Raw genomic sequence first — 72,089 nt, forward strand, 5'->3', positions numbered from 1 at the left:
AGTCATCTTTAATTCCTTTCTTTCTTTCCCATGCTATAGCTAATCCACTAGCAAATGATTTCAGCTTTACTTTCAGAAAGTATCTAGAATTCAAGTACTTCTTACCTCTTCCACAGATACCACCGTAATTCAGACTCCACTGTTCTCTCTCCCTTGATCTCCCTGTTTGCATTTTTATTCTTCCAGAGCTATCATTTTAAAATACACGTTTAAATATGTCACTCCTCTGGTGAGAATCCTCCACTGGCTTCTCATTTCATTCAGAGTAGAAGCCAAAATATTTGCAGAGGTCTTATGTGATCTTGCCGCTTCTCCTGGTTGTTTTCTCCTTTCACTCTCTTAGCAAATATTCCCTTCCAGTAGACTATTGTTGACACAGCTATGCTCCTGCCTCAGGGCCTTTGCACCTATTGTTGCTGCTGCCTGGAACAATCTACCTTCTGGCTTCAGGCTTTCTCTGCTTTCTCACTTCCTTAAAGGAAGTCTCTTCTCAAATGTCACCCTAGCTGTGAGTCATCCCCAGAGTGTATATTTGCTACCACCCCTCCCGCATACTCTGTATTCCCCTATGCTGCCCTTGCCCTATCACTAGTCCTGCCTAACTATATGTTTACTTGGTTTTTCGGTTAAAAAAAATTTTTTGTGTGGTTATTATCTGTCTCTCTCCCTGGAAAGTAAGCTCCATGAAGAAGGGGCTTTGTTTTTATCGTGTTCTCTATCACTCACCTAGGAAACAACCTAGCACATAGAAGATGCTCAATAAATATCTGTTAAATGAATAAATTCATTAATAAATTAATGGCTCTTCTGTGGCTATTTAACATATTTTAATATTATTTAAGACCCTTTATGATTTTGCTTCAATTTATGTTATTTTTTTAAACCATATTTCTTACTTTTGTACAAATCATTCAACTTAATTAGGTCATTTACTTAGCCCAGAGGTAGTGTACTTGATGACTGTAGAATATGAATGTTTGAAATAGGAAGTAAGGAACTCAGTCTAGTTTCTGAACTGGCATGCTGTGACACTCTGCCTCACCAAGAACTAGGCTGCCCGATTGTGAGCAACATTTAAAACTTATTTTACTGCAGCTCAGTATTCTGCCAACAGGCAATGTCTGTCAAACAGAACTTGACCTGAGTTGTTTGTGGAGCGTGGTCCAGATTAGATATAATCTACCACAAGTCAAATGGTTTAACATAAGTCAAGTTCTCACCAAAGAAAAATGTACAGGCAAGAGATGACTTCACTTTCAGATTATGTCCTTGAGTGCTGCGAGGGCATTGACTGTTCTTTTCAAGCAGAATGAGTGCCTAAGGATGCAGGGTTATTGGCACATCACACCTGTGAGGTCTTTCTAGGCAATATGTGGCTTTGCTCTGTGCTAGTATAATTATGTTTCATTTATTGCTAATTTAGCGGTTTCTTGAGTCTTAATCTCGTCAACTGTTTTCTCAAAATTCTGGTATTTGAAATTATGCTAGGACCATAAAATGATGGAGAGCCATGTTTTTAGCACCTAGATTTTAGTTTTGCTAGCTCAGCTGAGGCTCTTACTCAATTCTTTTGTAGGCTTATTAATTAATGATTATTAATGTTGTACTTAAAATTCACTTTTTTCTATTTTTTTTAAATTGGGGTATAATTGCTTACAGAGAAGTGAATCAGCTATATGTATACATATATTCCTTCTTTTTTGGATTTCCTTCCCATTTAGGTCACCACAGAGCACTGAGTAGAGTTCCCTGTGCTATACAACAGGTTCTCATTAGTTATCTATTTTAGGCATAGTAGTGTATATATGTCAATCCCAATCTCCCACTTCATCCCACCCGCTCCTCTCCACCCTTGGTGTTTATACGTTTGTTCTCTACATCTGTGTCTCTATTAAAATGGTACAGATGAACCTATTAGCAAAGTAAAATTCACTTTTTAGTTTATGAGAATAATTATAGATTTCCCCTGGGTTCCCTGTACTCACTGTTCTTCTTTTTTCTTGTTGCCCTCTTAGAATTCACTGCTGTTTGGTGGGTCACATGTGATGTGGGTTAGTAGGAAGAACTGATGAAGATGGTGAAGTGGTTTAAAAAGCTGAGTGACACATGTTTTGAAATATTGTGAAAGGCAGGGTGGGATGACACATCACTGGTCCCACAGCAACTGGAAAATAACTTGTCTTATGACATCTGGTCTGTCAGGCTCTTGTCACCAGATTATACGTGGACATTTACTTAGGAACAAGTCCATCTCCTCACAGGCTCCTCCTCCCACACTGCACGCTTTGAAAATGTATGAAAAGGAAATAATAATACTTTTCACAGAGCACTTTTTAAAAGTGCTTGTGACGCATGATATGAGGAACGAGATAGAGCAGGGCCAGGGTCCTTTTCATGGAACTGACATCCTGGTGAGAAAAGATAGAATACACACAGTTAAACCAAGTGGCATAGAGTGATAAATGCAGCAAGAAAAAAAATGAAACCAAGTAGTATGAGAAAGAGTGAGTAGGGTTGAAGACACTTTATATGGGATGGCCAGGAATGCTTCTCAGGGGAGGTATTGTTTGAACCCAAACCTGAATCAGGAGCAGAAGTTAGGCAAGTAACGTCTGGCGGCGTAGTGTTCCAGGCAGAGGAGGGCAACTGCAAAACCCCTTTGTGGAGCGGACAGGGGGCAGAGTGACAGAAGCTGATGGACAGAGAAGCAATGAGGGACAGGATGCAGTCTGACATCTGAGTAGGAAGCAGAGCCTGTGGGACCTGGTACTTCTAGTTAGGGATTTGCGTTTGTCTGAAGGTCAAGGGAAACCATGGAGGGTCTCAAGTAGGAAATGCCAGAGCACTTTAAAAAATACCCTAGTTTCACTCTCGGTAATGGAAAACTTGATATTTGGAAATTCTTCTTACTAAAAACAACTGAAAATACTGGAATATATATATATATATATATATATATATATATTATATATATATATATATATATATATATTTAAATTTCCTTAAAGTGACAAAGAGCTAATAAAATACTAAGAAATTACTTGGCGTAGATCTGGGAATCCAGAGATACAAGTTCAGCTAATAGGGCTGGTTTTGCCCTGAAGTATTTATTTGTGGATCCAGAAGAAGTGGCTGAGAGGCTGAGCTGTACTTTTGGCAACAAAGAGAACAATTGACCTTTGTCTGATGGTAGACAGGCTGATTTCATCTTCCATTGTCTTAGAAAAAGAGTTCATAATGGTTGAAAATTTTGTTACAAGGATGTTCATCAAAATGCTATTTATATCGGCAGAAAATTGGAAGGCACATAACTTTCTAGAAATGGAGGGCTGATTAAATAATCATGATGTGTCCATACAATAAAACACTAACAGGCATTTAAAAAAGTAAAAAGACTAACAAGAGCTTGGAAGAAGCCTCATAATATGCTCTAAGGTGAAAAAAATCCTGACTATAAAATATTATGTAGGGGAGTTTAGGATTGACATATACATACTACTATTTTTAAAATAGGCAACCAACACAGACTTACTGTATAGCACAGGGAACTCTGCTCAATATTCTGTAATAACCTAAATAGGAAAGAGTTTGAAAAAGAATAGATATATGTATATGTATAACTGAATCACTTTGCTGTACACCTGAAACTAACACAACATTGTTAACTATAGTCTAATATAAGATAAAACATTTTAAAATTATGTACACATCCCATTTGTGTAACATTATGTGCATACATGTAGGAAAATGTACAAAAATGTTAACAGTGGTTATCTCTTGGGATTGGGGTGATGTTTAATTTCTTATTTACTTGCTTATATATCTGTAATAAGAAAAATGCAAAAACCTAATGCAAATTGCTCTGTATTTTTAATGATAAATAAATAGTATATTAGAAGATACTGCAGAAAAGTACAAATAAGAAAATAAATAGTCCTGGAAGCCTCACTTCCATAGAAAATCAATATTAGTATTTGGTTATGAGGCATTGAAATAATTCTCTATAAATTTATGTGCATATAGACCCCAAACATTTTATAATGTTTGGGATCATAAAACACAGTATTCTGTTGGCTTACTTGTTTTTTTTTTTAACTCAAACAAATATAGATTCACATTTTTTAAACCTCACAGTATTTAACTTTACTTCAACTCAATTTTTTATTTTATCAATTTTCTATTGATAAATGTTTAAGTTTTTGAAAGTTTCAGTTATGAACAATGGTTCAATGAACATTCATATACATTAAAGTAATAAAATCATTAAAAAACATTTACAATAGCATTTACCCTTTAGATAGGTCCCCACAGCATTTACTCAGCCTTCCTTAAAACACAGGCCAAGTAGTTGCCAGGCTGCAAATAAAGCTAACCTCACAAAGTGGTAGAGTGCTGTAGCACGTGATTAAGGAAACTTCTACCCTACAAAATATTTTGCCCCCAAGATGCAATTTAACTGTTTTAGCAAGGAGCACATCTTTTCCTTTATACAATTAAAGATCTAGAGCGAGGGAAATGTTGGTTCTAAAGTCATCCTTTTTGAAAAGTTAAAGTTATTTATGATGGGCAGTTTTGCTCTTTCTCATTTGCTGGGCTTTACACAAGGCCATGATGTTCATTTGGGCATAATTCCAAGGGCCTCCATTCTCTTTCTCATCTGAGTGGATGGCTCTAGGTTGTGTGAAAATTATGGGGCATGCCACCGAGACCCTAGTATTCAGTTTAGTTTGTTTTTTGCTTGGTTATTTTGTTGGTTTATTGAATTCTCCAACCAGACCATTACTAACAGAAATACATGAGAAAAAAATCCCAGGAATATGTTTCAGGGTTTCAGAACAGTAGCAGTGAAAATAGTGTTTACACAGAAGTTCAGAAAAGTTACATATAAGAGAATAAAGACTTTTTTCATAATTTAGACAGAGTTGGTTTGAAAAAGGTTTTCAGCAAATCACATAACCAAATATAGAAATGAAGGTTGCTAACTCAGGCTATTGCACTAACCACTAAACTCAGCTTCCTCTCTTAGCTGCACAGGGCAGAAGCACAGGAAGAAAAAAAATGCCACTCTTTCTGGAACAAGCAGACTTTTGGAAAATGGCTAGTTCTGGAGCTTGACCTATACGACGCATCCTCCTACAAGGTGTGTACCACACCCAGAAACCTTGGAGAAATCATGACACAGATGAGATAATCTCAAAACCTTTTGATTTCATGTTGAAGTGATTAATGATGAGTTCTGATGAGAACTTAAATTCTTTACTCTGGAAATAGGTGGTAATTCTAGGATCCCAGAAAGTTTAAATCTGTCGATTCTGTTTGTTTGGGCAGTTGATGGGAAAATGGTGTTGTTTCAAGTCCACGTATCACAGGCACAAATACACATATTAAAATAAGAAATAAGGCACCAGATTAGAAAGAGGCAACACAATGTTAATGAAGGCAGTTATGTCCAGGAGGTAATTTTATTAAAGTGTCATCAGAGTATTTGCCAAGTAGAGAATCACATCTTCTCTATCATGTCTCTTATTTCACTATACATAGATTTGTATACCTGCAGTCATTCTTTTTGGACCTAAGAGAAATATTTTCTTTGTACCAAGAACAAATTCACATACAAGTCAGTTCTTCTTCATTGTATTAGCTTTGCTTAATTAGCAGATGAGGTCTTTGAGTCCCATTCCAATGTTAGCATGTCTGAATGGACTAATTGTTTGACTGATTCATTCATTCAATTCAGCAAATGTACATTGAGCCCCTACAATGTGCCAGGCATTGTGCTAAGAGCTGGACATACAAAATTGAATAAAGGTGAAAAGTCCCTGACTTCATGAAGTTTAGAGTCTGGAGGGAGAGATAGATAATAAACAGAACACTAAGGTAATAATTATAGATTGACAAAATTGCTGTGAAAGACTAAACAGGGTGCTTGATGGAGAATAACAGCATGAACCAATAACGTGTCTCTGGGGAGGAGAAATTTAAGTCAAAACCCGAAGGAAGAAAAGGATCCAGGCAGGAAAGGAATGGAAAGAGTATTTCTAGCAGAAGGAATAGCGAGTGCAAGTGGCACGAGGTAAAGTCATAGCAAAATGTAGACACTCATATCCCAGTCCCTTGGGCCAGATATATCTCTGAATTCAGAATTTGATTTGCATTTTAGAAAGTTAATATAGTGTGTAAATGATATCCATATATTTACCCATGTATTATATGTCTCCCATAGACACCTGGGGACAGTACCCTGTAATAAAACACATTAATATATCTGCAGTGGAACATTTAAATATTAACACAAAATGGGATAAATAAAGACTATATATTTTTTTGACATGGCCTTCTGTCGGTTTGCTTCAGGCTTTGTTGTCAAATGAGTTCAGGTCCAATTAGGTTTTGCCACCAGCTAAATTATGAAAAAAATCATTTTTCAGAGCCTTTTGGATTTGTGGATTAGAGATTATAGATCTGTAATTTCCCCCACTTTCCCCAATTATTATGACTAACATTCAGTAATTCATTTATTCAACACTTTCTTTTTTGAAGGATTTTCTATACATCAGGTAGTGTTTTGAAATGTCTAGAAATGTATTCAACATGACAATATTTATGTATTTTAAAATAGAAAGCCTACTTTCTTAAATATAGCTAAATAAGTTTAAATGTTAATTTTATACCAATATAGTAAAATATTACTAACAACAACTTTAGAGAAACAACAAGAAACCCCATAAGCCAGCACAAAGTATCTTGGTGTGTAGGCTAACTCAGAGAATCTAGAATAAGATCTTGTAAGAGGGTAGTGAGGGGCTAGAATCTACAACTGGCGCCCCTAAAAATCCTTTAATGTGATACTCTTGGAATCCATTCAGAAGTTCCCGATACTCACATTTGCTTTTGATAATTAAGGGAGCAATTGTATCTTTTGGATAATTCCTGCTCCAAATAATGAGTTTCAATTCTGTTCTTGCATAGTACCAGATACTAAAGTAAGAAATTTGTAGGCATAATTTCACTTAGTCCTAAAAAATAAGATAGATATGAATATTATTTCCTTTTTACAAATCAAGAAAGAGTTTTAAAAGCAATCTAAAGGGGACACTGGATCTGCATCAGTAGAGCCAGGCATGCCTGGGGTTTACCCTCTGCTGTCCAGGGTAGTAAAGGACCAATGACTGACAGGTGTGGAATGAGAATGCTCAGGCCCCTCGCATCAGGTTAGGACAACTCTGAAATGTAATGGACACTCCAGAGGTGTACAGTGAGCCAGGTGGAGCCAGCCTTCTGCAGAACTGACGAGACCACACCTTGCCTTGGTTTCCTCCTCTTCCTGCTTCCCCTTCTTCCTTGCCTTCCAGATCTCTCCCGACTTCCTTTAGCAAGTTGCTTGCTCAAAAAGTCTTGCCTCAGGGTCTGCTTCTGCTTCTGGAGAACTCGGAACAGCCCTGCTGAGCCCTGGGGAATTCCCAACCCATGGAAACCATGAGAGATAATGATTGTTGTTAGTGATTGTTGCTTGAACCATGATTTGGGGCACTTTGATAGGCAGTGATAGGTAGTCAGACCTCTCTGCAATGTTTCAGTACGTGTATGCAGCAAGGAGTTCCTAGCTCTTCCTCAGCAGGATCTGTGGCTCAGTCCATCCCGATCTGACACACACACACATTCCAGATATAGGGTTTCTGTTCTTGCTGTAGTGTATCAGCTAACACCACTATCTCAGGGCCTACCGAGTATCTGATCTGCTGAAACAGCATTGCCTTGGATTAAGGGACCCACTTGATAGTAAATAAGGTGTGACAAAGTGTACATGGCATGGGATCCACTCGTCCTACCATGAAGCACCTCACTTGGAAGACGCTAGCCTGACAGAGCATGGAACAGTCCTTTGAAGGCAAAGCAAAGATGAGGTGTGGTCCTTCAGGGTGTGTTGTGTACCACAGAGTAACAGCCATTACATACCACTGGGTACCCAATAGGAGGAGTATAGAGGTCCCAGAAACAGAGGCAGGAATAAGAGTGGCCCTGATCATCATCACTTCCAGTCACCTACTTCTTCTTTTTCCTTTGGATCTGCTTCTATAGTTCCTTCTTTCTCCCCCAGCTTTGGTGTACTTCCAGCAGCCACAGCTGTGGCTCTTCACGGGCAGACTGTCCTCTTCGGACTACTGGAGACATTTTTTTTTTTTTGTAGTACGCGGGCCTCTCCCTGCTGTGGCCTCTCCCGTTGTGGAGCAACAGGCTCCGGACGTGCAGACTCAGTAGCCATGGCTCACAGGGGCAGCTGCTCCGTGGCATGTGGGATCTTCCCGGACCGGGGCACGAACCCGTGTCCCCTGCATCGGCAGGCGGACTCTCAACCACTGCGCCACCAGGGAAGCCCTACTGGAGACATTTTACTTTCAAGTGAGGAGGGCTGGAGATGCCCTCCTTTCCCCACAGGGATGCCGGTGCAGTTGTGGGGAACAAAAGCCCTTGCTCTGAAGCTGAACTTGCCCTCTGACTACCCCCACGGAACCAGGATGAGCTGAGGTCTCATCCTCTCCTTTCTTCTGCTTCGAGGAATCTGACCTAACTCACTCTCCAGGGTCACAAACAAAATAAATGGTGGGATCAGGACCTAGGGTTGCCATACTGAGCAGATAAAAATACAAGATACCCAGTTAGATTTGAATTTCGAATAAACAGCAATTTTTTTAGTATGAGTATGTCCCATGCAATATTTGGGACATACTTGTCTTTAATTTTAAACATTGTTTATCTGAATTTCAAATTTAACTGGGTGTCCTATATTTTATTTGGCACTGTATCAGAACACTAGCCAAAGTCTAATTCTGGTACCTATGAGTTTTTTAATTAATAAATCATTTAAAATCTGTAAATAAATTCAATGCACATATTACAAAATTCAAAAGGTAATATTGTAACCAAGCAAGGGCTTTTGGGCAGAGAGCCAAACTTTGACAGTGGGTTTGTAGCAAAGTAAGTGTCCATTGCAGGGCACCAAGCAAGGGAGTGGGAGACAAGCCTCAGATCCACTCCAAGTTGATCATTGAGTTGGGAGTGTTTTAAAGGGGAAGAACAAAGAAGCTGGGGTTAATCATCATTTTGTGACATTTCTTAATTGGAGGTTTGGAAGTCAGGACGTCTCTGGTTTACGATTCTCTGGCCAGGTGGTCCATGGCTAGGGGTCTGTTAGCTCATCTTGCTCTGGAGAAACAACCTGGTTTGTATGTTAATAATGATTTCTATAATAGCAATTTTAGTACAGTAACATGTTATCAACAACAGCAATTTTAGTCATCTGACTCTGGTTGATTAGCGTTCAATTAGCACAGGATTGAGGTCAGAAGGGACAAGAAAGGGAATAAAGGTTTGGATAGAGAGAGTAATCATAAACTCAGCAGGGGAACTTGGTTTTAGGGGGACTCTGTTTCAACAGAGTAAACGATGTCTCCCTACACCCCTGTGTCCAGCCACTCAGGTCTCCCATTTAGAGGCTATCATGGTAGCCTGTTTCTTATTTATCTTTCTAGCAATATTCTCTGTAAATGCAGGTACAATTATATATGCATCTCTGTACTTTTCTTTATTAGTTTAACAGCCAATCTTGGAGAAAGGTCTTATCAGCCCCTCTGGAACTGCCTTGTTCTTTTTAATAATTACACAGTTCTTTAAAAAGGCTTATTAGTCACGTGGATTGTTTTCAGTCTTTTGCTTTTATAGATAACCAAAGTCCGGGCTATCTTGCTTTATTTGATTTAAAAAGACTCCAGAGTCTAAGTACCAAAATGCAGATCAACAGATTGAAATGATAAATGCTCCTAATAGAATTGAGGAGAGATGTAGTTTACTTGATAATAAGGTAGAGGAAGTTCAATGGATGCTATCTATGTTCTCTGACATTTAAAATTATTCTGCCCTCCAATAAGTATGCTGGAATTTTTTGAGTGGATATGAATACATTTTGCATGTAATCCTTTATAATAACTCCCCAAGAAAACTAATAACCATTTACCGATACAAATATGGTTATCATTTGCCGTAGGAGTGAGAATTCATGGCATTGTACTTAATGTCACCTGGGAGTCAGTGCATTTTCTAAAAGGAATTACTTGACAGTGGAGTGAATGCACAAAGGCAAGAATGTATTTTAAAAAGACTGTTTCTGGGATAAGCAGAAAGGCCTATAAGTCAGTAGCATTCTTTCTAGAAAGGCAGCCTTAGAGAAGGAAGAACAGATGAGAGGTAGGCTCCTGGAAGTTTGTTATGTTAATATGTAACAGAAGGGAAGATTCATTACAGGGAAGGAAGACATAGAGCCCAATTTGCTCAGAGTTGAGATATATGCTGGGTTTGGGGGTTACAGAAGATTGACAAGGGCACGTAGATCATCGAATAGGGAAGTTCTTGCTGGCTGCTAAAATGATGGAGAAAATGGAATGACGAGGTGGCATGCATGAAATTCTTGTTATAGACTGATATTTTTTGAGGCAACTGTGGGGTTAGAAATGTCCCCTGCCCCTCAGTAGATTTATAGAATAATAGACTGACATGGAAACAAAGATGCTCTCTAAACAAACACAGAATCATTTTGAACAGAATTCATATAGTACAGTATAAAACATAAGTAATATACATGGTGTAGATTTCTTTAAACTCTGTTATTCTCTGCTAGTCAAGCGTATTGAACTAGACCCTGAAATAAGCCTCAGCAAAAGCAGGCTAATGTAATAAGAATTTAGTTTAAAAGGGAAAATACAGGTTCTTTAATTCCTCTGTATCCTGGGTTTTTCCCTTTCCACAATTAATCTTTTCGCTGCCTTTCAAAACTCTTCTGGTAGGTTTAAAAAATCTAGTTCTATGATAAATTTATTACTTGGAAAAGGAATACTAGCCGAGTAGGCCCTATAGCTTTGGCTTTTTTTCTTTTGCGGTACGCGGGCCTCTCACTGTTGTGGCCTCTCCTGTTGTGGAGCACAGGCTCCGGACACGCAGGCTCAGCGGCCATGGCTCACGGGCCCAGCCGCTCGGCGGCATGTGGGATCCTCCCAAACCGGGGCACGAACCCATGTCCCCTGCATCGGCAGGCGGATTCTCAACCACTGCGCCACCAGGAAAGCCCCTGGCTTTTTATCTGACAACAAATGTCCACTGGGACAGGGTGCAAGTATTCTCTGAGTTGTGTGCCTGGTATGTGTGCTCTCACACTTTAGTTTATATTAAATAAATATCACAGGAACTGAAACAATCTAACACTCTCCTCAGCCACAGGATTTTCTTCAGCACTTCCTTAGAAGTGCTACTATAAATATACAAGCCGCATCACCCGCTTACAAATAGTACTTGACACCACGTGAATGAGTTTCTTGAACAAACTCATTCCTTTGGGGAGGGGCTAGAGTGCAAAAAATACAGTTTCTTCTAAAAACAAACAAATAAGCCACTGATATTTTTCCAGGCGTTGCCTGGTAGTACTGTGTGCCTACAATCCTGCTTCTTATTTCTTACTCTTTCTAGGCTACCTACACTTCATCATTTCCTCACCAGGTAAAAGACGGTAAAAACAGTGAAAATGATCTTTATTCCTAAATCTTCTCACTTTCCTGTCTTCCTCAGTCCACTGATGGACTTTCCTGTTCTCGTGGGTTGGTATTGTAGGGGAGGAAAAAGTTTTTCTCGTCCTTCTTAGGGTCCTTGGCTGGGTCTGAAAATTAAATTGACAAAGACAGATGAACAGGAGAAAAGCATACAAATTGTATTGAATTTTTACATGTACATGGAGCTTGCACAGGAGAATGAAGGCTGGAAGAAGTGATTGGAGCAGGAAGCATTTGTATCTTTTAGACAAAGAAACAATAAATTTGCAAAGAATTGACAAGAAAAAGGGGTTTGGGGTATTTCCCTGCTGGCACAGTGGTTAAGAATCCGTCTACCAATGCGGGGGACAGAGGTTCGATCCCTGGTCCGGGAAGATCCCACATAAAGTGGAGCAACTAAGCCCGTGTGCCACAACTACTGAGCCTGCAAGCCACAACTACTGAAGCCCATGTGTCCCAGAGCCCGCACCGCAACTAGTGAGCACAGGCACCGCAACTACTGAAGCCTGCACGGCTAGAGCCTGTGCTCTGCAACAACAGAAACCACTGCAATGAGAAAGCCACGCACCACAATGAAGAGTAGACCCTGCTCGCTGCAACTAGAGAAAGCCGGCACAGCAACGAAGACCCAATGCAGCCAAAATAAATAAATAAAAATTTAAAAAATAAATAAAAAATAAAGTGTACAATTCACTGGTTAAAAAAAACAAACAAAAACAAAAAGGGGTTTGGGCCAAGGGTGGTAAACGGTGAAGAAGTAACTTGGAAGATAAGAGTTAGTTTAACAAACTTGTTTTGCAGATTCTTCTGGTGCCTTCTTTGGGCTAAGAGTCTGTCTCCAGTGAAAGGAGAATTTATTTCCTGTGTTTAGGCAGAAAAGAAGGTAACTTTATCTGCATTTACTGCTTCTTAATTGCCTTCAGCTCAAAATAATTTTTATGTCAAAGAGGCGTACTTTGGGATGACATTCTGGTTTCCTTCAGCAAATAGGAGTCATGAAATTAAATAACTCTAAGCCCGGAGGTATTTGGAAAGGCCATTTGGTAGAAAAATCCAGGAGAAACCAACATAGACTCTCAGATTTTCAGGGCTGGAAGGAAACTTAGGAGAATACAACCCCATATCACATATTTGAATCTCTCTGGAAATATGTAGAATTGTTAAAAGCAATTTCTAGCTTTTTGAACCGTTAAATTTTTTAAGCCTACTCCCTTCCTACCTTCAAAACACTAATTACCAATTCCTAACTTTCAAACCAATAGTATTTTAAAATGTCGTAATTATTGAACTTAACACAAAAAAATAACATTATATGTCACTGCCTAAATTATGTTCATGATTTATTTATTTTGCTTTAAAACAGTAATTCTTTCTTTCCCAAGATAATCTTCCAGTATATTTTTCTATTTTCTCATTTCTCATAACAGTGAAAAAACAGATATTAGCTCTGTTTTCCTCTTCTTGGTTCCAATCTCAAAGGGTATTGAACTGGAAACTTGAGGGGCCTAATCAGCAGAGAAAATAAGATAAGAAAAAGTAAATACAATAAACTATTTAAAAAATCAATTCTGAAGTGGAAGGGACCTTAGTTAGATATCATCTAGCAAAATATCTCCATATTGTAAGATGAAGAGAGGAAGGTACAGAATGTTTGTGTGACTTGTCCAAGGATACACAGAGGCTTAATGGTAGAGCCTCTGCAAGGTCCCATTCACTTGACTTCCAGACAGGGCTCTAAGAAAGATCTCAAGAGAAACTTCAATGCATAAAGAGTGTTTTGGTTTCCCTCAGTTTATGAAAACATGTTTACTAGGCATTTGGATTCTAAGAAGTTATTTTCTTCCTTCCTTCGTTCGTTCGTTCGTTCCTTCCTTCCTTCCTTCTTTCCTTCCCCTCTCTCTATTTCTTCCTTTCTTTCCTTCTCTATACTAAGCAGATAACTCCAATTTAAACTCTTTTGGCTTCAAAATTATAGGAAATATTTATCTACTGAACCAATTCAATTCTCAGACAATTCTCAGTGTCTGGAAAGAACTCCAGAGACTCCCAGTTCTTGGCTATTTATAATAATAGAAGGGAAGCAGTAGTATAGGTAATCCAAATTAACAAATAATTCTTGAGAAATTTCAAACTAAATTAAACATGGAAATTAATAACTAGATTGATATATTAATGGGATCATCCTTCTTAGGCAAGGCATATATACCAGAATGTTTAGGGCTTTGCTTTCAAAAGGGGGGGACTTACATGACATCATTCAACAGTATCCCTACAGCCTGTAAAATAAATTTTATAAGAGCAACTAATATTTTGGACTATACTTCAGATAGGAGAAGTCTAAGCAATTGGTTATGGTTTGTTTTAAAGTATGGAATATATTCAATATATGAAGGAAAGGGGATAGTAGAGCTGATAGGCCTTCTGTGATAAAGTTCCTAGGGCGGATCTCATTTGGAAATGCTAAAAAGTTGAGAGAGGAACCAAGAGGAGTGATCACTTGTAACAATTTCTAGAAATATTATTAATGACGCTTTCCCTGTAACCCCTTGTTCTCATTCCTGCCTGCCCCCCACCCCAGTGAATTATTTTTTCAAACTCATTCAAACTCTGTGCATCTCCTCTCTTCTGATTATCATTATCTTTCTGATTCTCACTTTTTTAAGAGAGAAGGTAAGCTACTGTTTTTATTGAATAGGAATTCCATATTTTACATCTCTTCTCTTTGAAGATTTTGCAAAGTAGACATCATGAATAATTTAGAGTTTTCTTTTATTGGAAACATTTTTTAAAGACTGCATCAACACATGGGAAATAAAAAGATGTTCTGATACAAAATGAAAAGATGCTGACCTGTCAGTTCACTGTCCTAAAAACCAGTGTGCATCCATGTATCGCAGAAGTTCTCGAATGATTGTTTTTCAAACTGCTAGATTGGAAGAATACAAGTGGATGAAATTCTTCTTCATTCTCTGAAGATGGCAGAGTTCCAGATTCTTTAGACTCTTTTTATTTTTAAGGATCATGTGACCCTTTGCATTTTCTGTTTTCTTTAAGTTGATTCTTCTTATATAAAGGATTCCAGAATCAGACACCTTTATGGACAAGTGTTTTGCTAAAATGCTGTTCTTCCTTTACCTATAGATTTTCCTCTTTCAGGCCATTCCCACTTCCTCTTCCTTAAATATCTCATTTCCCAGTTTTTGACCACTAGGTGTCATAAGTATTCACACAAATGCCTCAAAGATGTAAAAATAAACTTTCTCTTAAAATGAGCCCCTGAATATATGACTTTCCATATGCAATCTTATATGATTTGGGCTCACATATTAGTTCCAATTTACATGTGATTCAAATTCAGATTAGAAGGTTCAGGAAAAGTCACAAAATCAAGGAAAAATGAAATGGAAATCTTGTGGTGTATAAATGGTTTGTCAAAGGGGCAAACCTGTGTAGCTTTGAACTCTGCAGAACTTGTTCCTTCCAGACCCCCTTCCTTACTTGACCTCCAGAGTTTCCTTAGACTCACTGTATGAAATCAATAGGCACCTCCTTTTAGGAATGGGCTTCACAAGAGCACATCGAAATAGCCTTTGGAAATCTTTGCATTACTTTGCAATAGTGATACTCATGAGACACTGGAACCCACTATCATTCTACTTATTTGAGTTTCAGCTGAAGGGGCTGATACATTAGAAGATTATTTTCAAGTCATGGCTTTTTAAATCTAGGTTGATCAATTCTAACCTTTTCATTTTGTGTTGGGGAAATGATACCTGCAGTAGTTTGCTCATTGTCGAAAGATGTTAGCAGAACTACACATTGGACGCATGTCTTTTGACTCCCAGGCATCCTAGGTCTTCTGTGTAGTTCTACTGTTCTTAGGATAGATTCATGTATCTGCCTTGGAATTTTGAAAAAAACAATAAACCAAAGTATTCCTTAGACTGTGTTCAATATTATAACAAAAATCTCAGCTCAGTAAGCTTCCTCTGTGGAGATTTAATGTTAAAAACAGAAGTAGCCTGTTAGTTGTTGGCACAATGACAGGAAACAAATTTTAATGCTCTCATTTTACAGAATTTGCAGATTTCATTTTAATTCAGACAGATGGAATAACTGTTCCATTTAACTTTTCTTTGTATTGCAAGTCAACCAGACCTATACATATCTTTCAATGAATTTTTTAAGGAAGATGACCATATTTAATGAAAAAATAATCTTTTGGTATTCTAAGTAAAAAAGAATACTACTGTTGTTCTCACCAAGATAGGCTTAGTCATTTGACTATAAAAGCAGTGAAAATACTGCATTTTAAGTAGCTGTACCATAAAATAATGAATTTTATTTGTGTAAGGTACTTTATTACTTAAGATGAGAAGCGCTGTCCTTGTATGATCAAAAGACCTGAAGGGTCCATGTCCTTGGTGTTCACTCCGTTCCCATGGAGAGGACACTCCATATCCCTCTGGTAAATATGGCCCTTTTGTTTATTCTGACTGAGGTTTCCATGGTAAGTCCAGGCGCAGAATTTCTTTTGGGTAAGAATTTTCCCTAATTACAATACTAAACAATTACTTTACCTAAATTCTCTTATACAAATTTTAAAAGACTGAATTAAAAATTAATTCTTTGGCCACAATGACAGTGCATGGAACTAGTTAAACTAGTAATTCTGAGCATTGTTTAAGATGTTTTACCAAAAAATGTTGTAAGGTCAAATAAGTTAGAGAAATAGGTTGTATGCTTGAAATCCTTTCTTAGACATTAAAAATGCTGCTTAGCGTATTACAGGCTCTGAAAAATCCTTCAGTTAAGGAACTTGCTCAAATCTATTGAAACTAACATTTTCCAAGCATCATTGGTCAGAAACGTTAATTGTAAAATACCAAATAACATCTTGTGAAAAACAGGTTGAGAAATCGATTGCCCAAATGACATACAATCCTAAATCAACTACTCTGTTTCTTGCAATGTGCAATCCTTCTATTGGATTTTTATCTCATTTATTGTCAGTATCTAAACAGTATTTCCTTGCCTCCATGGCTACTTTCTGGCCAGTAAGGGTCATAGTTGCAACACGAAAGGCCAAAACCCTGCTAAGTTTATACACAGAAATTTCCAAGTATCAATATCCTGTCAACAGATGGACTATTTTAAAATATTACTTTCCTGCGTGTTATAAAACAGTTGTTTCAGTTGATTTCCTCTAACCCATTTATTTTCTTTCACTTAATGTAAAATTTTTCCATGTCAGAGTCCATGATTGATTACTAGAGGTCAAATAAGCCTGGACTAAAAATACAATTGTTGTATTTCCTGGGAGTTGACATTATGGCTGTTACCTTATTGTAGGAGTAAATTTCACATTCAACATAGAATACGAACTCGTTAGTGTGGCATAATAGGTTGAGTGCAGTCGTTTCTAAGGTGGCGTGGAAGTGGTACACCCAGATCACCACTGGTTATGTGGGATTAGCACAAGAAAGCAAGATAAAGCAAGGTAACCTGGCTACTGTCTCACTTTCTTGTTATCAGTTGGCCTTGGGTCCTGATACTTCCATAACTGGCTTATTCCATAAACCTCACAGAGAATTGTTAACAATATTTCTGGATACAGCCATTGCTTAAGTGATTTGCTTTCCCTGTGAGTATTTTTTATTTCTATATCCTGCAAGAGAGAATTCATTTAGATTATTTTGTCACCATCCCATACAAAGAACTCTTTCTAAGCAGTTTTATCCCAAGCTACTGCAAAGACCATTAACTACCTTCAAGTTCAAGTTCAATCCAGAAATTAGCCCAAACTCTAACTCCATTAGTTATGTGCAGAGTATCAATTTCTTCTCTTGATATACATGCCATGAATCCTACAAAAAAATTTCTATAAAGAATTACTTGCTCTTTCTGTCATCAAGGGTGATATAATGATTGTGGTTGTGGGAACCCAGAGTTTCATAGAATTTGTTTTGGTCCAAGACATATTATGATCTGGTTCCCCCCTGCTACTTCAACTGATATCCCATTACTCTTCTTCTTTCTTTATTAATAATAAATGGATTACTAGTCTCCAAATATTCCATGATTTTTCTTGCTGTCCTTTTTTGCATATGTTCTTCTCTTCCACTGGAATGCCATTCCCTTCCTTTATCACACAATTGAATTCTTCTCATATTTCCAGATTTGGTTCAAGTGATACCTCTTCTAGGATATCTTTCATGTTCATTCCTAAGCTCAAAGAAAATTTTAATTGCCATGAAAAACTTGAGATTAAGGACTTCAATAGTTAGTGAATTACTTGGGATAGGAGTAGTTGCTGTATCACACAATCCTCAAAATATATAATTTTTCAAATATGTATGATAGAAGTTTACTTGTCAATCACATCAACTCCCAAAGAGATTAGTGGGAAACTTTCCTCCAACTAGTGATTTAGGATTTCAGCCTCGTTCTGTCTTATAGGTTCACCATCTGACACTGTGCTTATCTGTATTCAGCTAGTGGAAGAAAAAAAAAGAGTGAAGAAGATATAACCACTTCTTAACAATCTTGATCTGGAATTAATACACGCTTGTTTCCATTACTAAGAACAAGTCACATGGCCCCACCTCGGTGTATTGAGGTTGGAAAGTTGTGTTGCCTGACTGGGTTGCAGTTCCTGGTAGGAACTCCAGGAAGGAAATGCATACATTTGGGGCATAAGAGTTAGCTATCTCTGCTACAGTTAATATTCTTATGTTTGCAATGACATAAACTCCAACTTAAGAAAGATTAAGCACCAAGGTTGTTTTAATGAAGTCATCCAGGGGGTTGTTCAGAGAAGCCAAGGAAGAGCTGCAGGGATCGGGCAAACTGGGGAGCTTCAGATATAGGACCTGGAGACACAATGCCATCATGGTTGTCTTTTGTCTCTGTTTTTCCTGCTTATTGATTTTATCCTCTTCTATTGCAGAGAGATGGATTCATATACATGGTGGGGGTGTGGGAAGGTAGCCAATTCCCGGCTTAGAGTCTCCAAATTTTGTGATTCTAGAGCAAAGTAAGAATACATTTTTTCCCCATTTTGCTATATAAAAATTCCACAGACAGACTGGACAACTTAGCTCACGTGTTCACCCACTGAACCAATCACCGTGGCTACTGCTAAAAAGTGAGATATATATAGGGCATTTGTGGACCCAGTCCCTACATGACTTGGGACATTATAATCTTATTTCAAAAAGTCCTAGAGTAAGTGGAAGAATTTTATTGTCAAGGTGGATACAAACTTGGGATATAAACTAGATTAGAAGAAGGGCTTCAACACATTGGAGAAGTGTATGCAGCAAATAAGGAGTATGGGAGCAGTTCAGCTTCTGCTGTTTTAGCTGAAGTCCAGGCTTTGTTGTTCCAGTTATAGAGCACAGGAAGAGCAGACTGAGCATAATTCTGAAGGGCCCTAGGATTTTTGGAATGGTAAGTGAGCATCGGCTTCACCACAAAATCACCAATTGCTTCGGCCCCTAACAAGAGAGTCAGCCTGTCCTTTGAAGATTTGAAGTCAGGCATTGACATCTCCTCTCTAGATATGATAGTCTAGGTGGCATCTTCTTCCAATATAGGGTGGTTTCATATACACTGAAAGTCTGTTGTTTCGTGTAACCACCTTCATTAATCATCTATAGCCAGATCTTCTGGATAACTTGCTGCAGCTTGTATATCAGCACTTGCTGCTTCACTTTGCACTTTTATGTTATGGAGATGGCTTCTTTCCTTAAACCTCATAACCAACCTCTGCTCGCTTCAAACCTTTCTTCTGCAGTGCCTTCATCTCTCTCAGACTTCATGGAATTGAAGAGAATTAGAGCCTTTGTCTGTATTGGGCTTTTGGCTTAAGGGGATATTGTGGTTGGTTTGATCTATCCAAATCACTAAAACTTTCTCCATATCAGCAATAAGGCTGTTACAGTTTTTTTTTATTATTCATGTGTTCACTGGAGTGGCAATTTTGATTTCTTTCAGGAACTTTCCTTTGCATTCCCAACTTGGCTAACTGTTGGGTGCAAGAGTCCTAGCTTTCAGTCTATCTTGAATTTCACCATGCCTTCCTCCCTCACATTAATCATTTATAATTTTTGATTTAAAGTGAGAGACGTGTGACTCTTCCTTTCACTTGAACACTTAGAGGCCATTGTATGATTATTAACTGGCCTAATTTCAATATTGTTGTGTCTCAGGGAATAGAGAGGCCAGAAGATATGGAGAGAGAGGGAAAGGCTGGTGGGTGGAGCAGTCAGAACAAAGGATTTGAATAAATATTTTTCCAAGGAAGACATACAAATAACCAATAGGTACATGAAAAGGTGCTCAACATCACTAATCAGGGGAATGAAAATAAAAAGCACAGTGAGATATAACCTAACACCTGTTAGAATGGCTATTTTGAAAAAGAGATAAAACATGCTGGCGGGGGTGTGGAGAAAAGGGAGCCCTCGGGCACTGTTGGTGGGAATGCAAATTGCTGTAGCCACTATGAAAAACAGTATGGAGGTTCTTCAAAAAAATCAATAATAGAACTACTGTATGACCCAGCAATCCCACTTCTGACATACAAAGGACACAAAACCATTATCTAGAGAGATATCTGTACTCCCATGATCGCTGCAGCATTATTCACAACAGCCAAGGTATGGAAACAACCTAAGTGTCTGTATGTATATCTTAGTGTCATGTAATTCATAGGCAAACCTAATCCTAGCTAATCCAGAGAACTTGCTCATACAGAGAATAATGAAATCCAGATTAAAAAGCTCTTGGGGGGAGGGATAAATTAACAATTTGGGATTAACAGATACACACTACCATATATAAACTAGCTAAACAACAAGGACCTACTGTATAGCACAGGGAACTATATTCAATATCTTGTAATAACCTATAAAGAAAAGAATCTGAAAAAGAATATGTATATATACATATATATATGTATAACTGAATCACTCTGCTGTACACCGGAAACATTGCAAATCAATTATATTTCAATAAAAGAAAAACTCTTGAGGGGCTAAGATGATAGTCAAAGCTGTTGTGAAATAAAATGGAATATAAATGTAAATAACAACAGTTTAAAAATATTTCCAAGAATAAATTTGAGGAGAACTGGCTAAAGAGTAGTTTGTATATAAAAACTTGAGTGTGGGTTGGGTGGGGAAGTTGGCAGACACAAGTTTCATATGGGTGAACGGGGGAAATGTACCTTCAACTATTTAAAGGGTTGTCATGTGGAAGAGTGTGATGCCTAATTTGCTTTTTTCCCAGAGGGAATACTTAAGACCAATGAATAAAATGTACTAGAGGCAAAATTCTGCTCTATATAAGAAACCATTTGTCAGTAACTCAGGCTGTCTCAAATGAGAATGCATTGCTTCCTGAAGTGTTAAGTTTGATCATCATAAAATCATCAGGGGCTCTGACCTTCATTTGGTGATTTCTATGGGGCAGGTGCTTTGCATCTGTTTTCTCATTCAGTCCTCACAAACCTGTGAGGCAGCCTGAGTTTTTATCTGTTTTACAGATTTGGAAGTCGAGGCTTAGAAAAGTCAAGTAACCTACCCAATACGGTCCTGTGGTGAAAGGCAGAGCCCCGCTGGGAAGCTGCTTTGCCTCCCCCTCTAGCTGTCCATCCACAGAAGCCGTTGGGCACAGGCTGGCCAGAAGGGCAGGGGCAGCTGGTGGTACTGCAAACCACGTTCCTGAGTTAAGCCACATCTAGAAAAGCCTCTACTTCTTTATCTTGAAAGCATTTTCTTAACTCTAGTAGTAGCATTGAGACTGTGTGTGATACGGCAGGAGAAACCCCACTGGGTTGATCTAGGAACCTGAAAGTAAAAAGGGAAAATCATGAGACAAGTAGGGGAATGGATCAAACAACCTAAATTTAAACGTTGAATTTCTCCCTTCTAGTTGTATAGTTTGGGACAGGACATGTAAACTGTTCGAACCTCAGTCTCCTAATGAGCAAAACCCAGGTAATTATAGCCAACTTGCACAGTTGTTGTGATAGCTAAAAAGTAGAACGATTAGCTCAGGCCTGTTGGCAGGGAAGATGCTCAGAACTGATCGTTAATTCTCACTGACACCTGGTATGTGCTGAGGTGTGTATTGGTTGCAGCTCGTGGTTAGAAAAATTCAAATACCAGAGTTCCTCCAGGATTTAAAGCAGAGAATTAAACTCATCTAGACTACATGATTTTTATGATGCCTTATTCACTACTTGTCTAGAAATTTAGAACTTCACTCTTTTGATGAAACATACATTGTAGGGACTGGAAAGCTAAAAACGACATTTCCCAGGCTCACCCAAGATTAGGGTTCTGGGTATGATTTAGGTTTTGCCTATCAAATGCACTCATGCAAGACTTGAATAAGTGAAAAAAAATAAACAGGAACAGAGGCACAGAGGCATGCAGTGTTGGGGAAATATAAAAACAAGATCCCCTGCTAACCGAGAAATCTTCCCCACAAAAATAGAAAAGAAAAAAATGTTGTTATTGAACAAGCCTGAACCAGAATGTGATGTGAATTACAGGTAATCTGGTAGGAGACTGCAAGGAGAGAAAGGAATCTCACCCTTTTGTGCAGCTGAGCAGACACAACCCATTCCATCCGGGTTCTCAAGATAAACAGCTCAGGACAGCACAATTTATCACACATAGTTGGTCCTAAATTCACTTGGTAATTAGGGTAACCACCTGTGCTCATTGCCTTTACCCAAAGGAAAAATAAATTTCTTATATCATTATGACAGGAGGTAGGTTTGCAACTTAGAGGCAGGAGCCAGCTTCTACCCTCCCATAAAAACTGAGAGATAGGGGCGTTTTCTTCCTTGATGCTAACATTTCAGAGTTGGTTTCTAGGTTGAGGAAACATTCCTGGGTTATAAAATTGGCAAGAGGCATATTTAGTTTTTAAAAAGGATTACAAATATTTCAAAGAAACAGGAATTATAAGTTTTCTAAAGTGAATGTTCTAAGAAAAGGGAGAGGGAGAAATGCTTCATTTTATTTCAGTACAAAGAATTAAAGTTTTTTTCTTATTTTTAATTTGTTTTTGCCCTTATATAAATCATTGTGCGTACATGGTCCAGAGGTCAACATTTAAGTGGTGGCTTTCCATCCTCTTATCCCGATCAACAATTGTAGGAAATACTCTTTCCTTATATGATGACTAAGATGATGGTCCACTTGAGACTGCAGCTTCCTGACTTGCTAGCTTCCTGGTGATGACAGTTAGCAGTCCTTTGCTGGGCTTGTTCTGTGGTGTTGATCTACAGCATCCTGGGTTTTGTAGCTCCAACATTTCCAGTTAGTTTGTATGCACCAAATTCACTGTATTAAATCCCTTTCTTCTTAAGTGCCTGAAGTGGTGTCTGTTTTCTACAAATGAACTCCATCTAATTTCAAATCTAATAAAAATATTTCATCTAGTGAGCCACAACTCTGCTTTAGACAAAGTTTCTTCAAGATTATTAGTTTAAACAGATGTCTAGAATTTGATACTTTAGATGATTTTACTAGTGAAATTAATGCTGTAACAGGCATAGGTAAATACCTGTTAACTTTTGATTATTTTATGGATAATATAAAATAAATGAGACTTGAGTGTGTTCTTAATTAGTTTGGGGAACTTCAAAAGCGGATTTCCTGTACAGGGATTTCTTTTTTCTTTTCCTTCTTTTTTCTCCTTCATGTAATAAAAGAAATGCAATTTTTGAGTAAGGTAGTCCAAAACATAGTGAAATTTAAAAGTAGAAGGGGTGTGGCTAATCTGGGATGTTCTCATTTCCAAATTTCAAGGAACAATCCTGTGTCATATAATAGTATCCAGTTCTTCTCATGGTTACAGACATATGTCTGTCCTCTCATCAACAAGTAAAGGCTAATTCTCTTCCCCTTGGACCTATGCTGACCTTGTCACTTGCACTGACCAGCAGAATGTGGCAAAAATGACTGCAAATTCTGGTCTAGCCCTTAAGAGACCTGGCAAATCTCACTTTTGCTCTTTTAGAAGTCAGCCTCTGTTAAAGAAGTTTGACTATCTTGCTGAAGAGAGAGGACACTTGGAAATTGCACTAGGGATGTGAGACTGTGAAGGGTGACAGCCAGCCCCCAGCCATTCCAACTAGCTAGACGTCTCTATGTCTTTGTACCTGCTGACCCTTCCCTGGAAAGACCTTCGATCTCCCCTTTCCTAACTAACCCCATTCATCCTTCCAGACATGGCTCAAGTGTCACAAATTGTAGATCATTCAGAGAAGCACAAAAATGTGATAATTACTGCCCAGTTCTTCTAGGAATCGTAGCCTGGGGTGAAGTGAGGGGAGAGATGGGAGAGGCTTTGCATATAATTAAAATCATTTTCTATATATTTGTTATTTAGTAAATGGTTACTAATTGCTAGTACTACTAATACAAAATACTAATAAATGAAATACTAGTCATTATATAGCAATAAATGTTATATATTATCATGCAATGAATAGTGTACAGGAAATTTGAATAGTTACTATTTTAAATATAATAATAAAGTTATAAATTCCAGGCGGCCCTTGGCCCCCACCCAGATTTCCCTTGCCAGGTCCTCCTCAGCCCCATGTTTGATATGTATAAATAATGATTTCATAATACTTATTATTACATATAGTATTTTACCTCTTAATGATAGTAATAGATATTTAGTAAATAATATTAATTATTGAGGGATAAAGTGCTAAAAATTGTAAGGCAATGAATAATATTTAGACAGTTAATCTTACGTTGTAATTATATAAAATATTTATTTCCTAGAGCTCCATGCCTAAACCTCATAGATAATTCACTTCAATTCTTAAATACCATGCTTTATTAATAGTGCAGAATTTCAGCCTCCATTAACTAACCTCTGCAGTTCTGTGCTGACACTCCTGTGCATTAGCTTGAAGAAGCTGCTGTTTACAGTGCCCAGGACTTCTGAAAAATTCTTTTTTTATAGTCAATAAAGGAGCATAATTATGTTAATACAGCATAGCACACCCTACCATTGTATGTCACAGTAAAGAGGTTAAATAACTGTCATATAACTGATACAACACAGAAATAAAGTCAGGGGGAAAACAGGAGTATTGTCTCATGCAATCTTACTGCACTGTCACTTGGTTCTTAATGCCTTTGTAAACTGTAAACAGATGTCATAAACCATGTCTCTAAATGATCATGGTATCTAGAGAAATAATGACATGTCAATAAACTATATTCCTACTTCTGATTCTTCCTGTCTGTATCTAGTTGAAAGTTGGTGCTGTCCTTACCATGTCCATTTGCCAACCAGTAAACTCACTGACAATAAAGAGATGAGTGCAAGCTCAAGTGAGCTAATGATGCCAAGGGTCAAGTCCCTTCCTTAACTTCCCACAAAAGTGCTCTTTTATTTTTTAGTTATTTTTGATTCTCTAACTCCCTAGAAGAAGAGATGCTAATATTAGTATGATGTTTTGACTCCCACTAGCCTCCAAGAAAGAGTTTCCACTCCAAGTCAACATAGAAACCCGTAAATTTAGGTCCAAAGGTAATGTTTTATTTAGCATCCACTATGCACCAGGCTCTTTGAGTTTTAAGGCACAGAAACCCATTCAAAGTAGGTGATGTAAATTGGGATGGGGCCGAAATCATTTAGGACATCAGAAAAAAAATTTAAAGAGTATACTCCATGATCAGTTGGGAATTATTCCTGGAATGCAAGGATGATTCAACATATAAAGGCATAAAATCCCTTAGTGGCAACCAAGGATGGGGCAGTGAGAGTGGTCCACTCTGAGTGCAGGCAATAAAGGGATGTGTTGTCTGTAGAGAGTTTAAAAATGATAATAAAATCATCTAGGTGGTGTGCTTTTGAATATCATCATGGACCAGCAATTTTAACAAACCTTATGATAAAATAACCCACCCCCTGAAAAAAAATCTTTTGTTGGTCTAGATTCTAAATAGTTGTTGTGCTTAAGTTGAATTTTAATAATATATGTAAGTTTCACATTAGCTTGTGTTTATTACTTATTTATCTTTTCATAAACATTTAATTCTGCATGGAAGCTATTTGAAGAACTCCTCAGTTATACACTTGCTCTCCTACACACATGCAGATTCAGGTACATGTATTTGTTTCGAGGGCAAGGCTGTAAAGTTTTGAGCTCACTTTGGGTACAGTTTGTCTCCCTGCATATCCCTCAGTGTAAATAATAAAAGATAATGTAGTTTTTCTTTGTTGTGTGCTTAGAATCAAGGGAATGAAAATTAAAACTACAAGGAGATAACACTAAACCCCACTAGAATAACTAGAATTTAAAATAACTGATAATGCCAAGTGTTGACAAGGATGCAGAACACTGCAGAACCTCTTTGGGAAGACTATTTTTTATCTATAAGAGTTAAACATCTTCAATTCTATGACCCAGCAATTACATCCTCAGGTAAATATTTAAAAGAAATACATATGTACACCAAAAGATAAAATAGAATGTTGAAAACAATATCATTTGTAACTGGAAACATTTCAAAGAGTTGAATGAATAAACCAATTGTGGTAGATTTATACAATAGAATAACACACAGTAATGAAGGAAAACCACTGCTACTCTCAAAACCTGAATGAATCTCATAAATATATTGTTGATCTATAGAAGCCTTATACAAAATGATACATAGTTTATAATTCCACTTAAATAAAATTCAGAAACAGGAAAAATTGTTCTCTGGTGTTAAAATTAAGGGCAATTCAGGCAGCTAAAGTATGGCCTCGGAGGGGCATGAGGGTATTTTCTCAGGTTCTAGGAGTATTCAGTTTTTGACCTAGCTGTCACTTACATGGGTGTGTGCCCTTTGTGATAGTTCAATAAACTGTACCTTTATGATTTGTATACCCTTCTGAATGCATAATTCAATAAAAATGTTTATTGAAAAAAGATAGCCAACAGTTAGGTATAAACAAAAGATCTAACAGGCATTGCATTTGGGGATATGAAATGCAATCTGATATGGGTGGACTCATGAATTTAGCTGTAACACATTCAGATAGAATTCCCCTTAAGAAAATCTGAAACAAAGAAATCCATATTTATAAGAAAAATAAATGAAGAGCAGCATTATTTACATAGTATTAAATGCATTCTTTAAGGAATGACTCTCTTTTTTGGTTCATTGAAATGTAGTGTGAATTTCAAATATTTTATTCTAACACTCAGAAAGAAATTTATTATGTAATTTTTTAAAGTGCTTTAAGTATTCCACCTTCCACCTCACAACTATGTATTCCTTTTTCCTGCATATTTACCTTATGAAACTCTAATAAAGTATCTTTAGTATCATTATCATCATCATCATCATTATCATTATTCCATTGCTTAACAGTAACAAAGAGCTTTTTTGGATTGCACGATAAGCTCAGAGTTTAGGAAGGCAGATATCAGACTCACATTCCACATGAGCAAACAGGCTCAGACTGGGTATAAGATTTTCCTCATATCCCACCACTTATGTGAGATGAAGCTGCACCATAGTCTGGTAGTTTCTGTTCATTAGGCCTTGAATCTGTCAAGAGTCTTGGTTGTAAGCCACTGAGACCAAATGTGGTTGAAAAGAAAGAGAGAGAGAGAGAGAGAGAGAGAGAGAGAGAAAGGAAGGAAGGTTGGAAGGAAGGAAGGGAGAGACAGAGAGGAAGGAAGGAAGGGAGGGAGGAAGGGAAGGAAAAAGAAAAAGAAGTGGAAAAAGAAAGCCAGAATACGTATATCAGAAGCGTATCAGGTGCACAAGTATTAACAAGAGTCTGGAGCACCCGTCTTGGAAAACTGGCAGTTCCAGGCAGCTCCTCAGGCTTGGCAGCAGGAACTATAATGCAGAAACCATCTGGTCTTTGTGTTGCAGTTGGGATGACTCTGAAAGCCAAAAGGATTTGTTCCTTGCTCAGAATTCAAAGTTCCAGGAAGGAGGCCTGATGGACTGAGTTTTGGTTTTATGCCCACTCCTTGACTACACAAAGGGGCCAGGAAGGATTTGAGTCCCTTCATTCCTGGGTGGAGGCAGTCATAGTTGGGGAATTTCCCAAAAGGGGTATTTTTTGGGGACTTCCCCTAATGAGATATTAGGGCAGCAATCCCCAACCTTTTTGGCACCAGGGACTGGTTTCATGGAAGATAGTTTTTCCACAGACCAGGGTAAGGGGGGACGGTTGATGGTTTGGGGATGATTCAAGAGCATTACATTTATTATGCACTTTATTATTATTGCATTGTAATATATAATGAAATAATTATACAACTCACCATAATGCAGAATCAGTGGGAGCCCTGAGCTTGTTTTCACTTGACACCCACAGATTGGGTTTTGATATGAGTCTGCAAGCAGTTGATTTATCATGGTCTCTGTGCAGTCAAACCTCTCCGCTAATGATAATCTGTATTTGCAGCCGCTCCCCAGTGCTAGCATCACTGCCTCAGCTCCACTTCAGATCATCATGCATTAGATTCTCATAAGGAGCACGCAACATATATCCCTCGTATGCGCAGTTCACAGCAGGATTCAAGCTCCTATGAGAATCTAATGCCGCCACTGATCTGACAGGAGGTGGAGCTCAGGCAGTAATGAGAGCGATGGGGAGCGGCTGTAAATACAGATGAAGCTTTGCTGGCTCACCTGGTAACAGTCTGTAGCCTGGGGGTTGGGGACTCCTGTATTAGGGTGTTGATTGGAGTGAGTTGTTGGATGCTGGAGAGCCAAAGAATGGCAAAAGTCTTCTGTAATACTCATCTTCTTACTGGAGAAAAGACCAGATAGATGAGTCATGTTAGAAGCTAAAATCATGATCAAGGTGAAAGGAAGTCTGAGGGATGGTGTAGGTAGAACACTAGGTTATAATTAACCTAACTCCACAGACACAATGAACCCAGTGCTTCTGGGAGATTTTACAGCCCTCATGGGTGCTTGGAGTTAAGTGTGTTGCTTTAAGCTGAGCCCCCCATTTGCTTTCCAGACTGAGTTGACTCTCAGTCTTAAATATTGAAATACAAAATAAGGCTGCATGCCAATCATTTTAAAGACATAACGGGGTGAAAAACAAACAGAAAACAATCACAACAGAAGAGCTAATGGGTGCCTGAGAGAATATGAAATAGCAATCAATAATGCAGTGGCAACAAGAAAGGTTGAGGCTGCTGCCAGTGTAGCAGCTGCAATAGTTTAGGAAAACAAGAGGAATTTTAAGGGTATGTATTTGTTTGCTGGGCCTGGGGAGCTGTGATTCTTCAATATAATTTTCAATATGATCTGTGGAATTTTAATATAGTCCTGATTGTGATCATTGTGTTTACGTATTAGTTTTCTAGGGCTGCTATGACAAAGTACTACGAACTAAGTGGTTTAAGCAGCTGAAATTTCCTTTCTCACAGTTCTGGAGGCTAGAAAGTCAAGATAAAGGCTTTTGGCAGAGTTAGTTCCTTCTGAGGGCTCAGAGGGCGAATCTGTTACTTGCTTCTTTCTGTCCCAGCTTCTGCCAGGTTACTGGCAATCTCCGGCTTTCCTTGGCTTGTAGACGCATCACCTGGATCTCTGCCTTCACGTTCAAGTGGCATTCTCTCTGTGTGCCTGTCTCTTTATCCAAATTTCCTCTTTATATAAGTATACAAGTTTTATCGGATTAAGGCCCACCCTAATGACCTTATTTTAATCTATCTTTGTAAAGACATTATTTCCAAATGAGGTCACATTCTGAGGTACTGGGGGTTAGGGTTTAAACATATCTTTTAGGGGGACACAATTCAACAGAGGGGTTGCTTGTTATTAATCAAGAGTAACACTTTGTAGTTTGTAGTATCTTTTTCTGGAGACCAAAAACCATGTCCAACACTGTTTCATATACAGGAACAGCTCGATTTGGGAGAAGGTCAGTAATTTTACTAGACTCAAGACAATGCCCAGGGAAGCAGATATTTTGTCCAGAGGTCTGACCTTTACTAATTCTACTAAGTTCCTAGTTTCAAGTTTACTACAAAGTATAAAAATCCTTTCATAGAAAAGTATTGGCTTTGTCATATACTCCATAACACATTTATTGCATTTAGAGGTTTTATTTCTTCCATTTCAATCTCAGTTTTCCAAAACTTGTTGGGGATTTTGCTGCTGTTAATAATTTTTTGGCCTTTAAATATGACATCACTGGTAAGGAGGTGTTATAGGTTTGGAATTAACAATAATAGCTAACATTTATTAAACAGATATTATGTGCCAGAAACATAATGAGATCTTTACATATGTTATCTCATTTAATTCTTGAATTATTCTCATTTTGCACATGAGGGAGCTGAGGCTGTGGAAGTTTCCATGAAAGTCGAGTAATAGTGAGGGGAGAATTTAGACTCAGGCTGATTGTAAAGTCCAGATGTCACCACCACACAGTACTGCTGACTAAAATTACAATTATCCCCCAATTTGCCTTTCAGCTCCAGCCATTACCTTTTTTATTCATAACTAGAACTTATCTAAAATACTTGCGGGGTAGTAACAGCAACATTGCAGTCAACTGTTCTGCATATCTTTTTTTTTTTTTAACATCTTTATTGGAGTATAATTGCTTTACAATGGTGTGTTAGTTTCTGCTTTATAACAAAGTGAATCAGTTATACATATACATATGTTCCCCTATCTCTTCCTTCTTGCGTCTCCCTCCCTCCCACCCTCCCTATCCCACCCCTCCAGGTGGTCACAAAGCACCGAGCTGATCTCCCTGTGCTATGCGGCTGCTTCCCACTAGCTATCTACCTTATGTTTGATAGTGTATATATGTCCATGCCACTCTCTCGCTTTGTCACAGCTTACCCTTCCCCCTCCCCATAGCCTCAAGTCCATTCTCTAGTAGGTCTGTGTCTTTATTCCCGTCTTACCCCTAGGTTCTTCATGACAATTTTTTTTTCTTAAATTCCATATATATGTGTTAGCATACGGTATTTGTCTTTCTCTTTCTGACTTACTTCACTCTGTATGACAGACTCTAGGTCCATCCACCTCATTACAAATAGCTCAATTTCGTTTCTTTATATGGCTGAGTAATATCTTTTAGGGAAGCTGCCAGGGAGGGGAAGGGTTAGAGAAGGAGGAAGAGGGGAGAAGGTGGGGGACAGGAAAGGAGGAAGGGGTGTATCAGGTCATCACCTGTGAAGGTTTCGGTGGACACAGGACTGCACGGCCGCTCTTCTTCTCCCCGCCACACCCAGAAACTCAGATAAGATGGCAGGAATTGACCTCTTAGAGGGGGATCCAGAGGTCTGGGCCCAGTGCCTGAAGCTGACCAGCTGACAGCTGTCTAGAGAGTCATGTCAGCTGAATAAAAAAGGACAACCCAAAAGTTGAGAATTATGTTTTATTCAGCAGACTTTCTGAGGTCTTATGCCCAGAGGACAGCCTCTCTGATAGCTCTGAGGGACTGCTCTGAAGGGGTAAAGGAAGAGCCAGCATACAGAGGAATGTTTGCAACAGAAACCAGATAGTTGGAACATCAAAAGATGACTGTTAATTAAAGAAAAAACAGACATTGCAAGTTCATGAATTTAGCACTTTTCTTATATGGGAAGATGCAAGTCTGGGCTCTTTGGAATCAGTCCTTTAGCAGTATGCACCTTACCTAGGGCCAGGATCCTGTTTCTCTCCGTCCTGAATCCCCTCCACAGTCAGAGCAAATAGGATTTGAGGTAGCGTACAAATATTATATTGGAATAACACTCTTTAGATATAATCACTTTATTATATAAAATATTATTTTTTTCTTTGGGCCCAAGTTAGCACTCCTCTGGGTTATTTCAGAAAGACATTCAGCACTGAGAGATGAATTTGTCTCTACCCTGCGTCTGCACTGGATTAGACGTCTATGGATTTAAAGGGGGGACAACATGATTGTCCCAAATAAACTAGTATTCTTCTGTAAGGCCGGTAATGGATGAAAAAAAAGCTGCATTCTTTTCTTTCTGAAGTCTGGAGAGAATGGGAAAGGGTAAGGCAGGATATACTGACGTATCCTTTGGCAAGCTTCAGCTTCTGAGTTTGCCCTATGCCTTTCCCAGGATATATGCCACATCAAGAATGCACAGGGGCACAAGAAGAAATTAATCTTGCCATCAGGAACACTTTGCATTTGGAAATTCTCTATTTCAGAAAGCATCAGCTTCCAAGAGGTCTGGCTGCTTTCTTAATTATCTTGGAACACAGCAAATACTCCTAAAGGGAAGTGATTTACTCTTTAACTCTCGTTCTCCCTGACTGAGTACAAATACTATGGCTTTTAGCAGGTTTTTTTTTTTCTTTTCTTTCTTTCTTTCTTTTTTTTTTTTTTTTTTTTGATGGGCTTGAGAGCTATACAAATAAATCCTTTATGATCTTTTACATTTATTCATTTTTTCCAGGAATGTGCTGAGGTGTCCAGATTGTAAAAGTAGTGTGATGATGACTGAATTGGATGGCAAATGGAAACGACATCAGGTATCCACCAGCCAGCAGGACACGGGCTTGTCCCATGGCAGCAGAAAGTTGGTCTCTGGGCCAATAGCAAGGCTGAGAAGTGGCCTGATCGGGAAAAGAGCCAGTGCTGACTGCACCCCAGCGCTGCCAGCCCAGCCAGGGCCCAGGCAGAGCCCCGCCCCCTCTGCTGACAGTGCAGAGCCGCCCTGACAAAGGCTCTCTGTAGGCTCTGGGCATAGACCTCCCACAACTACAGATAAAACAGAAGGAGATTAACACGTGTTAGAAGCTAAACAAATAAGTTAGGGGATAATATTTTTAAATGTTTATATATCTAGATTCTGACCTTTTAAAATTCAATTTCAAGGTATGCAGATATGACGGCAGGAGATACCCTTAGTCCTGTGCAGCATGTGCTAAAACAGCCCCTGCTTTCTGTGGGTGTCAGGGTCTAAATCTTCCTTAGCTATCAGTTTGTTTCTCAGGAAGTGTGCCAAAGAATTTGTATATGCAGAGGGATGGGGGACCCCAGAGCTTCACTGATTGGGGAGGGCATTACGGATAAGAGTTCGTTCAGAAACTGAAACCACGGTTTCTTCCTCTACTCCTGGCCCTCTTGGTGACTCTCTGCCAGTCTGAAGCAGGAAGTTTCCTCGTAACAACAAAGAGATAGAGTGGGACCTAACATTGTTTCTTATGAGTTGTCATCTTTACACCTTTGAATTGGAAATGCCTCTGTAATCTATTAGGCTAACAGAAAATATATGTTGTGATAGCTAAAAGCAAGCATTTCGGGGTTATTAGATAAGAAGTGTTAAATACCTGTAGAATATCATTAATATTCAATATGTGCTGTTGAATTATGCAATAGATTATTAACTCTACATCTGGATTCAAAAAAAAAAAAAAAAAAAGAAAGAAAAGAGGAAAAGAAAAAAGACTCCAGTTACTATCATCTCATATCTCTGAACTTGAACTATTGGAATGATTGCCTTTACTGTATAAGCAAAGTTAACCTGAATGTACCTGCATTTTCCCTTGGGAGAATGGTATTTAGACCATCACACGATAACCAACTATTTCAAATCTGTTCTGGAAACCAGTTAAATAGAAATAATCTCAAAAAATGAATATTTGGAAAATGACGCTCCCTTTACTCTGGAAAAGGAGTGCTTTGAGCAGCTGGGAGAGCGGCTCTTCCACTGCTCCTTTCTCTCTTCATGAGTTCGTGTTCAGGTTGAAGAACCACGTTACTCCACAGAAGATGACGCAGCAAATAACACGAAGAAGTGCTGCGACAGAGAAACAGGACAATGAAGTAAGAATGGGAAAACATTGGTCCCGTGCTGCCGTCCTCTCTGCCCTGCTTCCTAGCCCTCCTCTAACTTCTTACTCACTGGTGGGAAAGCTCTCTCTCTGTTTCTCTCTGTGTCTGTCTGTCTGCCTGTCTCTCTCTCTTTCTCTGTGTCTCTGTGTCTATCTATCTTTCCTGACTTTTCTTTTTCATTCTGTCCCAGGAAAATGCTTCTCCCTTAACAGTTTACTCATGGCATCTCAAACACAACCATTTCTATGTTCTCAGTATTCTGAAAGACTAAGAATTCTGATTCCTTCATTCTCTAAGCAGATGTTCCTGTGGATGAAAAATGTCACTTGCCATACAATCAGGAAACAAAGGATGTTGCAGCCATCAAGCCATCAGCCACTATAACTGCTCCAACGGTGAGCTCTGAAGAAACTCAGGGTGGAGACAAACAGGCTGCCAGCCACCAAGTCGTCAGCCACTGCCTCAACAGTGCACCCTGAGGGCATTCAGGATGGGAAAGAGCCAGATACTGGCCCTAGATAGTTGAGGTGCCAAAGGAATGATTTCAGTGAGCCCAGACTCTTGCATCTTCCTGTACGTAGAAAAGCTCTAAATTCATTAACTTGAGATGTCTGGTTTTTCTTTAATTAACAGTAATCATCTGATGTTCCAACTACCTGGTTTTTGTTGTAAAAACTCCTGTATATCCTGGCTCCTCCCTTCCCTCTTTGGAACAGTCCCTCAGAGCTCTATGAGAGGCTGTCTTCTGGGCTTAAGTCCTCAGAAAATCCACCGAATAAAACATAATTCTCAACTTTTAGGTTATGTATTTTTTTTCAGTTGATATCCCCAGTAATTTTAATAGCTTCTAGACTCACTCCATGGAAGTGCTAAATATTGGAAAGTCTCTTGCACAGTGTATATAAACCCTTACAGAGAAGTCTCATGACCACAGCCTTTGGGACACATTACTCAACACAACTTGCCTTGGACAGGTCAGGGACTGGGATACTGATACCGCCCTGGGAAATACTATAAAGATGCAGTAAGGACCAATGAGCTTTCTCAAGGAGTCCCCTATTTCTAGGTTAGAGATCATAACTCAGTGTTAATTAAAAGGCTGAAAAGACACAGGGGAAATAATTCCAGAAAATTTTCAGAGAGTAATTCTTTAGAAACTCCTATGAGACTAGCTACTAAATTCATAATGGTTTCACCAAAAGATCTGACCGTTGGCACTGTATGTTTCAGAAACGCAATTGCCTTAGCAGAATTGGCTGCCTGGGCACGTGGCAGCTTTTTTTTTTGTTTTTTAACGTGCTGCCACTATAAGCGTTTGCTATTGTTAGTTATTATACATCATAAAATGTCAGTAAAATGGGAGCAACTATGAAAAATACCCATGACCCAGTTTTTATGAAGTTATAAGTAAGGGATTTTTTTTTTCTACTGAATATAACAAGTTTAATCTTATCTGTGTGCCAGTAAGCAAGTTGGTGGGGAAGTCTGGAAGGACAAATGCCTCAGATAAGCAGCAAACCACAAGCATTCAATCACGTACAACCGTGTGTAACTCAACCCCAGGGTTTCACTTCTTACTTTGAAGAGATAGGTTTCTTGAAAGAAGTGTGATGAGGCCAGATACATCAAGAGTAAGAAGGAAAGTCATCTCAGGGGGGATTTTTATAGGCAAGGGGGTTACTACCACTATTATTAAGCACCTACTATTCATCAAGCACTGTTCTTGGCGCTTTGCATATTTGATCTCATGTATTCTCAGCAACTCTATGAAGTTGGTATAATTATCTCTGTATTGCAGATGCCTACCATCGGGAAGTTAGGTAAATTTTGCAGTCTCACAGACAGTGGCTTTGGAGAGTCCCAGGCCGTTCTGATTCCAGATCTGAAGCGCATGCTTCTGCCGTTCCTCCTCTAGGTAAGTACCAGGGGCGCTCAATCAAGGACAAGTGAAATCTGAGGAGGGCTGCCTGGAAGATGCCTGAATGAATGAAGGGTAAAATCTCACTGCTGGGCCACAGAAAGGAGCCTGTGAATTCTACTCTCCTATCTTTAAACCAACCAAATCCCCAGCAACAAACCCAAACCACAGTGGTATTAGCTCATCACCTCAGTCCCTGGAATTCATGCAGGCAAGCTCCAATTTCATCCTGTTTCTCTGGTCTTGTTTAGCATCTCATCTTGGCTTCCAGTCATTGCCTTTCACCTGCTTACATCCTCGGCTTCTTCTGTCCACACCTCCTCCATATGCTCCATTGGACGGGATTCTGTGATTCTGATTTGTGTGTTTCAGCTTCTGCCTTTCATTCATGTGAGTAAACCCTGTGGGCCAGGCCTCTTGCCACACAGATTTTGGCCAGGAAGGATACTGCACCATGTTCAGAGATGAATGTTTAATCACTAGTAACTATATTTGGACATTTTCCTAAAAGTTGTTAAGCTATTGCTTTTCAAGCTTGTAAAACCATTTTGTGTTTCATTTTATTTTATTTTAAATCCATAAGTTTGGTTCTTTGTCAGTTTAATCATTTGGTAACTTAATTCTTTCTTCATTTCCCACTGGGGACCCCGGGAGTGATGGCTCAACAATGCTCAGCCCCGTGGTTCCTTCCTTCAGTTGGGCTTCTACTTCCTGCAAGTAGAGGTGGAATTCCTGAGTCAGACCCTAGAGATGATGTGGCAGGGACATGGGACAAAAAGAGGTATTCTATTCGGGTGGCTGGGGAGGAGTGGGTAGAACTTCCTATGGTCCAGCTGGGTCCGGACAGTCTTGTTCCTTTACCAGGACTCCCCCGCAATGCTCACCTGGGATGAGGCTGCAGCACCTCTCTCTCCAAGTCATGCAGAAGGAAGCAGAATCTAGAGCATTTAAAATCGCTTATTTTCCTTCTTACAGAGGTCCAAGATGAATATGCTGAGAATTAATAGCTTTAAAGAAATGGCTTAACAACTTTTAGAAAAATGTCCAAATATAGTCATGATGATTAAATACATTTTTCTGATCACAGTTAATATTTACCAATTCAAGTAGAAACTTTTCAGTTTGTATCGATTTTTGTTTCAAAATTTTAAACATCACTTTCAGTTTGTTAACACTCTAGCATCTAAATTTAATGTCTTTTTGGATTTTTAACTTTAACTTAGCTTTAATTTTTAAAGCTAAGATTCCTTAGCTTTCCTTACAACTTTACATAGATCATGACTAAATATCAAATTAATTTGAGGAACAAATCGCCCAATCCATTAAAGTGTTCCCTGCAAAATATCCTTACTACCTTTCTGTTGATTTGAGCAGTTTTCTGTTTTTAAGTTGAAACTTTCTGCAAACTGTTACTTATCTTTCTGTTTCTGAAATTCTTGATAGAAACCAAAATATCAGCATTTTATCTCTGATAGGACTCTTGGCTAATTCTGATTTATTTCTGATGCTCTTCCATTTTAAATTTCATTTAATGAAAATTCAATTTAATTCTAATTCTAAATGAATTTTAATTAAAATTTAATTTTCTGTGTTTTACAATGTAAATTAAACTAAAAATCACTTGCTAAAAATGTAATTTAAGGCTGACATGCCATTCGGGGAATTGGTAAAATGATTCTAAGTGTGCTTACATTTTGGAAAGAATCATTTCATGACAAAATATCTGAAAAAATCAAAAGTCACATGCTGAATGCCAAAATTTGGATGGAAAAAGTGGTTCATATTGGTACATCCAGTAAATTTATTATTTGCCACCATTTTAGCATTCTATTAGGATTATTTTATCAGGTAGCTAATCAAGCTCAATTTAGCCAATATGCAGAAGAATATATTTGATTACATGTAATAAAAAATATTTTTATTAAAACTACTTAAAACTACAGTTTGTAAATTTTTGTCATTCTGCAAAGTAATTAGTTCAAGAATTGATTTTTAGTGAATTGGCCTGTCTCCCTATCCAGGACTCTGTAGTTAAAAATACAAACAAGAACATCAATAATAATGGCAACATTTATTGTCAATAGACAGTGAACCAGCGCCTGGGCTTGGTACTCTGCCGTAATTGTCTTCACTGAATACAAACAACTTTTCAAATAAGGTATTATTATTATAATTTTACAGAGAAGGGATTTGGGGTTCAAAGAAGTTAATAATATAAATTGACCTGGGGAGGAAGAATCAAAACTTCTTGTCTCAGTGGCCAGGTTGCCTAATATAGTTCCCAAGCTGTGAAATGCAAGATGGAAATGATCCATCTCTGCCCTAGATCTATAAAGATTGAGATGAAGAAAGAGGTTGCTCCTGTTTCACTGTCTAAGTAGAAAGAGTCCAGCAGTTCCACAGATTGTAGCATCTGGGGCAAACTGCAGGTGGACTGGGAAGGTTTCCAGCCCATTAATTGCTGAGGGTGTGGGAGCGGCAGTAGAGGTGACACAGCTGATAGGTCAGGTCTGGGCATCTAGCTTGCAGGGGGTTAGAGACTGGCCTCTCCAGGTCATGGCTGAAGCTCCACATTCAGCATAGTCAGCTGCCTGCTGGTCCCAGCGCCTCAGCACAGTTCTCCATTCTTCCCCTCTAAGGCCGTTAGGTCTGATAGATACAAAGGGATGGGCTGTGGCTCCTAAGAGCAGCCTGGAACTGATTATTCTCTGGAATGATGTCAGTCAACCCTGCATGGCTGGGAGGAAAGTGAGGTCTCTTGTCTTCTAACCTCAAAGCGTAGAACTGAAGGGCATGTGCTCAAATCTGGTTCAAGGGATCCAGCTGTCAAGGTCCACAGAGCAAGAGGGATGCATATGGGATGCTTTTGACTGGCATCTAGCAAGCTTTTGTTTGGGTAGATTGGGATGAGATGTTTATGGGCTGAAATGTTGTATGAGTCTTAGTTCTTTATTAATACCAGCCAGAAAATAACCCCTCTTCCCTTTCCTGTCACTTTCTGTAACTGTCACTGACCAGCCTGGAGTGATTATCCTGAATTTTTCTACCCCAGTGACGGGTCTGGGTGTAACTGGTGATTGCTATGTGCTCTGTCACTCTTGCCTCAATGCTGCTTCCCCTCTCCTGCTGCAGCTTCAGGAAGAACAGAGCTAAAGAATGAAGGGAAAGGGACCTGGGAAGATTTCCTTTTCCTTCTTATTTATTTAGTTATATAGCAGGTCCTTATTAGCTATCCTATTTTATACGTATTGTATATATATATCAATCCCAATCTCCCAATTCATCATACCACCACAGCCCCCCACTTTCTCCTTCTCCTTCTGCTCGAGATGACATGATACAATATCTGTCAGATTATTTTTCCCTTCTAATGCCTCATCTCATACCCTTCTCAGAATGAATGTTTCTAGTTAGTGAGATGACAAGTTTTTATATACGATTTTTTAGTTTATTTTTTAAAATTTACAAATCAGTGTTTTTTTATATATTCATATATTAAATATTGTACAATTCATATATTAAATATTGTACAACCCTCACAAAGTTGTATAATAGAAAATTATCACAATCCTCAAAAGAAACCCTCTTCCCATTAGTCCCCTTTCTCCTCCCTTCCCAAGCCCCTGGCAACCACTAATCCACTTACTGTGTCTATTGATTTGCCTTTTCTGAAAATTTCATAAATATAGAATCACAATATATGACTTTTTGCTTTTGGCTTCTTTTACTTAACATGATGTTTTCTGTTTTCGTCTATGATACAGGCTACAGCCTGTATCAGGTCTTCATTCCTTCCTATGGCTGAATAATATTCCAGTGTGTGAATATACCCCATTTGTTTATCCATTCATCAGTTGATGGAAATTTCACTTGTTTCCATTTTTTGGCTATCATGAATAATGCTGTTATAAATGTTCATATACAAGTTTATGTGGACATATGTTTTCATTTCTCTTGGGTAATACTAAGCAGTAGAATTGTTGGGTCATATTGTACTCTATATTTAAATTCCTGAGGAACTAACTACCACATTGTTTTCCCCAGTGGCTGCCCCATTTTACATTCCCACCGACAATGGTACAGAGTGAAGCAAGATAATAAATTAGTGCCAAGTAAGGCAAGTAAATTACTGAAAGTAGAAATGGACAATGTCATTAGTGTGTGAGATTAAAATGAAAAAGAAAATACTACAGTTAGTGACTGCAAGGCGAGATGGGAGATGGTGTTGCTTAAAAGAAGAAATAAAAAACTGTTTTGATTCACTGATGTCAGTGAACAAAGTGGGATTTGTACACATAACAAACACTAAGCTAGGAAACTGCCTTCCATGTGCAAGAACAAGAAACTAGGAGAAGAAAGGATATCCTGAAATATTCAAGGAAGCTTTCCTTTTTCTGCCAACCTGAGAGATAACGATAGGGGATTTCGAGGAAGAGAGTTTTTAAATGTTTGTAGACTATTTTTGTTTCTGTCAAAATTCCTCAGGTGAACAAAGGAAATCAATATAAATGATAGAGGTCTCTGATACATTTAGGAAATGCAGAACAATGGCAACAGTAAGAGCTGGACAGATCCTAACTGATACAGAAGTGGTGGAAAATTCCATTACCTTCTGAATATTTATCCCTGAGACTACAGTAGAACATCTACTGCTAACATTCATTCAGTCAGTGCAACGCTGAGTTAAAATGGTTTAATCAATCAAACACATGAGTCAAATTTTTACCCCCATACCCAGGAGAAGCAGTCTTTCACAGATGTTTTATACATATAGGATCACCTGGAAAAGAGACATGTTCTCAGCTAAGTATGGAGAAGACTTGATTAGAATGGCCTACAAATATTTTGGGGCATTAGTCTTAGCTATTAGGATGTTCTGCATAAAACCCCCAGAAGTTAATAGGAATTAATACTGTAAATCAGATCTATGATCAACCAGAATAGGATTAGGCCCCAATTAAGACCACAGGGATGGTTTATGGGATGACACCTGAGATTCTGGCTCTCAACCTGCACATAAGGAACATACTAGAACTCTTTCTCATACTTTCAGAGCCCATGTTTGATCTGTCACACCCATAAATCTTTTACAAAATTTCATCGTATGTATACTTTTTTCTTTTCTCTTTCTCTTTCTGGCTGCGCCGTGTGGCTTGTGGGATCTTAGCTCCCTAACCAGGGATCGAACCTGTGCCCTGTGCAGTGAAAGCGTGGAATCCTAACCACTGAACAGCCAGGGAATTCCCAAAATTTCATTATATTTTGACTTGCCATACATATTTGTTGAGATTGGGTTTCACTACATGTTGCAGAGTCCCAGAATACCAATGGCTTAAACAAGATAAAATTTTATACCTTTCATGTAAAGTCCAGAGGTGTACAATGCAGGGTTGATATGGCAGCACTAATCCATGCTGACCCAGCCTTTGCCCGCTCACCAGGCTACTTCCATCGTGTGTGCCTGTATCTTCGTGGTACAGCCATCACAGCTGTGTCCCAGGCAGTAGGAAGGAGGAAGAGACAAGCAGCGGCAGGTGTGCCCGAGCTTATTCATAAGGAGGATTAGAGAAGCTGCCAGAGCCAACTTCCACTCCCATCTCACCTAAGAACATAATCACATGACCACACCAAACGGCAAGGAAGGCTGGGAAACCCAGTTTTAATGCCCGAAACCATTTGCCCAACAGAAAGAAAATGTAGGTTTCCATTTTGGTAATTTGTTTCAATTACCATGAAAGAAAGGGACAACAAATACAGGGGGACAGACTACAATACTTGCCACATTTTGCAAGTAAAGTACTAGTCTAGGTTGGGTATTGTAATTCTTTTAGTTTCCCTACGTTTACTTTATTGAGTTTCAGTGTTGGCTTCGACTTCTACTGTAACTGGCTTGATCCCTGGGAGCTCCAGCCATGGAAATGAAAACTAGATAAGTGTGCACTTCATGGAGTAACAGTGAAAATGTTTCCTCTCAGTATCACACTATTATCACTGAATGGTTATACTTATCTCTTGTGCCCTCTTCCTGTGATTATTGACTTTAGTTTTTTAATTTTTAACAAATTATCAAATTTAGCTGCTCAGTAAATCATCTTTCCAGACTGATTCCTAAACGTCATTGTCTGTTTGCGTGACAGCCATCTCCACATCACTATGAACACTTTGGATGCTCTCTGGACCTTCTGAAGCACGGATGTCTCTTCTGTGACAAATGTCAGATGTGAGTAAATGAACTTTACCTTAATGGAGAGAGAGACACACTTTGCATAAATGATCAAAATTCATCAGTGGTTTGCCAACTTATGGATCATCAAAAGGAACTATCCTCTATGGCCAAAAAGATGGGAATAGATAGTGTCCTTTAAAATCTGGGGCTACAGGTAATAATAGGCGTTTTGTATTTGAAAGTTGCTAAGAGAGTAGATCTTAAAAGTTTTTATCACAGGAAAAAAAAATTATAACTGTGTGCCAATGGATGTTAGCTAAACCTATTGTGGTGATCATTTTTCAATAAACACATACATCAAATCATTATGTTGTATACCTGCAACTAATATAAACTTATATGTCAATTATATCACAATTTCAAAAAGTAAAATAAAACGTGGGAATATAATTACAGAAAAAGTTGATAGTGAAACATCATAAACATTGAAAGAAAATCTTGCTTCAGGTGCCAATTAAAGTGGGCTACCAAGTTAAAGAAGAAAAAAATAGTCTATTTAAACTATATAAATATAAGAAGGATATTTTAGGAACAGAATTATTCCTCAAAATTATTCATCCAAATCTTTTTATTTTGTCGATGAGGTTACTGAGATGTAGGGAACTGAGCTGAAAACACTACTGAAATTAATTATAAACCTCTTGAGGATATCATTTCTATTTTTGTCATTATTGAATAATAGTCACCTGTAAAATCTGACAAGATTTTGTCAGATTCTCACAGGGATACAAATGATTAAAAATAATGTAAATCATTAATTAATGTAAAACCCTTAGTAATATAAATTTGGGAGCAAATTCCTAAACTTCTAAAAATGAGGGGAAAGAATTATTCATAAAAAGACATAGTTCAGAGGATGAGATTGACATTTAAGTATAATACTGTCCTTTTTGTGCATGTAAAAGAGCCAGTCAATATTTAAGTGTAATTGTCTAACTACTAACATTTAAAAGAAAAAAAATTATCTAACTACTAACATTTAAAAGAAAAAAAAAGAAAATTGGTTTTTTTTCATCATTTATTTCCTACACTCTCATCTCTTCACAGTAGGCAAGATATAAATTTTTCTTGGTGAAATCTAATGAAGAAACCCACCAACCTGCCCATCAGGGCCGAAGCCAGGGCATCTATCGGCTAACAATTACAAGTTGTATTTAGTCCCATTTATTTGTAAATTAGCTTCTTCTTTTCAGTATATTCTTCCAAAAGAAGGTTTGGAAAATATTTTATCTGCTTCTATTGGTTAAGGAACATTTTCTTTCTTGCTTTGATTGCCTAATGAAGAAAACAATAACTATGATCAATTTAAACAAGACCACAGATAATCTAACCGTGAAGCTAAAATAATTGCTAACTTTCCATCATTTCTGCATCTTCCATAGAATGACCTTCAGCCTGAAAAGTTCACTGAGAAAGTCAGTAACAATTCCTGTCATTGCTTTGTATCCCTGATCATTGTGCTCAGAAAAGAGCTGATGTGACCAGTGCACTGAAGATGTTGTTCCTGGTTCTTTTAAAGGGCATCTCTGTCAATTTTGCTGCTGTGGACATCTATCCTTCCTTAAGAGTCATAAGTTAAAATTGAAGAATTTATGAAAAGTTGTTATTGAGGTGATATTAAGATATAGTAGCCTTTAATGTATTATCACATTCTTAACAAATGTTACTGGGATGGCAAAATAAGGCAAGAAACAATAAAAAAATGGGAACAGAAGGGATTTCATAGGATTTGTCCTTGGTTTGTCATTCTCTCTCTCCCTCTTTCTTTTTCTCCCTTCCCTTCTTTCTCCCTTCTTAGAAACTGGTTGTTGAAAACCTGTTACTGAATGATTTTGTAATGGCAGAACATGCTCTGGCAACATATCAAATGCTTGAAAAAATTAACGTGAGGAACAGGCTGGCAGCTTGCTGAATTCATTTAAAAGACAGCAACTGTTATGGAATAAACAATCAAAAGTGAACACTAGCTGGATTTTAAAGTAAAATTTCGTACTTAATTGAAGACTGGTATTAATTGAACTAATTCTTCAATGCATAAGGGCCATTTTCACACTGTCAAAGTATTGTTTATAGAATGAGTTATGTCTTCTTATGCACTCTCTGGAGGGATTGTAAAGAGCTTGTGACCATTTTTGAACGGTTAAAATACTCAGTACATCATCACCAAGATGTCCTTCTAGGAAAGAATTTCATTTAAATCCAGTTAAAGTAGACTTTAATATTCATAAGAGGATAGAATTGTCATCTGAATAAATCTATCATGCAGATAGATAGATAGATTCTTGTGGCAAGAATTAAATAAAGTCCAGAAGCTTAACATTTTACTGGAATTTTTTCTTTCAAAAACTGGAAATAAAAATAATTTAATCTTTCAGTTCATGGAAATGAGCTTATAAAACTTTCAGACCACAATGGTAAGGTAGATGCACAGAAAAAGGGGAAATTTAAAAAATCATGAGGTTTGGGGGTTTTCATTTGTTTGTTTGTTTAATTCTATGCAAATAACTTTGAAAACCTGAATAACATAAAGAATATTTTGAAAAATATAACTTACCAAAACTTAACCAAAAGATTAGAAAAAAAAATCTAGGCAGATAGATTTCCAAAAAATAAATAAAGTAGTCCAAAAGTTGCTTTTGTTTCTTCAAACGTTTTCCTGGGAGAATTCTATAAAATCTTTAGAGAACATATAATTCCAATGTTATTTAAATTGTTTCAGATCATAGAGAAGGGGAAAAGTCCCTAAGTGCATTTAATAAAGCAAGTAAAACATTTATACCAAAGGAATGACAAAGATCACAAACAAGGAAATCTATAAACCAATCTCATTTATTAATAAAGTTCAAAATCCAAAATAAAATATTAGCAAATAAAACTAAGTAGTTCCTGAGAGGAGACCAAGATGGCCGAGTAGAAAGATGTAGAACTCACCTCCCCCCATGAATGTATCAATCATACATCTACCCGTGGAACAAAAACTAACCAGAGACTGGAAGAAAGATTCCTGTACAACCAGGGCTATAACAAAGGAACACATGGAATCAGGTAGAAAGGGAGGAGAAGGAATCAGGTTGTGAACTGTGCCCCTGGGAGGGGACTCAGAAGAAGAGGAACATTGCTTGGGTGGAGATTCTCCCTGGGGAGTGAGCAGTTCAAGCCACATACTGGGCACCACCGCCCTGGGCTCAGACACAGGTAAGACAAGTCCCCTTGCTTTGTTGGAGGGGCAGTGACTAACAGACGGGCTGAGGGAAGCCTGTACCCCACTCATGAGAAGCATGCACATGCTTGCTTATTCCTTTAACAGGGTAGGGGGGCAGATTGAAACTGCAGGTTTCCCGCAGCCTCTCTGGAGAATGCGCCTGCCTGAGCTAAGCATCTTCTCTGGCCCCGCCTGTTTCATGACACAGCTCTACAATATGACCAGGACAAGAGTGGCAGTGGCTGAGGGGAGAGCTCAGCTGTGAGGGATAAAGGCAACTCAGACCTGGAGTAGCATCTGAGCAGGGCGGGGGACAGTCACTACTAGTGCTTAAACAGGCAGCAGCACATCAGAAGCCATCCAGGTCACTGAATGTGACCAGGGCAGCCACTGTCCATGCCCAGATCCATGCTGAGCACTTGCACCAGCCCCTCTTGCTCCAGCACTACTCCCCTCTGGGTTGAAGATGCCAGTTCTGGGAGAGGGGAGAGCACACACTTAAAGGGAACAGAGCCAGCTCAAACCCAACAGTCAGGGCTTCTACTCCAGCAACTTGGGACCCACTCTCACCCTGGATATGGTGTGATGGCCATTGAGCAGAGGTGCAGCCTAGGCACAGCAATCAGACAAGAAAAATAAATAAAAGGCATCCAAATGGAAAAGGAAGAAGTAAAATTGGAAGGAAGTATATTGTATGATATAATACAATACATAGAAAACCCTAAAATCTCCACCCAAAACTATTAGGACTAATAAATGAATTCAGCCAAGTTTTGTGATATAAGATTAATACATAGAAATCTGTTGCATTTCTTTACACTAACAATAAAATATCAGAAAGAGAAGGCAAGAAAACAATCCTGTTTAAAATCACATCAAATAGAATAAAATACCTAGCAAAAATTTTACCCAAGGAGGTGAAAAATCAATATTCTGAAAATCATAAAGCACTGATGAAGGAAACTGAAGGTGATTTAAAAATTGAAAGATAGGGACTCCACTGGTGGTCCAATGGTAAAGAATCCACCCTCCAATGCAGAGGGTGCAGGTTCGGTCCCTGGTTGGGGAACTAAGATCCCACATGCCGTGGAGGAACTAAGCCTGTGCTCTGCAACTATTGAGCTCGTGTGTCTCAATGAGAGATCCCCTGTGATGCAAACTAAGATATCCTTTGTTCTTGGATTGGAAGAATTAGTATTGTTAAAATTCTGCCCAAAGGATCTACAGATTGTTTGCAACCCCTATTAAATATGACATTTTTCACAGAACTAGAACAAATAACCCTAAAATTTATATGCAACCATAAAAGACCCCAAATTGCCGAGGCAATCTTGAGAAGAAAGAACAAAGCTGGAGGTATCATGCTCCCTGACTTCAAACTATACCACAAAGCTACAAAAATTAAAACAGCATAATACTGGAACAGAAACAGACACATAGATTAATGCAACAGAATGGAGAACTCAGAAATACAGCCACACACTTATGTTTAATTAATATGTGGCAAAAGTGACAAGAATATACAATGGAGAAAAGATAGTCTCTTCAATAAGTGGTGCTGGGAAAACTGGACAGCTACATGTAAAATAATGAGATTAGAATATTTTCTCACATCATATACAAAAATAAACTCAAAATGTATTAAAGATCTAAATGTAGGACTGGAAACCATAAAACTCTTAGAAGAGAACAGAGGCAGAACAGTCTTTGACATAAATCATGGCAATACTTTTTTTGGTTGGGACCTCATTAAACTTAAAAGCTTTGAAAAGCAAAGGAAACCATTGACAAAATGTAAAGACAACATACTGAATGGGAGAAAATATTTGCAAACGATATGACCAATAAGAGATTAATATCCAAAATATATAAACAGCTCATATAACTCAATACCAAAAAAACCAAACAACTCAATTTAAAAACGGACAGAAGACCTGAATAGAAATTTTTCCAAAGAAGATGTACTGATGACCAACAAGCACATGAAAAAATGCTCAATATCACTAATGATCAGAGAACTGCAAATCAAAACCACAATGAGATATCACTTCACACCTGCCAGAATGTGTGAATGTCTACAAATAACAAATGTTGGCAAGGATGTGGAGAAAAGGGAACACTTGTACACTGTTGGTGGGAATGTAAATTAGTGCAGCCACTATGGAAAACAGTAAGGTGGTTCCACAAAACACTAAAAATAGAACTACCAGCAATTTCACTTCTGGGGATATAGCTGAAGAAAATGAAACCAGTAATTCTAAAATATACATGCACTCCAATGTTCTTAGCAGCATTATGTACAATAACCAAGATGTGGAAGCAACCTAAGTGTCCATTAGCAGATGAATAAAGATATGCTCTCTTTATATATACAATGAAATATTACTCAGCCATAAAAATGAATGAAATAATGCCATTTGCAACAACATGGATGGATCTAGAGGGTAGAATGCTTAGTGAAACAAGACAGGCAAAGAAAGACAAATAATCTGTGTTATCACTTATATGTGGAATCTTAAAAATAAAACAAATGAATGTATATAACAAAACAGAAACAGACTTACAGATGTAGAGAACAAACCAGTGGTTACCAGTGGGGAGAGGGAAGGGAGGAGGGTCAAGATTGGGGTATATTATTAAGATATACAAAGTATTATGCATAAAATAAATAAGCAACAAGGAAAAATTGGGCAGCACAGGGAAATATACCCATTATTTTCTGATAACTTTAGAGTGTAATCTATATAAATATTGAATCACTATGTTGTATACTTGAAACTAATGTAATATTGTAAATCAACTATTCTTCAATAAAAGAAAACCTCAGTAGTTCCTTAAAAAATAGTAGATCATTACCAAGTGACTTTATTCTAGAAATGTAAGTTAAGTTAATATTATGACCTGTATCGTCATATTATAGAACCAAGAAGAAAATGCATATGACCATCATCAGCAATGCTAAAACAAAAACAAAACACTGAGCCAGCATGTTTTATGGGAACAATTGAGAAATATTCTGTTGATATCCAGAAAACATTAAACAATGTCTACTGTCACATTTCAATTTAAATTGGACTAAGATATTAACAAATGCATTTAGGAAAAGAAAAAGATATTAGAGTTTCAGAAGTTAACAGGAAAAGTTAAAATGATCGTAACTGAAAATATTATTTCATTCTTAAAAACTGCAAGATAATTAAACTAAAATTACTTCAAACAATAAAGAAATTTATTAATATAATGATGTACAAATTTAATAATGGTAAATCAATGGGCTTTATGCATATGGCAATAGGACATAGAAGAACAAATTCCATTTGTAGTATCAATAAATATAATAAATAAGGAAACATTTAAAACTAATATGAAAAACCTATACGAGAAAACAGTTTTAAACACTTCTGAAGGCACAAAATAATACTTGAAGAAATGAGAAAATGTACCATGTTCTTTGATAGGCACATTCATTGTATAAACGTCAATTCTCTCTAAGTCAATTTGTTAATTTAACATGATCCCAATAAAAATGCCAACTGTTTACCGTTGATTTTGTTATTGTTCTTTGTTTGTTTGTTTGTTTGTTGGGGTTTTTTTTGCGGTACGCGGGCCTCTCACTGTTGTGGCCTCTCCCGTTGCGGAGCACAGGCTCCGGACGCGCAGGCTCAGCGGCCATGGCTCACGGGCCCAGCTGCTCCGCGACATGTGGGATCTTCCCGGACCGGGGCACTAACCCGTGTTCCCTGCATCGGCAGGCGGACTCTCAACCACTGCGCCACCAGGGAAGCCCTGTTCTTTTTTGTTTTTAGATCGAGGGATTATATCTAGTAGAGGTGATTCTCAAGTTCATTTTGAAAAATGAACATACCTCATGCATATATCCTGATAAATAACTCTGAATGAATCAATGTTTTAAATGTAAAAAATAAAACAATAAAAATATAATATAAAAATACAAGTAAACTCCTATAAAGGAGGAAGTTTTTTAAATTATAGACTCAAATCTATAAGCCATAAAACAAAAGACTGTAAAATTCAACTATATTAAAAAAAACTAACTCATGTGGTAAAAATATTATAAGCAAATTAAAAAGACAAGTGAAAAAGTGGGAAAATTATCTGTGACTCATATCACAAAGGAAAGACTCACCTTCCTCATATAAAACTGTCTTTGAAATAAATAAGAAAATGTCTACTAAACAAATAGGGAAAAAATAATAAAAGGATATGAATAGACAGTAAAGCAAAGGCAATATAAACAAACTCTAGATTTGTAAAAAGCTGTTCATCTGCACTCATAATAAATACTAATTCAAACATTAACATACTTGTGGTCTCAAAACATGGCCCCAGAATTATTTGGCATTCCTCCCATCAGGTGGTGTCACTTTCCCTTATATCTGGGGTCTGTAATGTTCTGACAAACAGAATACAACAGAGGTGTTTCAGTGCCAGTTTCTGGGCCAGAGCTTCTAGACACTGGACGTACTGTCTCTTTCTCTTAGAACCCAATCACCATACTGTGAGGAAGCACAAGCCTCCAGTAGAGATGCCCATGTGGACAGGAACCAACAGCCAGTACCAGCTTGCCAGCCATGAGAGTATGCCATCTTGGAAGGAGACCCTCCAGCTTCAGTTGAGCAGTCCTAGCTAACACTGCATGGAGCAGAGATGAGCTGTCCTCACTATGTTCTGCTGAAATTGAAGATTTGTGATTAAATTAAATGATTATCTTGTTTTAAACCATTAAGGGCTGACTTAGCATGGTTTTTGAAATACAGCCAATAGGTAACCAGAGCAGCCATGATTATTGTTTTTCACCTCTTTTAGAAGGGCAAATATCCAGAAACTTGACAACACAGGGCTACGTGGAAATAGTTACTCGTACACATTCCTAGGAGATAAGAACACGAATTGAGGCAGCTGTGGAAGCAATTCTTTTCCTGTTTTGTTCTTTTTTACTCTTTTGATTTTGGAATTATATGAATATAATATCTTTTCCACGAGTCTAATTTGAAAAGAAAAAAGTTTAAAGTATACGCAAGTTACTTTATTATGTAGGAAATTTATACTTAATATGCGTATTAAACTATATAGTTTATAAGAAAGACAATTTCACAAATATTGTCTCATTTTATCAATCATAGCAATTCTGTGACGAATACATAAGTAGGGTGATTATTATCCTACAATAATCTAATTACAATTGCAGAAACCAAAACTCTAGTTGTTACTCATCAAGCAAATGGCATGGCCAGAATTTAAATTGAGCTGTCCTTGCAAAAGGCAGCTTGGCTTACTGGAAAACAAACTAGAAATTAGAAGACCCAGGTCCTACTTTTAATTTTGTCTTTGATTCCTTGAATATTTTTGAATGAGTTGCTTAACTTAGCTTGCATTTGATTTTATCATCCAGAGACCAGACATGAAAATACCTACTGTTCTAACTTCCCCTGGAGAGCATTATAGGGATAAAATAACATAACAAATGTGAAGGTGCTTTGAAAATAAGTAAACGCAGAACATTATCACCAGCAATTGTAAATATAAAGCTAAAATAGATCATGGCTCTGCTTAAATATAACAGAATAAACATACTGCATTTACAGTAAAAATGATGGAGGAAGAATACCTGTCAGCAAGAGATGTAGACAGATTTCCAGGAATTAGGAAACAGATGGAGAAAAGGAAACTGATGAAGTAGGAGAGAGGCAGCACTGTGTAGCATAGACTCAGAAAAAAATACAGTCAAAAGGTTGCTGATCATCCCCAAAGATCTCTGGACTGTCTCAGGATTTGGATATACTATGTTCATTACTTCCACCACAAGCCAGAAATAAAAGGCTTTTCTATAAAGATATCAATGTCCACTCCATTCAGGCATTTAGGTGTCTCCAGTGAGATGACTGACTCTTGTCCAGTCATCTCAGAGTTAACTGACAAGTCCCACCCACATACCCAGGCCTCTCAATCAGCTTTCTGTTGCCTCATTCTTAAAAATGACCATTGAGAAAACTGGAAAAAAAAATAAAAAACAGGGAATAGAAAAAAAAATTTAACTCCCATTGGTATCTTTAGAAAGTCTCACCAAAATTTTCCATCAGTTGTTATGATGAAGGAAAGAAAGAATAAGAGAGAGAGAGGCAGGAAGGAAGGAAGGAAGGAAGGAAGGATGGAAGGAAAGAAAGAAGGAAGGAAAGAATATACTAAGTAACAATCAGAAAACAGAAAGACCTCTTTGACATTCTTTCCACCCACACAAAAATCAGTAGAAATTTAAATTGCAAAAATATTCTAGAAAGTAATACAAAAGGATTAAGAGTTGTAAGATAGAGGGGAAAAATTCAGAGTTATGGAATATCAATATATTAGATCCAACATATAACTATGAAATTCCAGAAAGAGAGGATAGTAAAATTGAAAGGAGGAATTATCCAAGAACTAGAGTAGCAGTTCTCAAGGTGTGATCCAAGGACCTCTCAGGTCCTCTCTTCTTCTTAGTAACCAAAACAACATAACTCAACAGATAGAGAAGGATGTCAATAGATAATATGAAAAACTGGAAAATCTAGAACTAGCTGTGTGAGGCTTTTATCTAGAGATAATAACCATTTAAAGACATAACTACTACAAGAAACAGGTAAACAATTAAAGAGATTGTCTGTGGAGATAGGAATGGGGACAGAATAAATTAGTTAAGAATCCTTTCTTTTAAATATCAGTATTTACGTATCTAACTATTATAGATAGCTCAGTTAATAGAGGGTTCACTATCATGAAGGAATTTCCCACAGTTTCACATTAGGAGGCTGAGAGTTGATCCTTCCTGAGGTTTGGAGGTGAGAATTATTGACACTAGTCTGCAGGTGGGTCCTCCTGTTGACTTCATGTACTCCCTTCCATGTAACTGTGAAATTTTGTGTGTGTTTGAGGAACATTTTGTTGTGCTATCTTTCTCAGTCTTAAACTACGAAGTAAATTAAATCCCCGCTAAATGTTCTAGCTCTTCTATCTTCCTTTCCTTGTTCCCCCTCCAATTCCTTGTGGGGTTGTCCCTTTATAATTCCTTATTACAAACTTGAAACTAATGAGCTGGAGTTTTTATTAAAGAGTTTTATGTTCTTTTAAAGAAAAACAATTGGGCAATTTATATTGAAGCAAATTCTTAGAATCTCTTACCCTAGTTTTTAGTGGAATATTTGGGGAAATCCAGGGACATCTCTGGAACAGCAAAGCTCTTTAGATTGGATCCTGTCTCCTGAAAGGGGACATTAAGTGATGACCTTGAGTAATGGACACTCTGGAATGGAATGATGGAAATGGAGTAGAGACACCTAAGAGCCTTGTGCCCCTGTACAGACATGTGGGTCTACTGTTTCCTGGAACTATGGAAGTCAGCCATTAGCTTGATATATTTCACATGCCACTCAAGGGGGGAAAAAGGACATAAATACATCTTGCAGCATAGTAGTTGCAGTGTGACCAACCATCCTGGTTTGCATGGGGTTATCCCAGTTTTAGCACTGAAAGTCCTGCATCCCAGGAAACCCCTCAGTCCCAGAAACACTGGGACAGTGGTTATCTTATGGTTGTATGCCTAGTGTGAAGTCAACTGCCTAGAATAAAATCCCAGCTCCACCACTTATTAGCTGTGTGACTTTGTTGAAATTATTATTTTTTTCCCACATCTTTATTGGAGTATAAATGCTTTACAATGTTGTGTTAGTTTTTGCTGTACAACAAAGTGAATCAGCTATATGTATACATATATCCCCATATCCCCTCCCTCTTGAGCTTTCCTCCCACCCTCCCTATCCCATCCCTCTAGGTCGTCACAAAGCACCGAGCTTATCTCCCTGTGCTATGCAGCAGCTTCCCACTAGCCATCCATTTTACATTTGGTAGTGTATATACGTCAATGCTACTCTCTCACTTCATCCCAGCTTCCCCTTCCCCCTCAAGTCTGTTCTCTACGTCTTCATTTTTATTCCTGCCCCGCCACTAGGTTCATCAGTACCGATTTTTAAAATTCCATATATATGCGTTAGCATACGGTATTTGTTTTTCTCTTTCAGAGTTACTTCACTCTGTATGACGGATTCTATATCCATACACCTCACTACAAATAACTCAATTTCATTCCTTTTTTAAAAAAATTTCATTCTTTTTTATGGCTGAGTAATATTTCCATTATATATATGTAGCACATCTTTATCCATTCACCTGTCGATGGACATCTAGGTTGCTTCCATGTCCTGGCTATTGTAAATAGTGCTGCAATGAACATTGTGGTATATGTCTCTTTTTGAATTATGATTTTCTCAGGGTATATGCCCAGTAGTGGGATTGCTGGGTCATGTGGTAGCTCTATTTTTAGTTTTTTTAAGGAAGCTCCATACTGTTCTCCATAGTGGCTGTATCAATTTACATTCCCACCAACAGTGCAAGATGGTTCCCTTTTCTCCACACCCTCTTCAGCATTTATTGTTTGTAGATTTTTTGATGCTGTCCATTCTGACGGGTGTGAGGTGATACCTCATATGTGTTGAAATTATTTAATCTCACTTTTTCTCAATTGCTTTAATGAAAGTGGGGATAAACTAGTACGTATGTGGTGGGGTTGTGATAATAAATGACTGAATATGTGTAAAGTCAAAGTAGTGCCTAGTAGGTAGCAAGCAATCAATAAATATTACCTAACAAAACCAATAATAGCACTACTATTTTCAAGTAGAAAGATGATTTATTGCACACCAAAATAAATAGAGTTGTGTACATAATATCATTTTGGTTTGGAGATTACTGAGGTCAAATAGCGCCAACCAATGGATATTTGGGGATGTCAGTTAGCTGAATCAAAATCAAGTATTTATTTGGTTAATCCTATAAACTCTGCAGAAATAGCTGTCAGGAAAGGCAGCACCTCATATTCATCTGAGCTGTAGACAAAGCTTCAAACAATAGGTGATATTAAAACAACCCAATAATCAAAGCTACTTTCATACCTAAGATGTGAGATCATGTTCATCTTGCATCAAATATTTTCTGTTGAAATCGAAATGGACATCAGGTATTTACTGTTGAAAGCAGAGGTAGCAGAATAGGGAATGTAGTGAATCAGGGCCATGTGTAATTGAGCTCGAATTGTTCTAGTATTTTTTTTTTGGAAGGCAGCAATGCTCACCACTATACCACCAAAGCTATTTTTTTATATTAAGTAAATTCTAAGTCTTTCTGAAATTGATGGTTGTAAAAAATGTACAGTAGACATAGGCTTTTTTCTTTTCTTTTCTTTTCTTTTCTTTTTTTTTGCTATTCAACATCTGAACATCTTCTTTTTTGTTAATCCCCCATCATGTGAGCATTGGTCCCACTCTAGAACCAAAAAGGCCAAATTCTACTTCCTCCTCCCCTATTGCAGGTATAACAGTAGTTTTCAAACCTTTGTGTGTGTCAGGATCACATGGAAAGCTTTTTAAAACATGGATTGCTGGGCCCCATACCTTGGAGGGATTGAGAACCTACATTTCTAAAAAGTGACCAGGTGATATTGATACCGCTGGTGAGGGATCACTTTAAGGACTAATAAGTTAGTACAGGAGCACAGGACTTAGGTCAAACAAAGAGATGCATCTGTCTGGGACTTGAGACAATAATGCAAACACCAGGACGGCTGAGAAATTATCTGTAAATAGAGCAGGCATATCAGGAATCCAGCTCTGTCAACAAAAATGTTCAACAGCAGGTTTCAAATCAGGTTTTTATATGTGTCCTTTGACACAGCCTAATATGTAGGGCATAAAGATGCTAGGAGTCTGTCCTTTGTAGTTAACAGTGCAGTCAGGGAAAAGGGGTGAGAGATGTGGTAGCAGGGAAAAACTCAGATGAGGGAGGAAGATGCTGCTGTGAGCAGCAAGCAGCCCAGAACAGTGATGAGTAAGTTGCTGAAGGCACTGCTAAGAGACTGGCCTGATCACGTGACCCCACCCCCAAACTTAGTTCTGACCTTGTGACTCACTACGTGACACAGGGTGAGCCATCTGACTTTCAGTTCCTACCCTACTAGGAGGAGTAATAAAGCAGACAGAGATTTTATTGTAATAAATAAATTAGATTAAAGGAATTTGCATGCACTATAAAACAGAGCATTCTTGTGGAAAGGGCAACAAGAGTGACATTTTTAACATTAAAAAAAGGCTCTTCTTGCTTCAGTATTTCTACTGAATTTAAGATCCCCTTTCTAAATATCACTCTTTATTTCATCTTGTTTTAGCCACAGTACTGATTTGTTAATTTGTTAATTATTTTTTCTTAAAAATTCTTATAACTCAAGAGATTCAAAGTTCTTTCTAAAATCCAAACCATAAAAGTAGATAATTCAGTGTTAATTTAGTCTTCTTATGTATCTATAGGAAGTCTACCCTATATATTACATTAATTTGATTCATAATTAAAATTATTTCCACAAAGGAAATTCCAAGCCCAGGTAGCTTCATTGATGAAGTCGATCAAATATTGAAAGAAGAACTACCAATTTTGCACAAACTCTTTCAGAAAATGGAAAAGAGAATATTTTTTCTCATAGAAAATTTTTTTATTGAAGCATAGTTGATGTATAATATTGTATGTTACAGGTGTACAACATAGTGATTTACAATTTTTTAAAGGTTATACTCCATTTATAGTTATTATAAAATATTGGCTGTATTCCCTGTGTTGTACACTATATCCTCGTAATTTATTTATTTTATACATAATAGTTTGTACCTATTCATCCTCTACCCCATCTTGCCCCTCCCCCTTTTCCTCTCTCCACTGGTAACAACTAGTTTGTCCTCTATATCTGTGAGTCTGTTTATTTTTTGTTATATACACTAGCTTGTTTTATTTTTTTTAGATTCCACCTGTAAGTGATATGTCATACAGTATTTGTCTTTTTCTGTCTGACTTATTTCATTAAGCATAATACCCTCCAAATCCATCCATGTTGTTGCAAATGGCAAAGTTTCATTTTTTTTATGGCTAAGTAGTATATATATATATATATATATATATATATATATATATATATATATATACACACCACATCTTCTTTATCCATTCATCCATTGATGGACACTTAGGTTGCTTCCATATCTTGGCAATTGTAAATAATGCTTCTATGAACTCTGGGGTGCCTGTGTCTTTTCAAATTAGTGTTTTTGCCTTTTTTCACATACATAACCAGGAGTGGAATTGCTGGGTCACATGGTAGTTCTATTTTTAGTTTTTTGAGGAACCTCCATACTGTTTTCCACAATGGCTGCACCAATTTACATTCCCACCAACAGTGTACAAGGATTCCCATTTCTCTACTCTACAACTTCACCAACATTTGTTATTTGTGTTCTTTTTGATGATAGTCATTCTGACAGGTGTGAGATGATATTGCATTGTGGTTTTTGATTTGCATTTCCCTGATGATTAGCAATGTTGAGCATCATTTTATGTGCTATATCTTTTAAAAAGAGTGGATATCATCTAAGGAAGATCAAAAGAAATACAAGCACGGTGTTTGGAGTCCTGTCTCCTTTGACCTTCACAGTCTTTCATAGCACACGATTCCTTCAAACACAAAATCATTGATACTCATACAGCTAAAATGTATTGATACTAAAATATGAACCCTGACTATAGGTAGATTGTACTCATTTAATACTCACAAAATCCCTCTAAAGCTATTACTATGATTATTCCAATTTCACAAATGAGAAAACTGTAAGTGAATTTAAGTAACTTGGTCAAGGTCACACAAAAGCTAAATATTGTAATCAATTTTCAAACGCTCATTTGATTTCTTCTGAGAGATAGAAGGTAAAAATAATAATCTGAGAAGCTTTGCATGTGTATCTTCTTGGTAGTCAGAGTGTTGCATAGCTTTGTACACGGCCCTAAGTGATGCTCCTCTCCAGATACTAGCTAAAACATTAAAAGACTTCCTTTTTCCATAGAACTAGAAAGGATCTTGAAAAAATTGTTTTCTAACTGTTCGCTTCTAAGAGGTGTATTAGTGCACACCCATTTTATATTGCCATCAAATCTTAAATCTCCTGGTTGGAATTCAAAGTAATCACATTGTTTTGATATTTCTAAAACAGTGAGAAAGCAGTGAGGTAAAGCAGCATCCTCTGCCTTGCTCCCAGGTCTAGATGCTTCTTTTCTCCTTGTGTGTTCTTACATGACCATTTTCTTTCCCATCTTTCCACACTTAGCCCACACCCAGCCTCCTCTGCTTCAGACCTACTTTGTAACCTTGCTGTCACATCAGCACACTTAAAGAAAGTTTACTTTTTTCAATCCATTCTACATATTTCAGCAGTGTCCCTTCTGCATCATGCTAATTTGGTCATGTTATGCTTCTCCCTGGAAATCTCCCCCAGCAACTTATTGCTTAAAGAATAAAGTTGAAACTCCTTAACATGGCATGACACTGATACATTAATCTATCAAATGAGAAATATTTACAATGATTGTTCCATATCTTAGTTTTCCTTAAAACATTCCTATGAGGAAGATAGATGTCAAATATTCTCCCTAATTGTAAATTAAAGAAACAGAGGTGAATTACTTTCCAAAGCTATCCAGGAATTAGATGATGAAACCAATGACAAATTATATTTCTTAGTCCTCTGTTTTGCCTCGAGAACAGTGATTTTAGTCTTTTTTTTATATCGCTTTGGCACACACAATAAATAACTCCCATGTTCCATACATTCCCATGTGCATACACATGACATGTCCAATTGGTGGCTCTCTATCAAGTATCCCTTTTCTACCACTTATGAAAACCTATCAGCGCATGCTGGTGAGAGGCAGTGTGGGATCAAGGTTAAGAATCAAACTTTATAGCTCCATAGCTCTGGGTTTCAGCCTAGGCTCTGACCTTTATGACTGTAAGACTCTGCGGCAAATTGTTTAACCTCTTCAAGGCACCATTTTCTTATCTGTAAAATGGGGGTGAATAAAACACAGATCTTAGAGATTTAATGAGAATAGAATGAGATATTTATAAAGTTCTTAGCACTTTTTTTGCGGTATGCGGGCCTCTCACTGTTGTGGCCTCTCCTGTTGTGGAGCACAGGCTCTGGATGCGCAGGCTCAGCGGCCATGGCTCATGGGCCCAGCTGCTCCACGGCCTGTGGGATCTTCCTGGACCGGGGCATGAACCTGTGTCCCCTGCATCGGCAGGCGGACTCTCAACCACTGCGCCACCAGGGAAACCCTGTTCTCATTTATTTTGAAATTTCCTGTCTGAGGATTTGAACTCTATTTTAATAATAAGTTCCTTGCAACACAGCCTCCTAATGGATTATGACAAAGCAGTGTGTAATAATACTACTTTCTAGATAATGCATCTTTAAAAGAGGTAAGTAGTTGGGGGAACTCTGTGAGTTTCCTCATGCAGTCTTGTCTCCTCCAGACTCAGGTGTGCCTGGAAAAGAGGTGCAGAGCACAGCAAGCATTGGTGTGGCCCCTCTGCTAAGGAGCCCCCAAATTGTTAACAGCAGAAATGAGGAGTAGACTGCAGTCAGTGGTTTCTTTTCAATAGGATTTTGAAAAGAACAGTCTCTTTTCTTAGGGGTTAATAAATACCATACAAGTATTTAAGACAGTCTTGTATTTTTTACATAATTATTGAAATATTGCTGATTCTAGAATTAATGAGAGCAATACTCAAGAGTGTTAAAAGTCAAATCTTTGACTTCATCTCGAGCTGGATTCACGTCTCCACTCCTTTACTTACTAGGCAGAAATCCTGAAGTTACTTGACTTCTCTGGGTCTCTTTCCATAGTTGTATGATGGGAAAAATAATAAAACCTACATCATAGGTAGATGGTTTGAAGACTAAATGAAACCTGAGATGTAAAATGTTTAGTACAGTTCCTGTCACATCCTAAGGACTCAAACAATAATAACCATTATTATTTTCTCATTTGAAATCACTTCTCTGGTCTCCTATTTGACCCCATTTTGAAATACTGTTATTTTTATCCATGGTTATTCTTCTCAGTACCACCCTCACTTTTCCTGATCTCTTGTGTTCAGCGAAATTGTGTCTACAGCAAAGAAACCTCAAGTGTGGGCTGAAATGTAGTTGGAAGGTTGACAGAGGACCTAGTGTTTGGATTTCCTGGAGGCCTTAACTGGGATGACATTGGTCAGGACATGTAGCATCGCTATTCGACTTTCTCAGAGGGGATCTGACCAAATGAAGGGACCATGGAGTCCAGGAAAGGAGAGCAAAGGGGTGCTGGAGATCACCACAGACTTGGGGAAACCTCAGCATATGCATGACTGAGATGACCTCTATGCTGAGCAGATGGAATGAGAAATGAGGCACAAACTGAAAACAGCATTTAAAAATTTCATTGAGAAAGTAGAGGTTCTAACTAAGGAGGAACTGGACTTTGAAGTGCCTTTTGGGGACTTGGGACTTAACAGAGCTCCTATAGGAGTACCTGCTTCCTTCAGCCTACTAGTATTGTGCTGGTAAATGCTACAGAATGGCCACCTTTTGTGGTGACGTTGGATGAAGTGGAGCTGATTCACTTGGAGTGAGTCCAGTTTCACCAGAAGAACTTTGACACAGTAATCGTCTACAAGGACTACAGCAAGAAAGTGACAACTATCAATGCCATTCATGTTGCCTCTCTTGACACCATCAAGGAATGGTTGAATTCTTGTGACCTAAAGTACACAGAAGGAGTACAGTCCCTCAACTGGACTACAATTATGAAGACTAATGTTGATGACCCTGAGGGCTTCTTCAAACAAGGTGGCTGGTCTTTCCTGGAACCTGAGGATGAGGGGAGTGATACTGAGGAAGGGGATTCTGAGTCTTAAATCAACGATGAGACTTTTAATCCTTGAGAGGATGACTATGAAAAAGAGAAGGAGGACAGTGAGGAAGATCATTCATCAGAAGCTGAAGAATCAGATTATTCCAAGGAATCACTGGGCAGTGAAGAAGAGAGTGGACAGGATTGGGGTGAACTGGAGGAAGAAGCCCAAAACGCTGACTGTAAAAGTCGCTATGAGGAAGAGGAACAGAGTCGCAGTATGAGCTGGAAGAGGAAGGCATCTGTGCACGGGTCAGGCAGAGGCTCTAACCGAGGTTCCAGACACAGCTCTGTGCCTCCCAAGAAAAAGAGGAAGTAACTTCGGAACTTTGACCCTCAGCTGCATTCTTCCTTCAGTCAATCCCTGGAAATTTTACATGACATAGAAACTTAAAAAAAAAAAAGAAAAGAAAAGAAAAGAAAATGGAGGCTGGTCCTCCATTCAGAGTTCTCATTAAGCCATCAGGAGCAGACAAGCTGGCTGTGTTCTGAGAACCTTCCAATTTGTGCAGGAGAAAGCTTCTCTGAGAAAGTGTTGCTTGAGCCTTCCTGTCGTGCGTGGGAATGTCAGCAGGCTGTTGGGTACAACTTTAAGCCCGATTACAGTTTAGCATTTATAAATTACCATCGGCCCACATGATTTATCTCAACCTTTGTACCAGTATGGTTTTAGTAATAACATTGCATGTTTTTAGGTGAGATAAATGGTAAGAGTAAATTCCTCCTTGAAATTAAAAAACATATGTTAGAAAGATTAGCAGTGCCAAGCAGTTTATAATGTATCTTGCTCCTAAGGGAAAATCCTATGGACATTTTTACAGCCAATTACAATGAATCCAAAGTAGCATGAAGAATTGCCTCACTCTTCCCTTTTCTTAAATTCATTGCATGAAATGCTATACTCATTTTTGATAGAACTGAGTGACCGCCTTGTGTTCAGCTTGTCTAACAAAGCAATTGCAGACCTAACCGTTCCTGGAAGAATCCAGCCAACTGCTAGAAAACACAGTAGTGTTGTAGAATAGTGGTCACAAAACATGTGATTTCTGGAACCAACAGGTTAATCACCCAAAAATATAACAGCAGATTGTGGCTTAAGCTACTGCTCAGCACCCTGTCTTTTTCATCACTGTGCCTCTCCAGCCTTTCTTAATATAGTCTTCTTTCTCCTTTCACTTATATCCTTCCAACTGCCTCAGAAAAACAGACTTACACATGCACATACACCTTGATATTTACACATTTACTGTATTTCTCTATCTTTTCTTCAGTCCTCCTCTTTTGTATATATATTAAAAAAGGTAAGCTTTAGGCATCAGATCACTATGTTAATTTTCCTCTTGATATCTAAACTTATTACTGGATAATTATGCATTAATTAGCAGTTTAGGGAAACTAGCAACTTCATATACAAGAAGTTACTCTCTGGGGTTAATAAAGATCATACAAGGCACAAGAAGCTAAAGGAATCCCTGGTGTTCCATTAGAGTGGTTACCTATTATAATTCTCCCTAAGCTGTAAGCCCTGTGAAGGTGGGTATTGCATTTACTTTTTCCATCACTGTATTGTCAACACTTAAAAATAATGCTCACTATATGGCAAGGAATCAATAAATATTTGCAAAGTAAGTGATCTCATGGAGCAGCGGCCATGTATGAAGAACTGAGTTAGGTCCTGAGTAAGAAGAAGCCTCAGTACTGAAGGAGTTCACAATCTATAAAGAGGAGCCATGGCCTTTGCTCAGGGATTATTGTGAAGAGGATTTGAAATTTAAGCTGGACCTGTACCCATAAGTGGGAGTTCCCCAGATAAAATGGGAGAGTGAGGAGAATATTCTAGACAAAGAGAATAAGATTACAAATGGCACAGAGGCTTGATAGTGTATTTGGGAAGCATAAGTGAAAAGGGTAGCCAGAGTGTAGGCTCTATGTGAAGGTATGAGGTCAATGAGGTTTGAAAGGGGGCCGAAGAGGTTGGACTTTATCCAGTAGAGGGAGCCATTTAGGATGATTGCCCTAGAGTGATAGATAACTCGGCTCAAAGTGAGAGAATGGATGAGAGAACCTGGAGAAAGCGCCCTGTTTGGCAGACATAGCAAATGTGCCTGAGGGAGCAGAGGAGGGCCTGGATGAGAAGACAGTCGATGGGAAAGGATGGAGTGGATAATTGTGGGCAACAGTGTGGAGGCAGAGCTAACAGGATTTAATTACTAATTGAAGGATAGTAATTTACTCAAATTACTCCTTTACTCCTTTACTCCTTTACTCAAATTTACTCCTTTACTCAAAGTTTTCTCTAAGAAGTGATACGCATACTCAGGTGACATTTACCAAGACAGTAAATGGGAGAGTAGAAACAGCTTCTGGGAAAATGATGAGTTCTGTTTAGAAGATGTTTATTAATGGTTCCAGCTTTGATAGTTTCACAATGATGAACTGTGAGTAATTGGAATGGGAGTTCAGATCTCAGAAGAAATGTCAGTGCAAGGGACAAAGTTAAGAGTGATTTGCTTTAGAGATGATGGTTGAAACATTTGATGAAATCACCAAGGTAGAGCATGCCAGATAAAGGACAAGAAGACTAAAGAGTGGGTCTTGGGAAATGTTTCTGTTTAAGGGGGAATATAGAAAGGAGAATGAATGAAGGGCTAAAGAAGAAATTATCAGGAAATACACACCATAGACAAGTAGAAACCAATAAGGGGAAATTTCACAAGGGAGGAGGAATGTTGAAGAAGACTAATAACTGTAGAGTGCTTTTGGTATTTAAAACTTCATTGGTGGCTTTGGAAACTATAGTTAATTGGTGACTGTGGGATTCAAATTACAGGGAGTTAAGAAGCAACTATAAAATGAGAGATGAAGGCATTGAGCATTTTGACTATTCTATGAAGATTTTAGCAATGAAAGGAAAGGAGGATCCATTGAGAGCTTGATGAGGTAGCAATATCAGAGAAGGTTTTATTAAGATGATAGTGTAAGCTGTCTAGGAAAAATAATCATCAGAGAGGAAAGGATGGAAGATTCCAGAGAGAAAACTTTATTCATAGAACAATCCAGAAGAATGAAAGAAGGAAGTAGGGTCTACTACTTGGGCCTTAAAATGATTAAATTCATTCTCTCACTGTTTTCAGATGATAGAAATTGAGTGTTCTCTGAGGTCCGGAAAAAATAAAGGTTTTCTAGGGAATATGTATTAGGTTACAATGATAAAATAACTTTGCTGTTTTGAGGATTTGGGGAGGGGGGTGTTGAAACCTTAGGATACATGGGAATACAAACTCAATCTAGCCTGAACTGAGAAGTCAGCAGCCAGGACTCTGCCCCAAGGGTTGGCACCTCTGCTTTGCTTACCTTTCCTTAACCTTCACTATGGCCACTCCACTCCATTTATTAGACTAAGGAAAGTAATTATTTATAATACAGTCCATTCAACTTGGATCTGCAATAGAAGAAACCTAATTCCTGGTTATAATGTGGTTGTAAAAAAAAAATTTGCTCATGTGTAATGGGCAGATTGTGGGCTGAGAGATTAAAAAATCCTGGACACATGTCTTCTGGGTCTGTGAACTGAGCTTTTAAGGTGATACTGGAACATGAATGAAAACTGTGATTGATAAATTAACCATTGGACCAATAAGTGCACTCATATAGCTTGCAGGTGATGTCAAAGCACAGGATATTTTCCCCCTCAACCTCCTTCCTAGGAAAAGAGAGCGAAGAGAAGTTGATGACATTTGTGTTCAATTAATGTGCTTGGTTGTAGAGGGCTTGTGAACTCAAGACACTAGGAGCATTAACAATAACCAGATACCAGATAAAGAATGGGTTTGGACACTTATCTGATGGGCTGTTACATGACCTTCACATTGGATTAGACTTTGTGTTTCAGAGCAACCACTGTTTTCTCATGAAGTAGAGTGTATCTCATGAAGCTTCTCTAAGTGAAGCTCTTTGTAGAAAGTAATGACTTTCAGTAGTTAAAATACCTGAAGAATATCAAAACCATGAGGCAGTAACTTGTACAAACAAAACTGGGGAGCCTAAAAAAGTACAAGTTTGTCCACTTCTAAGCCAAAGGGGGAGTTTCAGATTTATAAGAGTTAAACCCTTGGCTGTTTGAACAAGCTTGGCATTGCCTAAGTTGCTAAGTGAGGAATGTCCTGAAGGAGAAGAGGAAGGAAAGAGTGGTTTGCTAAGTAAAATATATTTAATTTGTTTTTTTTTTTAAAGTGGTCAGTATTTATGAAAATAACTGAAGGAAAAATCAGTAAGTAGAAAATCAACAAAACAGGGTACTCAGGTTTTCTTATGATTTTTTTGCAGTATTCATTATACAGGGCTGGCCTCCAATTTCAAACTCTAGGAGGTATGGTTTGTTAGTTAACAGCGGAATGGACCACACCCAAAGACTTTGGACCTGAAACTAGACCCTCATCTTTAAAGATGAACAGAGCTGTTCAGGAAGAACTAAAGATCTAAGCTGAAAGACAAAAGAGGGTATTAAGGCAGTAAGAGCACCCAGATATCCGAGGATTCTGTCCTCATCATCGTTTTGTCCCTGGGATATGCATAATTCTCAGTCCATATATGACACTGAAAAATGATTTTTTGACTAAATGAAAACCAGGTAATCAATGATCCTATGGACAGGGACCCTACAATGATGGGGAAATTCAGGAATAGAAATGTTCAGAAACTCAGGATGTTGGAATTAGGGAAAATTCGGTTAGGAGACAGTGAAAGACAAACCTAGGTCAGAGTTCAGGGTCAGGACCCAAATCTTAAGAAAACAGGTGCTGATAGTGAAGGGAAGTTGCCAAAGCAAGATCTAGGCCTAAGCAATGAGGCAGAAGCCAATTCATCAGGCCTGCATAACTAAAGCATGCATTCATTCAGCAATTGATTATTGAGTGCTTTTTCTGTAACAGGCACACTACTAGATGCCAGGAATAAAGCCAAAAGGGACAAAGGTTCCTGTTCTCATATGGCAGATAGTAAGAGGAGACAAGAAATAAAGAAAAAAAGGAAAGTAAAATACATACCGTGCTACATGAGGTTAAATGTTTTAACGAAAAATAAAACAAGAAGGGGGATAGGAACCATTGGAAGGGGTTGTGATTTTAAATAGGGTGGTCTGGGAAGATATCACTAAGGTTACAACTGAATAAAGCCAAAGGAAAAAAGATAGATGGAGCAATTCACATAAATATCTTGGGGAGGAGTAGCCCAGGGGAAGGAAGCAGAGGGAACAGCAAATGCAAAGTCTCTGAGGCTCTGAGACTAGAAAGGATCCGAAATTTTCTAGAAAGGAGGGAGGCTTGTGTGCTTTGAGGGAGTGATCAAGTGGCAAACTATCAATAGTAGGAGATGAGATCAGAGAGGTAAGGGGAAGGCCAAAATGGGGGCAGATCACATACGACTTTGTAGAATTGGACTAGAGGTGCTGAAATCTTGCTTCTCCAAGATCAGAACTGTTCAAGACCAAGGTCAGGTTGAACCTCCCAGGATCCATCACATAAAAGCACTTCTGTGAGGGGTGAAGAGGTTGAGAACCAGATAAGTCCTATCAGCTAATCCTCAGGGGAAAAAATTGCATAGGAAACAAAATGTGTCATCAGCCCCCCCTTCCCCTTCTTCTGGGGTCCTCTCCTGCTACCCTCTGCCCAGTAGCCAAAGGAACACATTTTCTGTCCTATTTTCTGTAGAAAGCTAAAGCATTCACTTTGCTGGCTTAATGTGGAGCTAAGGTTATTTAAATTATAATGAGGGCAGACTAAGAAGTCCTCAGTATGTAACGGAACATAATGATGGAATGAGAAACATTGGAGCTGACAGGTTTGGGCAGGGATCTGGTTATCTTTAGCTGGTTCACTATTGGCAGCTCCCTGTGTGAGTAGTAACTGATATCCAAATAAAGCTCCCAATTTTAGAGTCTTTCTCTCTATGACTATGTGAGTATATGTGGTTTATTATACACATACTTATAGTTAACTCTGTTTGTTGAAGTAAAATTCTAAGTGCAATTAAACTTTTAAAGAAAGATAATAAAAACAAAATGAAGTCTAAATTTAAGTGAAACATAAGTGATCTCCTACATTCTAATTCTGGGTTGTCCACCCCTTTCCGTTATGCATTTTGTAAACCAGTTTTCAGGCAAGATCTGACACCTACATAAGTGCTAGAGGAAGGGAACTTCTGGAACTGGACGGAGTTCAGTGGGGACATTTATAGACCAACTTCCATTTGCCTAAAGTGACTCAGCTTACTCAGTTTTAATTATTTCAAAATCCTCAGCACCGTCTCTTCTAGCTAGGGTGCATTCCTGGTTCTTTACATACATGATAGGCAGCAAAGGTGGGATAGATGACACAAGTTTCTTTGTTGTTTCCCCTGGAAAACATTACCTCTTGAGTGGGGGGGAGTCAGAACTCTCTAGGAATGAAGTGATATCCTATTTCATATTCATTATAAGCCCAATCCAGGCTTCCACGAGTCTAAATTCAGTTGTTCAGCCACTGCTTAGCACAGCTAGTTTATCAAACAGGGTATTGTGCAGTCTAAATAGAAACAAAAAGCTTTTTGATTTGGGCAGTTCTCATGAGAGCTCATTGAATTTATTGTGATATTTCTCTACACAGAAAGGAACCAGATTAGTATCCGATAACAGATCAGCACATTTATAAATGCTGAATGCTGAGCTGTGGGCACCATGTGATTGGATACAGAATTTGTAATTATTTTTGCTTTATCGTGTTTGCTGCAAGGACAGGGTGAGTTTACGAGGCACTGATCTCATCTGCAGGGGCCTGGGATAGCAGCCAGTCACTGTGGGTGCACACCAGCCCCACACGGAGCTGGATGCAAGCAGCTCCCAAGAGGCTGTGCAGGCAGGTGTCAGCACTAAATGTGCAGACTCAGAGCAGAAGATGGGGGATGGAGGATGCGTGTGCCTTAGTGGGTTAATCTGTACTTGAGCTGACAGGTGTCCCTATCACCCCTGGGGCAAGATATCCATCCACATATGGCACCACAGTTGAGGAGGAAAGGGGAGCCGTGGGAATTGTTCAGGAGGCAAGTGTCAAGGCAACTGACTCTGAATATTTGCCTGAATGATCAGACTGAAAACCAGGGAGACTTTTCTTTTTTTAGATTTGAAAGAATTTAATGACACAGCATATATTTAACAGGTAGGGTAAAAGTTGAGAGGTTCAGGTCATGTAACTGAGTACTAAGCCTGAATAACCACCTCTCTGCTCAGGCCCAGCCTCTGGAGTTCATTCCTATCAATACCATTTTGATTGTGCAGTAAGATGAAAATTTGTCATTACAATCATTACAGTGACAGAGAAATTCACACTATGTATCAAACAGCAAGGTAATGAAGCAAATTATTAACACAGTATAGCAACGCACAAGCAAGTAATCATTAGGGTAACATTACTTTGTCCAGTAAATGTTTCTTTTCTACTTACTAATGACTTAAACTGTTATTATACAGCTAGTTTTATTATACTTTGTACTAGAATTATCTCAAACATATAATATAATGTATTTCAGGAAAAAAATCGAAATTACAGATTATTTAAAACAGTATCAGTTTTCTATTCCTTCTTGTATACTGACATTCTTAACTGTTGTCAGAGCTGATGCAGAAAAGTCACATCAAGAGACAGTGTTAGTCACTCAGAGGCAAGAAGAGGTTCATTTTCCTGGAGGTGAGTTAGACTGACAATACTTGTGGTTTTTATGCTGTTAAAAACAATACAAAACAAGACATACACACACACACTTTTTATTGAAGTATATACAGAAAAGTACACATTTAATAAGGATACAGTGAGAGGAATATTTCCAGACTGAGCTACTTATGTAACCACACCAAGAGTCATTATCAGTATGTCCCTTTCCAGCATTACAATTCCCAACAAAACCACTATCCCAGCTTCTAATAATATCCATTAGTTTTAGTTGCTTTGACATTTAATGTAAATGGTATCAAACAGTGTATCATCTTTTGTGCTTGGCTTCTTTCACTCAACATTATTTTTGTGAGCTACATCCATTTCTTTGCATGTTTGTTCTTGTTGCTGTAGAGTACTCTCTCACATGAACATATCTCAATTTTTAATATCCATTTAGGGAAATAAGGGACACTTGGGCAGTTTTTTTTTTTTCTTGTTAACCTCCCTTAACTTTATTAGCACTCCTCACCCCCACTCTGCTCCTCCAGAACCAGACGTTTCCTTTGGGCACTTTCTAATCTGTATTTTTAATAGAACTTTCATGAACATTCTAGTACATTCTTTGGGTGACTACATGTATGTGTTTCTGTTGGGTATACACCTAGAAATGGAATTACTAAGTCATAGTAAAGTGCATCTTCAACTTTGATAGAAACTGCCAGTTTCTAAAGTGTTATACCAACTTTCGTCTGTTTTTTATACCTGTGAGTGGCACAAAAATTTCCACTTAGCTCTTGCCTGAAGTACTTCCTTTCTTCCTTCTTGTCTTAAAGTGTCTGTGTTTTCCGTAACAGCAAGGCTTTCTGCCAAGTCCCAAGAAGTAGAGGTTGTAGAATAACAGAAAGGAGGAAATTAGGGAACAAGCCTCAGAATTTAAAAATTACCTGAGATTGTCATATGACTCGGGCCCTAAGTCTCTTTAGCTCTCATTCTCTCATCCAAGTACCAGCTCCTATTTAACTCTATGCTCCACTCAAGAATCTGACCCTAATTCTCACTTTCCCCAAAGCTCCCAATCACCTCAGACTTCTGCACCAAGTCATAGAAAATGGATCTTTGGGCCCCTTGTGCATTGGGAGTTGGTTCTGTAGTATCTGAAGTTTGACCTTCTTGTCATATTTTCTCAAGGAAATAGTGTTAGGTGACTGGGTTGAACTCTACAGCTGGGATAGTAACATAATGTTTGATAAGCCTTTTAGGGCTGTCTGTAATCTAATCTTCATATATCACATTACACCCACAGGAAAAGCAGTTTTAACAACTGACTATTTTTTTTTAAGCACTGGGAATCCAGATGGATAATAAATTGGGAACCCCTTGTATTTCTATATCAAACCTCAGTGTTCTTAATTTATAATAATTAGAAGCCACAAATAAATTAATGGACTGCTGAAGGCTGTCTTCCTAATGAGAGCCAATTGTATAAAAATCTGAGTTATCAGATGTGAGAACACATTCTGTGAGCATTTGGAAAAGAAGGCAATATCTCTGTGCTTGACCCTAGGGCATGTGGCTAAGATCAGCCCCTGAGCTGGTCTCTGATTACACAGATTCATCTATTAGCCTTCTGCCATTAATCTCATTTCTCACAGAGAAGGGAGTTCCAACTGTAGGGTTTTCAACTGTTTTTCTGGAGGAAGAGGTCCTTTATGACATTAAACAATGCATACCTTCCCACAGGGTAGAGTCCCTTGCTGAGTGCACATGCCAGTTTTACTTGATGAACCACACAGTACTGAAGAGACCACAACTACACTGTTTATTTTATTAAAATCTCCACTATTGTAGCTCCTATTGCATTACTCTAATGTTGAAAATTAAAGTTATATAATTCAGTTAACTGCTGATCTCCAACTGTTAAAAAACAAAACAAAACAGAACAAAAACCTAACTAAAGCTAGTCAGTTGTATCTAGGTTGGATAGACCCATAACCACTTCTGACTCATTGGAGAAAACTGCTGACTGAGAGTTTGTGCATGCTTGGGAATGAGTGCTTGAAATAATACAATTGTATGTTTACATTTTACATGTGATGTCCAGTATTAGCTCTGATTATACTCATCTATTACTTTGAATTACATCTATTAAATTAATCCTCTGGGGGAGGATTCTGGGAAGATGATGAAGTAAGAAGCATCAGGAATCCATGTCCCCAACCAGACAACAATAGCACTGGCAGAATATGTCAGATGTAACTATTGTGGAACTCTGCAGTCTACTGAAGGCTTAGCTTGGCAGCAGTCACCCATCCCCCAAACCCCAGGTGTGGCAGGCAGCTGTACATATGCTCCTGAATCAGCTTGCGTGTAGTTTTGGGAAGCCAGAGTGGGAAATAAGACCCTCTCCTTCAAATACGTAAGATCAGTGATCTGATCACTGATTGCTGCTTCTGATTTTAGAGGTAGAGTCACAGAAGCAGGCAACAGTTTTGTTGCATCTCCTCCCATTGTTTCAAGACCCTTCCCCTCAGGCTGAATTGACTTCTAGGGGATTTAAGGGGCCAACACCTGCCCTCCCCACTTTCATTTTTCTCTTTTCCCCCATTAGGATCCAGATGTTAAAGACATTCAAAAGCAGCTGCATATATAGAGGAAATTAGAAAGTCACCGCCCATGCCCTGGGACAGGCATAGGCTCAGAAAAGACATGAAAAGACCTTAAGTTTATACCTCAGGCTAATCCTTGGCACAGAGACACACTAAAGCAACCAAAATAAAACAACAACAGCAAACAACATTGAAGGAAGGGGGAAAATTTGATTTCCAGAATTACCAGATTATTAGATTCAAATGTTTCATTTTCAACAAAAAATCACAAAGAAACAAGAAAGTATGTCTCATTCAAAGGAAAAAATAAACCAGCAGAAACTGTCCTTGAGAAAGACCTGATGGCAGATTTACTAGATAAAGAACTGTCTGAAAGATGCTAAAAGAGCTAAAGGAAGACATGGAGGACGTAAAGAAAAATGATGTATAACAAAAGGGAAATATCAATAAAGAGATGAAAAACCTAAGAAGAATCCCAAAAGAAATTCTGTAGCTGAAAAGTACAATAACTGAAATGAAAAATATTCATTAGAGGAATTCATAGACAAATTTGAGCAGGCTATTAAAGAGTCAGCCAACTTGAAGACAGGACAACGGAAATTATCAAGTCTGAAGAATTGAAAGAAAATGATCAAAGAAAAGTGAACAGAACCTATACAGAACACCATCAGGTAGACCAACATACGCATTTGGGAGTCCCAGAAAGAAAAGAGAGTGAAAGAGTTAGAGAGAATATTTGAAGAAATAGTGGCTAAAATTTCTTAAATTTGATACAATACATTAATATGAACATCTGAGAATCTCCTCAAACTCCAAGTAAGATGAACACAAAGAGATCCACAGCAAAACACATTATAACTAAACTGTCAAAACCAAAGACAGGGCTTCCCTGGTGGCGCAGTGGTTGAGAGTCCACCTGCTGATGCAGGAGACATGGGTTCATGCCCCGGTCCGGGAAGATCCCACATGCCGTGGAGCGGCTGGGCCCATGAGCCGTGGCCGCTGGGCCTGCTCATCTGGAGCCTGTGCTCCGCAATGGGAGAGGCCACAGCAGTGAGCGGCCCGCGTACTGCAAAAAAAAAAAAAAAAAAAAACTAAAGACAGAGAAACTTAAAAGCAGGGAGAGAGAAGTGACTCTTCACGTACAAGAGATCCTTAATAAGATAATCAGCAGATTTCTCATCAGAAACTTTGGAAGCCAAAAGACAATGGACTGATATATTTATAGTGCTAAGAGGGGAAAAAAGCCAACAAGAATCATATATATGGCCAAACTGTGCTTCAAAAATGAGAGAGCAATCAAGACCTTCCTAGATAAGCAAAAGCCAAGGAGTTGGTTACCACTAGATCTGAACTGCAAGAAATGCTCAAGAGAGTCCTACAGTGTGAAATGAAAGGATACTGGACTGTAACTTGAACTTGTATAAAGAAGTAAAGATTGAAGTAAAAGTAAACACACGGGCAATTATAGAATCTGGTATCATTGTAACTTTGGTTTGTAACTCCACATTTACTCCTTACATAATTTAACAGACTCATTCATTAAAAAACAATTAGTTTATGTTTTTGGACACACTATATAAAGATGTAATTTTGTGACATCAACAACTGAAGGGCTGGGGATGGAGCTAAAAGAAGCAGTTTTTGTACGGTATTGAAGTTATGGTAGTATAAATTCAAATTAGAGTGTTATAACTTTAGGATATTAAATGTAATCCCCATGGTAACCACAAAGAAAATAACTACAGAATATACACAGAAGGAAATGTGAAGGGAATTAAAATGTTTCACTATAAAAAAATCAACACTAAAGAAGACAATAATGCAGGATATGAGGGGAAAAAGCTATAAAGCAAATAGAGAAAAACAGCAAAATAAAGTCCCTTCATATCTTTAAATATAAGTGAATTAAACTCTCCAATTAAAAAACAGAGATTGGCAGAATGAATTTTTTTTAGAATGGTGATTCAACTATATGCTGTTTACAAGAGACTCACTTTAGATATAAGGACACAAATTGGTTAAAAGTGAAAGAATGTAAAAAATATATTCTATGCAAATAGTAACCAAAAGAGAGATACAGTAAGTCCCCTTACAAACAAGTTCCATTCTGAGAGTGTGTTCACAAGTCCAATTTGTTCATAAGTCTA

The 72,089-nt window shown here is 38.1% G+C and overlaps 3 long non-coding RNA genes and 1 pseudogene across 3 annotated transcripts; 2 read left to right on the forward strand and 2 right to left on the reverse strand.

Annotated features, from left to right (window-relative positions):
* Nucleotides 1–3,056: 3,056 nt before the first annotated feature.
* LOC117195392 (uncharacterized) lies at nucleotides 3,057–35,335 on the forward strand. Its single transcript, XR_004486679.2, has 4 exons — nucleotides 3,057–5,140; nucleotides 32,044–33,416; nucleotides 33,726–33,998; nucleotides 35,224–35,335. It is a non-coding gene; the product is annotated as an uncharacterized LOC117195392 (long non-coding RNA).
* Nucleotides 16,459–28,253, reverse strand: LOC117203787 (uncharacterized). Its single transcript, XR_004486676.2, has 3 exons — nucleotides 27,919–28,253; nucleotides 27,128–27,531; nucleotides 16,459–21,448 (listed from the first exon to the last, which is right to left on the reverse strand). It is a non-coding gene; the product is annotated as an uncharacterized LOC117203787 (long non-coding RNA).
* Nucleotides 33,259–40,824, reverse strand: LOC117203788 (uncharacterized). Its single transcript, XR_004486678.2, has 3 exons — nucleotides 40,699–40,824; nucleotides 35,232–35,403; nucleotides 33,259–33,390 (listed from the first exon to the last, which is right to left on the reverse strand). It is a non-coding gene; the product is annotated as an uncharacterized LOC117203788 (long non-coding RNA).
* A 16,713-nt stretch (nucleotides 40,825–57,537) lies between these two features.
* On the forward strand, nucleotides 57,538–59,982 carry LOC101280501 (FACT complex subunit SPT16-like; annotated as a pseudogene).
* Nucleotides 59,983–72,089: the final 12,107 nt, after the last annotated feature.

Source organism: Orcinus orca, chromosome 17 (genome assembly GCF_937001465.1).
Source record: "Orcinus orca chromosome 17, mOrcOrc1.1, whole genome shotgun sequence".
Taxonomy (NCBI): domain Eukaryota; kingdom Metazoa; phylum Chordata; class Mammalia; order Artiodactyla; family Delphinidae; genus Orcinus; species Orcinus orca.